General features: G+C 42.2%; 1 protein-coding gene across 1 annotated transcript; it reads left to right on the forward strand.

The window, feature by feature from the left end:
* Positions 1-8,792: 8,792 nt before the first annotated feature.
* On the forward strand, positions 8,793-9,485 carry LOC126712817 (uncharacterized). The gene has a single exon (XM_050412304.1). It carries the CDS (start codon positions 8,793-8,795, stop codon positions 9,483-9,485), a length of 693 nt encoding a protein of 230 aa, XP_050268261.1.
* The last annotated feature ends 41,848 nt before the right edge of the window (positions 9,486-51,333 follow it).

Below are 51,333 nucleotides of genomic sequence, written 5' to 3' on the forward strand. Positions count from 1 at the left end.
CTATCATTTTAACTTTAAGGAGCCTACCGACACTTAGAGAGATCCTAGATCCCATCAAAATGAAGGTACCCTTTATGTCTCTTGTTTGTTCAACCATATATCTTGTATTCACCTAATTCTAAAGGACAAATAAAGATGAAAATGTGTAAAAATTAAAGGATGGCCCAAAAGTTATGGCATACCCTGAGATGTTTAGGATAAAAGAAAATAAGTTCTCACATATAAGAGAGGCTTATCCCAAAGTCCAAAGGTATATCTTAACTTGAAAGGTTCATAAGACCATAGACTAATTGCTATCATAAGCCCAAATCAAAAGGCCTTTTGAAAAAGAGAACCTTGGGTTTAAAGTAATAAGTATACTATGAACTTAGCATCCAATATCCTACAAGTCAACATGAAATTCCCTAAATCTTGGGCCTCTTTGTTGCATGCCTAGGCTTAAAATGATGAGAAATTCATAGATTTTGAGAGGAAGGTTACAATGTATCCTAGCTAGAAGGCTGCTTAAAAAAGAAAATGATGGTAATAAAATGAAAGAGAAGGGCCCAAAGGTGATGAATACATTGTAGGCCCATATTTAAGACGAAGGACTAAAACCTAATGAAATAAGGGGCAAGGTTCATGAAAGGAAAAGGGGGTGATTTTGTAATTGGGCCTTCATTAAAATGGACTTAAAGACTTTATATGAACATCTAAACTTAAAAAGGACATTTTAATTGGGATATGGACTAAATAGAGATGAAACTTCTTTTCAGGCATCGTTGTACCACCAAGATCAAGTAAACATGTCCCCACTCATATTTGGATCCAAGAGAAGCACAAAAGACGCTTGGTCAAGATTGAGGACACACATCAAGAGGAAGTATTTCACAAAGAGGAATCATCTCACAAAGAGGAATCATCTCAAGTTACAATGGGCGCTCCAATAGACGATGAGACCACACGAAGGATATTTAAGGCAATGGAAGAGCGAAGAGATGTTCTCATAAAGATGGGAGTCATCTCACCAAACTAGAAGAAGCCAAGCTGAAGAAGGCCGCACATGTAGGGATTCTCGATGATGAAGAATGGGAAGGTTAGGATGAAAAAGATAAGGCTGATTACGAAAGGAACAAACAATTTGAGAAGCTCACTGTAGAGACCATGGCTATGAAAGATAAGATGGAGAAGATGCAACTAGCTTTTTGTAAGGCCCAAGGGGTGGATGATTGCCTTTATAGCATGGGAGGCATAAGTTCAAAGGCCCTTATCACATTACCTCCAAAATTCATGATTTCTGATGCAGAAAAGTTTGATGGAACTAGAGATCCAAAGCAACATGTTAGGAGATATCTAAGAAATGCTAAAATGAAAGGGTTAGATGAGAAGCAAACTTTGCATGCATTTCCTCTCTCACTTACGGGAGATGCGTCAAAATGGTACTGTAGCTCAGATCCGAGCAAGACTAAAGTGGAATGAACTAGTAGAGTTGTTTGTGGATCAATTCATCTTCAATACTATGATTGATGTGACTTTAAGAGACTTAGAGACCGCTAAACAAAGGGTGAGGGAGACATTTTCCGAATATTTGACTAGGTGGAAGGGAAAGGCGTCAAGGATGGTCAATAGGCCGAATAAGAAAGACCAAATCAACATGATTATCAAGAATTTTGTTTCGGCATATAATAGTAGGCTCTTGTCATAGCCTATTAGTTCTTTTGGAGAATTGTGTGATTGTGGAACTAGAATTGAAGATGCCATCAATAATGGACAATTGGAGAAAGGTGAGAGCAAACCTCCAATCAAGAAGACATATGAGGGAGGAGTAACTACTTCTAAAATGCCCAATCCCATAAATGTAAGTGCCATTATACCCCAACAAACCTTAGCCTACCCAAGCTTTACAAAGAAAGCCCGCCAAGAATTTTCCGACCTAGGAATGACCCTCGTCCAAGCATATGAAAATTTGTGCTCCAAAGGATTCATCAAACCTCTAGATCCCAAACCTACGCCCAATCCCGTACCTCCCACTTGGAACCTTAATGAATATTGCCACTTCCACCAAAAATCCAGCCATAAAACCGACAATTGTTTCCACCTCAAATACAAAATACAAGACCTCATAAACAAGGAAACCCTCTTAAATCCCAGCATTATCACCAAGCCTAGCATTAGGAAGGACCCCTTGCCCGATTACCACCGAGCTCCTCCTTCATATCAGAATTACGTGCAATTAGATGAGATCGAATGGGATTGTTCAAAGTTGATAAAGACCGTAGAATTTAATGCAATAGAAGTTCAAAGGATATAGGATGATGAGGATGAGATTTTGAAAAATGCGATGGCTGTGTAGGGGATACTCCCTAAAGGGATAACCAAGTTAAAGAAAAGGGTTGTGGAAGACAATATGGCAAACATTACTCAAAGTGGAAAGCACTACAAGCCATCCTTTTTAGAAAATGATCATCCTAGTAAGGACATAGGAGAAGCATCTAAGCCCACGAAGCTTAGAGGAAAAGAGGAGAAAGAGGAAAAAGATAGATTTTTGAGTCAATTAAAGAAGACTCAAGCCCATGTGTCTGTATAGGGTTTGCTAATGGCTTCTCACAAACATCGTAGTGCTTTCTTGGATGCCTTATGGGAGTTGAAGCCCCATCTCATCTTCTCCTTGCCTTTTTCGACGAAGAACTTCCTCCCAAAGGAGCCACTCACACTAGGCCGCTGCAAATCACCATTGACTGCATAGGTGCCAAGGTTCCAATGGTACTTATTGATAATGGGTCCGCATTGAATGTATGCTCTTTTAGGACCGCTCTCACAATTGGCCTAGATGTAGAGACGATCATCCCCTCTCCTTTGACCATTAGGACATATGAAAATACTTCAAGGAAGGTTATGGGAACTTTCAAGGCTCCTTGCAATATTGGTGCATTGGAGACAATTATGGAATTCCACGTGATGGACATCACCCCTAACTACAACCTTCTCTTGAGAAGGGCGTGGCTTTATCCCATTGGAGCTATTCCTTCTTCTCTACACCAAAAGATGAAAATTCCATGGAAGGGGGGTATTGCTATGGTAATTGATGATGGTAAGATCTTAGCTCCCGTCTGTGGACTCAAAGAATGAGGAAGTGAGCTTCAAATGAGTGGCTTTAAGTTTGTAAACATGACTGACAATGGATTTAAGGATGAAAGGTATACTACGAACTTGCTCCCATATTGTAGCCATAAGGTAATTGCAATGATGAAGAATATGGGGTATATGCCTGGTATGGGTCTTGGAAAAGAAGGAAAATAGGTGGCTAAATTCCCCAATTTTAAGACTCAACTGACCAGGGAAGGTTTGGGATTCTTTAAAGGCTATGACAGAATCAAAAAGAACCTTGGTACCCTTAATGGAAACTTTGTGAAGGAAGGAGGAGACTTTCCTTTTTGTGACTTTCCTGAACTTTAGGTAGGTAAGGACAGAAAAGTGTATCCGGGTTGGGAGATGTTCTTTAACGAGAAGCTTACTTTCAAGGAAAAACCTACTATGGTGATCTAGGAAGTTCAAGGGGAAGTCGACTAGGTGGACTACATGGATGCTGAAGCAATGGAGATTATGCTGAAGATGGAAGGGGATGTATTTGCCATCACCAATGAAGAGCTAAGTGATCCTTCCACCATCATTGTGCCTGCTGAGGGGCACCTCAATAATTAGACTTGGGTTGGGTTTTTTAAGCATGAGGGAAAGAAATTTTGTAATGCAAGTTCCAATGTACTTTTCAACATTTTCAATAAGATGAATTCTGATTTGACTTATTTTGATGTGTCCTATAATATTAAAATTTTGCACTTAAATAATTCTAATGAATTTGAAAATGAAATTAATAAATAATTGGAAAAGAAAATTGAACTTATGGAACCAACTTTTGAAACTCTTAATTTGGGCAATGATGAGAATCCACGCTTAATTAAAATTGGCTCAACCCTAAATAAGAAAGAAAGAAAAGATCTTAAAAAGCTTCTCACAGAATTTCAATAAGTATTTGCATAGCCCTATGAAGATATGCCCGGCATCAATCCTGAAATAGCTTAAAACCACATTAATACTCATGCTCACATGGTACCCGTTAAGCAAAATTTGAGGCGTATAAGAACCGAATAGCTTCTAAAGATCAAAGAAGAGGTCACTAAACAGTTGAAAGTAGGGTTCATCAAACTCATACACCAAGCTGAATGGATAACCAATGTTGTGCCCATACCAAAGAAGGATGGAAAAGTAAGGATGTGCATGGATTTCAGGGATTTGAACAAAGCTTGCCTTAAGGATGATTTCCCTCTTCCCCACATAGACTTCCTAGTGGATATTATGGCCAGTAGTGCCTTGATGTCTTTCATGAATGGTTTCTTAGGATATAACCAAATTAAGATGGCTTCTAAGGATATGACTAAGACCACTTTAACCACAGAATGAGAAATCTATTGCTATATGGTAATGCCATTTGGGCTCAAGAATGCGAGAGCGACTTACTAAAGGATGGCCATAACTTTGTTACATGACATGATGCACAATGACGTTAAGGTGTACATGGATGACATGGTTGTGAAATCCAAGGATAGAGTGGGTCACATCATTAACTTGAGAAAGTTCTTCGAGAGGATTAAGGAGTATAGATTGAGGTTGAATCCCCAAAAGTGTGCCTTTGGAGTAATAGCTGAGAAATTGCTAGGCATTTTGGTAAGTGATAGAGGGATAAAAGTTGACCCATCCAAGATCAAAGCCATATTGGAGGTGCCTCCACCCAAGAGTGAGAAAGAAATAAGGGGATTCCTAGGTCAACTACAGTATATCAGCCGATTCATCGCCAAAATCACTTCCACTTGTAAGCCCATTTTCAAGCTTTTAAGAAAGAACGAACCCCATGCATGGAACGATAAATGTCAAAAAGCCTTTGAACTTATCAAAGAATACCTCCTCCATCCACCCATCCTAGTACCTCTAAGGCAAGGAAAGCCATTACTCCTATACCTCTCTATCATAGGAGATGTGGTCGAAAGCATGCTTGCACAAGAAGACAATGATAAAAATGAGAGAGCAATGTACTATTTGAGCAAAAGATTCCATGATTATGAGACTAGATACACGCCCATAGAAAAGTCATGTTTTGCACTTGTGTGGGCTGTGTAGAAGTTAAGACACATCATTCTACCATTCCAAATGTGGATAGTAACTAGAATAGACCCATTGAAGCACTTATTTGAAAAACCTGCCTTGAGTGGGAAATTGTAGAGATGGTTGATCCTATTAGCAAAATTTGATTTGAAGTATGTGGCAATAAAAACTATCAAAGGAAGCACAGTGTCAGATTTTTGTGTCGAGAACCCCATAGAAGGAGATGACGGAAAAGAAGATTTCCCAAATGAGGATATTTTGGATATTGAACTAGGGAATGGAAAATGTACTATTGATCACCCCCGATGGATCCCATGTGCCTTTGGCTGTTAGATTGAACTTTGAGGCAACTAATAACATGACATAATATGAAGCTTGTATCGTCGGAATAGAAGCTCTCCAAGAATTGGGGGTAAATGAAGTAGAGGTATTTGGAGATTTAACCTTAGTCATATAGCCTAAGCACATAAATTATGGAAAGTAAGGGAAGAACATTTGAAGCCCTATTAGCAATATTTAGAGGATTTAACAAAAACCTTTGATAAGGTCTATATGTTTTTAGACCCCTTAAACACAAACAGATTAATCTAGTTTTTTAGCCAAGTGATTAACTTAGGTAAATTATGCAGATCTAGGTTAACACAGATAAATCATATCATTGAAACAGTGTAGAAAATAAATAACACAACAATATGATAACCCAGGAAAACCAAACCGGTAAAAAACCTGGTAAGGATTTAACTTAGCTATCTTTAAGGTAAAACAAATCCACTATGAAAGAATTGAAGTTTACACAATAGAGACTTAGACCACTAACATCCTATTACTACCTCGAGTAGGAAACTTACTACCACGATCACGTGACAGCTCCGAGTCTACAGACTACTTCTTTCTTGGATTCACAGCAACCATAAGTACTCTCACTTGTGTTTTCTTTAAGCTCTTTATGCAGCAACTGAAATGATCACCAAGCTCTTGACATCAATCTTGAAATTGGAAACCTTAAGTATGTATGAAGGCAAACACTTCTAGATCTCATAAGAGATTCATACACATAGCATAAACAACAACATTAAAATGTGGCTAGGGTTTTACCTTTATACTTAAGGGAAAACATAAAATCCTACACATTAAACAGGCTTAGGCTGAGTTGAAAAATTCTGCAGAAAAAAAATCTGCACGATTTTCGATCTATCGAGTCTAATTCTCAATCAATCAAGCCAAGCAGATTTACATAATAAATCCTGCAGTACACTCGATTCCAACTTTACACATAAACATACTTTGAGCAAGTCTAAAACAAGACTAAATGTTTTGATCATGGTTTGCCAACATTACAAAATGAAGTTCTAATACATTTAAACCTAAAGTCTTAGAACCCAACAAACTCCTCCTTTGGCAATTTGTGATAAAACACAAAATAAACAAAATGCTCAAAGTTTATCAAGACAGCCTATTACAATAACATTGCCCAACAAAAACAAATTCAACCAAACTACTATCTATCAGTTGCAAGTGTAGACAGCAGCATGACTGAATCAACCCGTGTATTCCTGTAACACTTAACAAACACATAAATGCATGTGTGGAAAATACAAGTAAAACAAACTAAATTCTTGATTTCACATAATCATAAACTACAAGACATATATCTTGAATAACCTCATAAATATAAATCAATAATCAATGTAGCACAGTGTGAAACAAGAAACAGAAATAAACACAAGATGTCTCCCCCTATCATATACAACTCATCAAAAATAAAGACATCAAAATAAATACATCATGAGCCAAAACAAATAAGTACAAAGTGAAGCACCTAGATACAATCTAAAGCTCTAAAGCTCAAAAAATCTCAAAAATCTCCATCCATATGTACTTCCCCTTTTTGTGACGAATTGCCAAAAGGCAATCAAGACTCATCATCAAAAGAAGGTGGAGGAGGTGACCGTCTAATGCTCGCCAAATCTGCTCTTAAGGCCTGAAGCTAGGTAAGCACGTCCACCAAAAGCTGACGATGAGCCGCCTGAACGGTCATGACAGTGTCTAACATACGATGAATGCTAGAAACATCTGAAGTAGAAGGTGGAGGATTAGCAGCAGCAGTCGGATCAATGAACACATCAGCAATCGGATCACCTGAAGAAGAAGGAGAAGGAGGAGGTGCACCAGAGGAAGACTCTACTCTAGGGCGTTTAGAGCTAGTTCGCATCTGAGCAGCCCTCTGCCTAAGGAATGTGGCACCTATAGGAGCTATGATATGAACAGGCTCAGACGCTAGAAACTCCTCTAGTCCTAGATGTAACAAAATCCTATGAATAAAAACAAGAAAGAAAAGATCATAAGTAGAAGAATTACTCCTACGAACCTCAACCAAAGAACGAATGAAAAGATGAGGAAAACTCATAGAAGCGTCTATGGCAAGAGCATACAAAAATGCACATCTCTCGATAGGAATAGTATGCAAATGAAAGATGGGCTAGATAGAATGGCAAGAAATTCGAAAAAAGAGATAATCAATCTCGGTCAACTCGTAAGAGGTGATCCGAGGATCAGAACCCCACTGGATAGAAGTCCTAGTAAGATATGACATAATGTCATCAAGGGGAGGAGACTGATCGTAATGATAAACAGGATGCTAGACCTTAGGCACCCCAAGAGCAGAGGCCACTACCATAGGAGTAATGGTGTACTCTTCACCCCGTATCCAACTCTTCATAAACTGAATGTTGGAATCATTGGAGTGGACAGAGAGGTTCGAGTAGAACTCTCTGATCAAGGTAGCCGGAGGAGGATGATCAACATCCAACAAAGGCAACCAGCCCCTACGCTCAAAGTTTCTCCTAATCTCCGGGTCAAGCTCATCTAAAACTACTTTCCTCTCAGCCCACACATTCCTAAGAATGTTCAACTTCTCATAAGTTTCCTAGTTTTTCTCACTAAGAAACCTCTCACTATCAAAAGATGGAGCAGAAGAAGAAGAGGATGTCTTCCTAACCATGATGCTAAAGAGCAGAAATGACATACAGAAAAGAGACAAAAGACAAAAACACAAGAAAAAAAAAAAACCAAGGGTAGACTACATCAAACACAGTTAGAGCAAAAACAATATAGAAAATAACAATCTATATGATGCATGAACAGAATTAACACATGATGCATGCTCTAATGCTTTGAGAATAGTTCAATTACACTTTAGAAACACAAAATTGGCTTAAACATAGAGTTTATACCAAAAACCCCAAATTTTGAAAACCCACTTTCAAAAATCCTAACAAATTGACCAATTGATCATTACACAAGTTAGATAACAAAATATAATGACCAAATCAATCAATCAAACAAGCCAATTTCATCAATTAATACTCAATTGAACAAAAGCCCCAATTCGGGTAGTTTCAAGCCTTAGAAAATCCAATTTTTCCCAATTCATCAAATTGATCAAATTAAACCATAAAGAACATATTACTATCATCCAACAACAAAAACCCATTGATCAATTTTGAAAGAAAATAGCTAGAACATCAAAAACCCCAAATTTTATGAAGTTCGAAAATTCTCCCTTAAATGCATGAAAAATGAAAAGAAACTGAAAAAGGAAGGGTATAATAGTCTTAGCTATAGAAGAAGAAAGGGTTCCTTGGCATTATGACATCATGAAATTCTTGGAATTGAGAGTGTACGTTGACGGTGCCAATAAGGGAGAACGTCGTTTGATAAGGATGATGGCTATGAAATATATCCTATGTGGAGAATGGCTTTATAAGAGGTCTTATGATGGCATACATCTCCGTTATTTGAAGAAAGAGGAAGTCGAAAGGGTTATGGAAGAAGTTCATCAAGGGAATTGTGGTCCTCACATGAATGGGAGAATGTTAGCCAAAAAGATCCTAAGGATGGGGTACTATTGGAATACGATGGAGACTGATTGTGTAGACTTTGTAAAGAGTTACCATATCTGCCAAACACATGCAAACTCTAATCATGTACCACCTAGTGAGCTGTATAGCATGACCTTTCCTTGGCCTTTCTTAGTCTGGGGTATAGATGTGATTGGAAGGATAGCCCTAAAGGCTTCAAACGGACACAAGTACATCCTAGTGACGATTGACTACTTCACCAAATGGTTAGAAGCAGCCTCCTACTCTGTATTGAAAGCCAATCATGTGGCTTGGTTTGTAGAGAATAACATCATTTGCCGATACTGGGTACCACAAGAGATCATCGCAAATAATGGCTCCCACTTTGAAAGAGAGGTTCGAAGGATCATGGAGTTGTACAACATTGAGCATCACAAGTCTTCACCATACCGACCACAAACTAATAAGGCTATAGAAGCAGCCAATTAGAACATCCTAGCCAAGATGGTAGTAATATACAAGGATTGGGCCGAGAAACTTCCATTTGCCCTATGGGGCTACAGAACTTCTATTTGTGCATTGACTGTGGCAACCACTTACTCTTTGGTTTATGGATTAAAGGCGTTCCTTCCCATTGAGGTAGAGATACAATATTTGAGAGTGCTAGTGGATACCAAGGTCTTAGAGGACGATTGGATGAAAGGAAAATATGAACAATTGACTTTGATAGATGAGAACAGAGCTATGGCACAATACCATGCACAGGGTACCAAAAGAGGATTACTAGAGCATTCAACAAAAAAAATGAAACCTAGAAACCTTAAAGAAGGGGATTTGGTCCTAAAAGTGCTTAAAGATGAAACTTTTGATCCAAGAGGAAAGATGAAGCCAAGATGATCTGGGCCTTTTATTATCAAGAAAATTATGTCAGGAGGTGCTACAAGAATTACAGATTTGGATGGAGAAGAGATGCTTGCCTAATCAACATGGATAGGCTCCGAAAATATAACATTTAAAGGAAAAAAAAAGCCTATTAGGTTGAAAACCAGAAAGGCCTGCCTAGGCAAAAATTAAGGCAAAAGAACCTCGCTAGATTGAAAACCCGAAAGGGTAGTCTAGGCAAAAGATAGGGGAAAAGACCATGGGTATGGCGAAAATTCCTATAAGGACATCATGGGCAAAAATTACATGGCATGAAAAAAAGAAAAGAAAAAAGAAAAAAATAATGACAATAAGCAAAGATAATAAATGGATGATTCTCTTATTGCTAAAATTAAAAGATAATAAATCATTTCCATAGGGGATTTGGAACCTCCCAATCCTTTATTAAATTTGAAAGAAAAGACATGAGAATCATACAGTGTAGAAAAGTTCAATTTATGGCATATCAAGGTAGTCAATCAGCCTTCTTTCTTTTGTTGGACCTCTGTTAAGCTTTTTCATCCATGTGAACCCACTTTATGTCAGCCTCAAGCCAAGCTTTGTGGCCCTAAGTGGGATGAAGAAATTGAGGGAAACAAATGTCTTTAGCCACCATCCTCTTCAACCAAGTCTCATAGATCCTACCTAAGACCCTCTCGTTGAAAATAGATATATGAAAGACACCATCATTACTAGGGATCCTTTGGTGATCTCCAAATTTCCTTGCAATACAGTCTGAGGAATAATAAGAGCAATGATGAAGCCCAATCAAAGGAACACAATTGTCTTTGAAGACGTGGTTGACCATGCCTAAAATGTGCCACCATTCCACTACCCATTGAATATTTGTGACATTAATGCACTTCATTAACTCAGTGAACTCATCAAAACTCATCTCAGCACGTTTGGGCCTACGGTCACGGTAGTGCTTGGGGAGATATTGACTAGGAGGAACAGTGGGGGATGAAGGAACCGAAGCCTTTTATATAGCCATATCTGAAAGAGGAAAATGAAAAAAAAGAGAAAACAAAAGGAAAGCATGAGTGGAAAAAGGAGAGATAAAATGAAACAATGACAAAGACGATATAAAGAGCCTCGATGAGTTGAAAACCGAAAGGCAACCCATGCAAAAATTAAAGGAATCCCTCTAGGTTGAGAATCTAGGCAAAAATTAGGGATTATACCTAAAGAAGGAAAGGGCTCCCCTCAAAGAAGTTTGCTTCCTCCCTATAAATAGCGTCCAAGCCATTAAAAGTTTTAGCCAAGATCATACCTACAGGGCTTCCTTTGCCTAGATTGTTGACCACCAAGCACATCCTTTGATCTACTCGATATGTTTCATACACCAAGAAATACCTCTCAAGGAGCCATAAACAGAAGGCATTGAGATAGTGAGAGCATCTCCTACCAATCACCGAAATAGCCAACTAAGAGAAGTATGTAAAGGCCATGCAAATGTTCAAATGGTCAAGCGTACGCCATTGCCGCGCCACAGTTAAAGAAATCCATAAAAGGTCATGATCTAAGTTAGCGAAGTCCTCACCAGTGGTGGGGAGGATAAGAGTGTTAACTTTGGGTTTGCCCATGATTGCACTAAATTCTTCAAAAGTGGGGCATATCTCCACACCGTTGAAGTGAAAGACATTCTAAGTAGGAATCCAAAAGTTGGCAGCAACACGAAGGAGAGGTTCATCCACCTTGATTTGGTGATATGGAAAGATGCAAGAGTGACCAAAAGGAATAAGAGCCTCTTTGAAATTAGGGCCAAGCTTCTTGATCCATGTCGAGACTTCTAAAGGAGAAAATTTTGCCATTGGAAAGCCTTAAAGAGTGTTTTCTAAGCTTAAAATACATTTGGTGAGGGTTTGGAGGCCTCCAACGGCTATTTTATACTTGAATAGGGTGGCTAGGATTTTTTTGACCCGTGGCACACGTACGTAGAGTCAAAGTTGCATATGCATGGTCAAGACCTGCACATGTAGGCGCGCTTACGCATACTCATGAAGGAAGGCAGAGCCGAGTTCCTTTTTCTACTTGGAGTGCGGTTCCTCCACCAAGACCCCCATGATTCCTATAGCCTAAAGGACTACTCAAGGCACACTCAAGCTCATAATTTCAAGCATCAAAGATCAAGAAAAGCAAAGTTGCATAGAATTGTGCAATTATCCCCATAAGTTGTAAATTAAGTACATTTTATAAGTAAAGCATAAATGTAAAAAGTGTTCTTAAATACAACCCAATGTCTCAAATAAAAGATAAAGTGCAGAAATACATGCTAATAAAAAAAAGAAAAAAAGAAGAGAAGTAAAAAAGAAATATGCTATGTGTCTATGTTTGTCTGCAGGATCACTGAAAGTGCCTCTTCCTTAGCGGGTAACTTGTAGTCACCTCTCAATCATCACCACCATCATCATCATCATCACCCGGGTAGGCAAATCCTCTAGGATCATAGATCTGCTTGGAATACTCGATCATCTCTAGCTTGAGGTTCCTCGCGTGCCAAACTAACTCTTCATGCTCTTGTATAGTGGGCTAAATTTTGAAAGAAAAAGGTGTTAGAACAAGTATTAGGATTCAAGAATGGAAAGGAAGGAGACAAGAATAAAAGAGAGCTCACCGCTCGTGTACCCTTGAGAAAAGAGTAACCCATGACATTTGTGTTGCAGCCTATTGCACACTCACGAGCAAAACCGTTAAGACCATAGACATAGACCGACCACAGTAAGCGAGGAGGGTCAATGGGAGCAGCCTGACATAAGTATCCCATGTGAACATCATTAAGCAAAGCAATGCAAAGGAAAAAGGGAAATGAATAAGAAGGGAGAACACATACTGTAGGAGTGTGGGAAGGTATGAGGTGAGTGTCATTGAACTCCTCATAATCCAGCTCATCTGAAACTTGTTGGGTGTAGGGAATGCCACTCCTCCACAACTGATACTTAGCATTCGTCATGGAAAGCGGGGCAAGCATAAACACCGGAGGGTCCATCAGAACCTATAGGGCATCCCCATACACCAACTAGCAGCGTACCCTCTTCGCCAGGTAGAGCACCCTCAAGCTAGCACCCTCGAAGGGCTGAGTAATCCCAGAAATGACAATGGTAGCTTCCTCTAAGTTTGGGTCCGCAATAGCAGGGGCACCTACCTAAGGACTCCAAATGACCTGTAACGACACATAAGGTTAGAGAATAAAGACCCTAAGAGACTTGTAGGAGAAATAACGAAAGGCATTAAATTCCTAACTCACCTCATTAGAAGATAGTCTCGAAATGAGCCCTAACCAAAGAGAAAATCTTCAGATCTACATCTGCAACACGAGCAATAAGACCGTACTGAACGGCTCAACACTAAAAAAAATAATAAGGTGACAGTTTGCAAGGTGAATGAGTACAATTTGCAAGATGAATGGATACAATTTGCAAGATGATAGTTTGCAAGATGAAGACATAGGAGCTACAAAACAAGGGAAAAGAAAACTAACCTCAAGGAGCTTCCAAGGCCCCACAAGTTGGCAGAGAGCCCCCTAGTTGAGCATGTCCAAGGAAGAGTACAAGTAGGCAAGATACGCTTGCCCCCAGTTGGCTTCCCAAGCCTCCCCAAAGTCGTGGAAGAGGGCTAGGCACCTTAAAGAGATTGTCTACCCTCCGTTGGTGAGAAGATATGTCCTTATAAGGTACAACTAGAAGTCCCTAGCCATTTTGGCACCGTTTTTAAAAGTCTCCTATGAAAGGACCCGGTAGTCCAACTTAATGTCAAAGTAGTAGATGGTATTCGATGAGTACCACCTCCCGAACAACTCTATGCCCAGTTGCACATCCGACTCTCCCTTAAAATTGATGAGTGCCCCATCACACCTATGGCTGGTCATGCGGTAGAAATCATGGGGAGTCACGGTCATCTATCTCCTTATCAACAATGTGGAAGGTATGGGTAGTGTCCCACTACCTCTCAACCAAGGACCGCACCAGAATGGCACTGGCAGATCTCTTTGGTAGTAAATGGATGATTGGCCTGAGGCCTGCTGCACAAATGTGGGCCCTTGTTTTTGTAGTAAGGACACTATTCCATAATGCCATATGGTTATTGCTTCCCCTACCTAAAAATAGGGGCAAAGTCTAAAAAAGGATGAAGAAAGGGTGTCAAATTTGCATTTGGATAAGAAACAGATGAAACAAGAGTTAAACTAGGGTTCTTGACTGGTGACATGCGCATGCAGGCCCATGTTTGCGTACGTAGGCACTAAGCACATGTACGTAGGTTGGAAATAGCGTACGTATGAACTCAAGAACAGATATGTGTACGCATGAATAGGTCTGGGTACACATAAAGCCTAGCTGCGCATGTATGAATGCAAGCTGCGTACGCAGACTTGAGTTCGTGTACACATGAACACAGACAGTGAGTCGTTTTTCGACATTTTCAAACATACTTCTATCAAAACTCATCCTAAACATGTTCCTACCCCTCCTAAGGTATCAGGTTTTCATCTAAACCCATCCCATAGCAAACCCAAGCATTTACTTGTCCAAAAACAAATTAAAACAGAAGATTAAAGAAAAACTTGAAAATGAGAAAATTTGAAAAACTTACCAATTCAATCCTCAAGCCATCTGAAAGATGATCTTGTGGCTGTATGTTAATGGAGAGGATTTATTCAGCCTCATTGCTCCATTCCAACACGTGAGATTGAAGGCATCGTTAGAGAACACGTAGGAGGTTTTCTTAGACTTAGGTGCCATGGAGAAAATGAGAGAGCTTAAAGAAGAAGAGAGTTTCAGATGAGAATATTTAAGAAGGATTAGATTATGAGATGAAGTGAGAGAGAAGTAAGGAGTTTTGTAGAGAGAAAAGATGGAAGTTAGAGAGTTGGAGAGAATGTGAAGAGATGAGGGAGATGAAGAGAATGAAAAGGAAAAAAAATGGTTGGAAACTGTTGGGAAAAAATTGAAAAGGCGGGAGTGTACTGATGGCTAAACTACATGTAGTTTAGACCCACACTAAGCCAGATGTAGTTTAGTAAAAAAAAATAAAAAAAATCTCAAATATCCATAGTGGATTCCTGGAAGGTAGAAAATGAAAAAGAAAATTTAAGAATGCACCAAGATGACAGAAATAACCTCAATTGGGTAAAAGACACAAAGACCCTCAGAGCGTCCCTAGTGGATTGAAAGCATCAAAAACATCCCTCTATATATCAGAAGTCACCAAGGAAACTCCCCTGTAAGTTTAGATCATCAACCCAACCCCTAGTGAAGTATAGTATCATGGAAGGACTCCCCTATGGGTCTAAGGCATAAAGGCTACCCCCGGTGAGTTGTGAAGAAATTTCCCCATGGAGCTGATAAGACCCCCTCGTGGGTAGAATCGACACAAGTTCCCTAATGAGCCATGAAGAAAAAGAAGAATTTTCCCTAGTGGACCCCCACATAACTAAAGACTTCCTCGTAGGTCACAATCACCAACACACTTTTTAGCAAGTTGCCATCCTCGGTAAACTACATACCAAAAAGGCTCCCTTGAGAGTCACCAAAATTTCTCAGAAGATCATACTCCCCAATTCTTCTTTCATCATTCCTAGTGGATCTTTCACCTAAGACCCCTTCGAGGGTCGGAACACTAAGGCCACTTGTGCACATATCCTATAGGAATTGAATATGCAGGCACCGGCCACATACCAATCAAGCAAGTCAGAATACAAAATTTGTGCACATATTGTTGATGCCTCGTGATGGTTTGACCACCCATCGCGGCAACACTCGCACGTGCCTAGACCATACAGGCTCGGGAGCTCAGGTGTTATAAAAAAGGGTAAACCTCTTGTGTATGACTAGAAAATGAGTCAATTTTAATTGAGGTACCAAAGGTAAGTGAGGTCACCATCATTGGGTTTTTTCTAAGGTGTGATTGTTCACCTAACTCTATTTGATTTTATTACCAATCCTAGGCTAAGAAAAAGGTCGTTTTTCCTAGTCTAATATGGATAGATAAAAAATCTTGCTTCTTGAGTTCAGAAGTCTGGTTACGTGTAGGGAAGGTGTTAGGCACCCTATAATGCCTGTCCGTAAACAGTTCTTTTGTTTTGATAAAATTTTAATTTGAGGACATTGGCAATTGAAAACAAGCTATTAGTATTAGCTTTCGAGGCTTTAAACAAATTGGGCTTTAGGGTTTGGTTTCGAAAAGGGTGTGGTCTCGATTGATGCTTCCTTAGTGTGTTTGGAATTGGTGCCAAATTTCCATGATGAAAATTTGGCAGCATTTTGCCTTATTTTTGTGGCAGAAATCCTGCAACGCTTCGCCTTAGGTGCATCATAGCACATTAAACACTATCCTTACCAAGTCTTCGCTGTAAGAATAGGACAATGGGGATGCCCTATTTTCACGGCAAATCTGGTAGAGTTTTGCATTTGGTCCGCTATGGCGCACTGGCAGGGTTTCATGCTTGTGTATACATGCTCATGCTAGGATGAGTCGGAGCCCTTCAAAACATCAAGCATATTGATTCATGTCGCATACATAAGGAAATCAATGTCACTTAGTGGCATGGATCGGGCTATTCACACCGCGATGATTATGCACACAATATGACATGAATATGCACCTGCAGCAAATGCCTTAAGCATATACCCATGCCATAAGGTTAATAGCTCTCATGACTAGAGAGGGTCGCTCACATAGCCATGAAAGTCCATCATACAAAGTGCATGATCACCCATACACATGTAGGCATACATCATGCATAATGCTATCACACAAAGTAGGAAAGTAAAGCAAACATTACAAACATTTTGAGAGTATGACCCTGCAAGATACAAAAAATGTAAAACAAACGTTGCCATACCTAGGGAACGTGGCCTAAGCAAGGAGCAAGAAAAGTAAAGGGTACATGGAGGAGAAACCCTAATACAATATTCTATTGAAAAGGCTAGAAGAGAGGGAAAGAGAAAACCGCTCAAGGAGGCTAAGCTTCCCAATATACTGAACATTGCCCTTTTTCTCGCTTGCACCCTTTCCCTTGCTGCTTGCCCTTAGGAGGTCGCACGCTTGCTCCAAGTGTCCATATTCCAAGCATGTACATGCAATGACAAAGGAAGCAAATGAGTAGACAAGCAAAGAAACATCTAGAAGGAAAGCATGCTAAAAGACAAACTATCAAAAAGAGCCAAACAGGGGCAAACAAACATATTATCAAACAAAAGAGGGTGTTTTAGGAGGACAAATGTAGGTTTGGATTAGGTGTCCATAGTTCCATGAGATTGAAGTATAGATGACACATAGACTCATGCATGAACATGTAGGCAAGTGTGCAGAAATGTGTGAGAGTGCTCTTTTTGTGACACTCAGGCCCAAGGATCCCGGGCCTAAATAAAAGGTTTGGTGAACCGGGCCTTGACTCACCGCAGCTAACGAGCTGTTTAAGAATCAAGTGGTATACAGAGGATGCTCCTGACAATATAGAAAAATGACAAGCAAGGATATTGAAGAGTGCCAAAAATTAACAAGGTAAATTCAGAAGGAAAGAAACAGGATTAGCAAAGCGATAAAAAATTAATGCTGATGGGATCTTGGGAATTATGAAGCAATGTTTCATTAGTACATTGTTTGTTTGATTACAGAAAGCTCACTAGGACATGATACAAGATTCAATCAAGCTTAAAAATTACAGTCTTGAATGGCTATTTCAGCCTTCAAAACTTGCAAAGTTTGATTCTCGTTGAATCCGAGTATGTGCAATAGTGGCTTTTACAGGATACCGGGAAGTAATGTTTGTTTTTCCCTTAGTATTTTTTCTTCACCACAGATTTTTCTGATAGTTTTTCTAGAAAATCTCTTCTTTCTTGTGTTTCTCTCTTTTTTCGCTGCTTTTTCTTCACAACTCATCCCTTCCTTTTATAATGGAGTTTTTTGGTCTTCTCGGGGAACCGTTGGTTCCCCTGTTTTACCCTTTTGCAAAAAGAGCAAGTCCTATTCCCATTATCTTGGTAAGTTCCATTTCCGTGTTTTCTCATTCTTTCCTTCTTTCAACTCTGATTCTTTTGAAAGTTCTTGGTTGGCCATCTTCTTTGGGATGTGCTGAGGTATGCCCTTCTCGGCATCCCCGTTTCTGGCGTTTTCCACTTTTCCCTTTTCTTTCCTATCTGGGCGGAATCCTGTTCTGCCAACTTGAAAGCCGCTTGTTATCATTCTTTTTTTTTTGTGCTTCCCTGTTCTGGTTCCCCGAGGCTTTTTCTATCTGTGCCATGAGAGGTCGCTGGGTTCGCGTTCTTTTTGCTTTTGTTTCTTATTTTCTTCTTTTGTCTTTTTTCTTTCGAGCTGTCCTAGTCTTCCTTTGTCTTTGTGCCTGAAGGGATCCGCGCCTCTTGATGGTTCCTGAGGATCCTTGCTTCTTATCCCTTGCCGTGGTTCTCTTTTTTTTGGATGCTTCTTTATCTGGGCTTCAGGATCCTCTGGGCCTTTCTTTTATTCCCTCATGGGTCTCCTGTATCTACTACTTTGGGCTTAGCTTGATTTTTCCTTTTGGGCTTGACTCATTCTTTTTGGGCTTCCTTCACTATGATCCTTTTTAGACCTCAACATTTAGCCCCCCGAGCTCGTGGGTTGCCTGAAGCCCACGCGTGAGTGATTTAGGTTTTCTAAGATTTTCATAGGATCCCCTTTTTCAACTTCTACTGGGTTCCCTTCCTTTTTACTTGGGATCCCGGCCCTTTTCTGCTGCTTTTGGTCACCTCCTTTTTGCGTGTTGCGTTCCCTTATTATTTTTATTTTTGCAGCTTCCTTTTTGCTCGGGATGTGGCAGTTGAGTATTTGAGGTAAAACTCCTCTACCCACTTTTCTCGTTTCCCGTTACTTCTCATTAATAACTGCTGATTAATCCCTTCTTCAAATTAAATTTTTTTGGCAACTGGTGCGTCTTTCCATACACTGTCTTCCTCAACTGCTATTTGCGCCTTTATTGTAGCCGTTTCATCTTATCACTTTGCTTCTCTGAGTCTTTCATTCTTTGGGTTTCTCTTTCTTTTTCTCTTCTTCTCTGTTACTCCGGTCTTCCCCCTTTTCGCACTTTCAATCTCTTTTCTTCTCATTGTACGTGTTGTTCCAATGGCTTTTTCTTCTTCCCGAAAGAGGAGAGAGCGTACCCCTAGTCCTTCTGAGGGTGAAGGTTCTTCTGGATCTGTTCCGAGTGATTCTCGCGTGGTTATCGAACGTCCGGCCTTCCCTTTACGGGATCCTTGGTATTCTCTCAGTTCATTTTTCCCTCATGTATCTCATGGTGAGGCTCCTCCATCTCCTCATGCTTGGATGTTTTCTGGCCAAGCGGGTTTCGCTGGTTCCGCCCAGGTTCCTGACCCTAGAGAGATTTTTGATCTTCAGATTAGACAAGGAATTCGATAGGCGGTTCCTATCTTCTTTGATTTTGTCCCGGGAAAAATTCAGGGCTGGCCTATCTGGGTAGACAAGGAACTGTCTGATGTTGAGTTTGTGGGTCGCTTGGAGCGCACTGGTATCCTAAAGGCAGTGGCTATTTCCAGAAACCTTGAGGGCTTCAAAGACGCCAAAGGGCTCAGGCATCTGGTACGTCGTTGGTGCCCTTCCCTTCATACTTTTTTCTTTTCTGTTGGTGAATTGACAATTACCTTGGAAGATGTGGTTAATAACTTCCTCCTCTCGGTATTTGGTGACGAGAGCCCCTTTGATATTAACCTTTCTAGTGAGGATCTCGTGGTAGAAGATAAATTGTTTGGTCATTTTGGTGGTCGTGCTGCCTCTTCTGGTGGTAAGCCGGCTAGGATGGGGAGATGGGTGATGACCCTCTCTCGTGAGAAAGATAAGGAAGTGAGGTGGGCCGGTTTTCTGGCTTTTTGGCTTAGCAAATTCTTGTTTAGTGAGTGTTGAAGGCCAAAATTTCACAAAAAGCCAATTCCATGAAAAATAAAGAAGGCCCAATTCAAGCAGCAAGAAGAATCAACATTAAGGCCCAATTTATGTTCAGATTTACAGCAAAAAGGTCATCAAAAAGTCCAGCAAAATCCAGTGAAAGAACTGGGCCGGGATACCCAGAGGCTGCCAGAGGCCCGGGATCCTCAGGTAATGCAGCACAGTTACTGTGGGATTGAAACAGCTCAAGAGAGGTACCACGAAATACAAGAAATGAAGAATAGAGATGTCCTTCTCAAGTACCTAGTGATGCAGCAAAGAATCAGAAAGTATAAAGCAAACATTCATGAACAAAGGAGTTGTACCACAAGGAACTAAGAATGAGAAAATCATACGTAGAAGCAATTGGAAGAGAACTTTCAACCCAGCAGTAAAAGATTCCAACTATTTGGGAATAATGACAACAAGGAAATACAACCGCAACTGAGTCTGAAAAGTGAGAAATCTTAAAGGAAGAGAGATTGAAGGCTAGGACGCCCCGGAATGGAAAGTCAGCAAGTGACTTTTAGAGAAACAGTATTAAAAGATGAAAACCATGAGAAAAAAGGAAGAGACCAGCTCCTAAGAAAATGACACAGCACGAGCTCTGAGGGGCAAAAGAGAGAAATCACTAGTACAATGGAGCCCTAGAAAACACACTATAAAAGGAAGAGAAAACCCATGTTGAAGGGGGAGGATTTTCAGTAGGAAGAATATCAAAAACAGAGTCATTAGAACTCTGTAAAATTTAAGAAAAACAGAGGAATGTCTCCCGGTATCCCAGAAACAGCCACTATAGCACATACTTGGATTCAAAATGATTCAAACTTTGCAAGTCTTAGAGGCTTGAATAGCCATCAAAGTCTGTAATTTTTGAGCTTATTTGAACCATGTATCACGTCTTAGTGAGCACACTTGTAATCCACAATCAAGAAAAATAATGAAATATCTCATATTGATTTGAGAGTTTCTAACAATTACTTTGCATATTTCTTTACTGCTTCTTGCTGCTCAATACATATATATTCTTGCTTGTAAAGCTGAGTCCCTGCCCAAGCAAAGCCACTCAGACTTGAGTTCCAAATCCCACAAGTCTTGTGCAAAAGCATAAGTCTGTGAGAATTGGGGCCAGGATCCTCGTGGCTGAATCATCCTTATGAAATTCTTTTACATATATGTATATGTATTAATATATATATAGTGCAGAGAACCAGAGATTCTGGGTTCTTACAGGCCTAGTACGTCCCGGGATCCCACGACAGTACGCCCGGGGTACCAAGTGAAGGAATTCTTTAAAATGAGAAATCGCATTTTTGCCTTGAGGAGATTTATGTGACTTGCGCACAACTTGGTTCGTAATCAGCCCCCATTTAGCTGCGGTGAACCAAGCTCAGTCCACCAAAACACAACTATTTGGCCCAGGATCCTTGGGCCTGTGTGCTAAAGAAAAAAACACTCTCACAGTGAGTTTCCTGGGTACGGAGTTAAGTCTTCCTTTTTTCCGTTGGCAATCAAGTTGGCTCGAGGTACCCAATATCCTTTGGCCCCTCTGTTTTTGGGTCATGTTTACTCTCAATTGGACCAGCTTCATGGAGATGAGACTGAGGGTGATTCTTGTTATGTGATTACTTCATCTCTTTACAATGCTATCCTTCAGATTTTCATGTGGGACCGTTCTGCAGCTACTTTGGCCAAGTGCAGGAATTTGAAATTTGTGAAGGACAAATTCCAAGGATCCCCCGACATAGTGAAGGGTCTTTGTGGCAATTCTACTGATGCCTTTCCCATTATCTTTCGTTGGATTAGCTTGAAAGGTGGTGGCCTCAATCTTGTGGAATTATTTGACCAAGCAGGGAACTTACATTGGAGATCCCCTCGTGAGTTTGGCCCTGGCTTTGCGTGTGATTCTGTATTGTCTTCTTTTTTATCTTCTACAGGTAATACCTTTGACTTGCGCCGTGGTGATGAGGGCAGTCTGGCTTATCTTGCCTGCATTAGCCCCTCTTGGCTTCCTGTGCCTTCTTCATGTGGCCTAAAATATACTCATTATTCAGCACACCGGGTGCTCCGACAGTTTGGTTTTGATCAGGACATTCCTCCAGTTTTTAAGGACGTGGTGCCGTCCCTTCCTTCTTTGGATCCTTTCCTGAGGCTGCAGGCCTTTTCTTATTGGTCACGGAGGAGCCCCTAATTTGCAGTGCCTAGCTCCCAGAGAGGAGTCTTTGCTTCTAGTGGCTATACCAGTTATTGGAGAAGAGTACAGAAGTCTTTCGTTGATTATGTTGGCTCCGGTACAGTTCGGGAAACCCCAAATTTTAGTATTGTTTCTGCTCCGACATCCAATAGGCGTTTATCCCTTCCTACTGCTGGGATTGTTTCTGCTGCTATGAGCAGCAAGACTGGGTTTGCAGAGTGGCATGCCTCCAGGGGAGGTTGGGTGACTTATGCACAGGATTTTCCTGAGACTTGGCTGGGTTATAGTCTCGTCATTGGTACTTCCTCTGGAGTGCCCATCAAGAAAGGTGCAGTGGAGACAATAGGTGCTGCCACTGCTCCGAGTAAAGGTAAGGATGTCAAGCCGAAGAAAATGAAAGCTGTTGATGTTGATGAAAGTACAAGGGGTGTGGAGATAGGTTCTGAGACGAAAAGAAGAAAAACTGGGAAATCTCAAACACACTTGGCATCTCAGGAAGGCAAGGATGTCAGGGAACCTTTGGCTTCAAGGACCCGGAAGAAGACCAAGGTAGAGTCTTCTTTTTCCCAGGTTCCTGTGACTGCTTCAGTCCATGGTTCTTTAGGATCTTCTGGTTTTGTATCCCAGCCTCCTTTAGGACCCTCTGGGCGTACTCGTAGTAAGCAAAAGACTTCCAGAGAATCTGTAGAGAGAGAGAGAAGGGCAAGACTTCTTTCCTTCTTCTCTCTTTTTCACTTGTTCACCTTGTTGCATTTATTTTCTGTTTTGCTGATAAGTGGTGGTTTCCTTTGCAGTCCAAACGCAAGTCTGATTACAAGAAGGGCAAAAGCCAATCCTCTGGTGACGACGTGGTACGTGTGCCCCCCCCCCCCCTTTTTTTTTCTCTTCCTTTTGTTCTAGCACTATGTTATTAGCAGTACCCCGTTGTTTTTCACTTGGCACTGCTTTTTCCTTTTCTTCTTTCTTTAGGTGGAAGTATCTCCTCCTATGACCGGCAAGACTCTGGGAGAGGAAACTGTCACTGCTCTTTCTGTTGCCTTTCCTATTGTGGGGGAGGAGCCCCCTACTGGTGGTCTGGCTGAGGAAACCGAGCAACCAATGCAGGGTTCCCAGAATTCTCAGGATCCCAAAGCCTCTGAGATCCCTACATCTCAAAGTCCCCATCTTGAGCGCACTCCTAGTCCCATCAGGACTGTGTTTCCTCAAACATTGTCAGATAAAGGCGCTTTGGGAGACACTCCTTTATCCAAACAAACAGGTGAGCCACGTTTCCTTGAAATAGTGTTACATCTCTATTTTCTTTTCCAATTTTTTGAGTTCCTTCTTTTCTTTCTCCTTTTAGGTCAAACCAGTGAGAAGTCTGCTCCCAGTGTTGCCTCTTCCTTAGAATCAGAAAGTTCAGAAGGTGAGTGCGAGTTGCTCCCACTGTGTTTCCTTTTTCCTTTCTTTCCTTCCCTTCGCCCTTCTCTTTTAAAAAAAAAAAAATGGCAAAGCCCCCTGCATCTCTTCCTTCCTTTAGCCATTTTGCCATTGGTTCTTCATCCTTTCTCCAACTTGCCTTATGTTCTTTCCCAGAATCTTCAGGGAAATCAAGGGATCAGGAAGAAGAGGCTCTGCCCCAGGAAGCCGGTACTGGTTTGTCCTTCTCTCTCCCCCTTTTTTTTTAAGACTAAATCTGTTCTTCCCTTTCTTTTTCTTTTTTTGAATATTGACATAGGCTTTACAGATTCTGAGCCTGTTATCCCTGAAGGAATTGTGAGACCCGTTCGAATTGCTGATCTTCAGCTAGAGGGAAAGGCTGCAAGTCCTCCAGTCTCTGCAAGTGGTGACGCAGCGATGGGGGACGCCTCGAGAGTGGCTGCCTCAGATCTTGATTCAAGGCTTTCCTCCTTCCTGGCTCGCTTTGATCTCTTAGAATTTAACAGTCTTCCCGCCAGCCATTTCCATGCTTTTGGGTCTTCTTATGACAGCTTCCTGCACTTCTCTGTTCCTGTTGAAGGCCTGCCACTGTTAGAGAGTCTGCTCAAGAGTCACGGGGATTTCACCAGTGGCTTCAGGGGAGGCGTTTTTCTGGATAATATTTTGATGGAGTTGTTATGTGCTGTGCTGGTTTCCCTGAGGAATTCTTCTGTAGATTCTTTGTCTGAAGAAAAACTTCTGGAGTGGAGAGGGGTGGTCCAAGACCTTCTGGAGGCCAAGTTCAATTTGTCTTTTTTGTTGGATCACTTGCATCTGTTGGCTCATATGCTGTTTCAAAGGCAATCATCCAAGAGTATAGACACCGAGATAGCTACTGCTGAGGAAGTTTTGGCTCATGCTCACAAGGTTTTACAAGACTTGAAGGTCAAGCGGCAGAGGATCCTTTCTACTTCAACTGTGCCTGTTATTTCTCCGGATGCCTCCCTGTTGGCCGGCCTCATTCCTTAGCTTACTTTAGATTTACTTAAACAATTTGGGGTTGTATAAGTTTGTTGAGGTCTAAAAAAATCATAGTAAAATAAGCCCAAGAAAGAATAAGCTAAGCCCAAAAAGAATGAGTTAAGCCCAGAAGGAAAAACCAAGCCAAGTCCAAAGGGAGTATATGAAAGGTCCAGAGGATCCCGAAGCCCAGAAAAGAAAAGCATTCAAAAAAAAAGATCACGGCAAAATATAAGAAGCAAGGATCCTCAGGCACCATCAATAGACGCGAATCCTTTCAGGCACAAAGAAGAAGGAAGATCGGGACAGCTCGATAGAAAGAAGACAGAGAAAGAAAAAAGAAAGAGAAAAACAAAGAAAAAAGCAAAAAACGCAAGCGACTTCTCACGGCACAGACAGAAGAATCCTCGGGGAACCAAGACAGGGAAGAAGGATGACAACAAACGATCTTTAAAAAAGGCAGGATGGGATTCCGCCCAAATAGGAAAGAAAAGGAAAAGCTGAAGGCATCAGAAGTGGGGATGCCGAGAAGGGCATACCTCAGCACTCCCAAAGAAGATAGCTAACAAGAAGCTTTCAAAAGAATCAGAACCAAGAAAAGGAAAGAATAAGAAGAAGCGGAAAAGGGACTTACCAAGACAACAGGGACAAGACGTGTTCTGTTCGCAGGAAAGCAAAACAGGGGAACCAATGGTTCCTCGGGACGCCCAGAAAACTCCATTATAAAAGGAGGGGATGGGTTGTGAGGAAAGCAGCGAGAAAAAAAGGGAGAAACATAAGAAAGAAGAGATTCTTTAGGAAAAAACTATCAGAAAATCTGTGCGGAAAGAAAATTACTAAGGGAAAAACGAATACTGCTTCCCGATATCCCGTAAAAGCAACTATGGTACATACTCGGATTCAACGAGAATCAAACTTCGCAAGTTTTGAAGGCTGAAATAGCCATTCAAGGCTGCAATTTTTGAGCTCGATTGGACCTTGTATCACGTCCTAGTGAGCTTTCTGTAATTAAACAGATAATGCCTTAATGAAATTCTGTTTCATAATTCCCAGGATCCCCACAATACTTTTTTTATCGTCTTGCTAATCCTGCTTTTCTTTCTTTCTGAGCTTACGTTGTTAATTTCTGGCACTCCTCGATATCTTTGTTTGTCATTTTTTTTGTATGTTGTCAGGAGTATTCTTTGCATTCACTTGATTCTTAAACAGTCATTTAGCTGCGGTGAGTCAAGGCCCAGTCCACCAAATCCTTTCTTTTTCATTCAGGCTCGGGATCCCTGGGCCTGAGTACCCCGAAAAAAAAAAAAAAAAAAGACACTCTCACATTTTGGCGACTCCGCTGGGGACTGGGCAAAGAAGAAGGAAGAAACAATCCCTTCACAGAGAATGCCTCCAAGACAAAGAAACAGCAAAGGAACTAATGTGCCACCTACGGCCTCTGAGCCTGTAGGAGAAAACGGGGAAGTCTCCAGGCAAGGAGGTGGGATACCCTTGGTGGAACAGGAGGTTGTGTCGGAACAAAGACACGCAAGATAGGAACCAGACCTAATGGCCAGGATGACAGCAATGTTAAAGGATCTGGAGCAAGAAGTTCGTCTTCTCAAAGAAGGCAGGACACAGGAAGTCAGAGACAACATTCCCCCTACTAGCCACCAAGATGGGACCCAGCCAGAAGGAGGGTCAGCAGTGGGAGGAAGAACCAACCCTCAGTATTTGACACTGACAGACGTCAATGCTCTCCTGGAGCAAGAAAGGGAAAAACTCTCAGGGATCCCCAAGCAATTCTCTCGGGATCCCCCGTTCCCTCCAGAACTTATTGGCAAACCATATCCTAAGGGATACGAACCCCCAAAGTTCCATCCTTTCGATGGGAGGAATGGAAGTGCCGTGGAACATGTGAGCAGGTTTGTCCACACTATGGGCCCCTATGCAGGAGACAAAGAATTATGTCTAAGGGAATTTGCCAAATCTTTGGTGGATAGGGCATACACCTGGTACACCACGCTGAGACCCGGGTCCATCAAGACCTGGGATGAGATGATGGAAAAATTCTGCGCCAAATATTACCCTGGTGAAGACAAAATCACTTTCCAGAACCTGCAGATGGTGAGGCAGACACCTGGAGAAGATCCTGTTCAGTTTATTAAAAGATTCGAAGATGTGTCTCTAGACTGCTATGGAGACCATGAAGAAAAGGAACTCGTAGAGACCTGTATAGCCAACATGCTTTTTGATTACAGGCTCAACCTTGAAAATTTATGTATCACACAGTTTGCTGACCTGCTACAGAGAACCAGAAGGACAGCGCAAACCATGAGAACAAAAAGGCTGCCCGCGTCCCAAGCTATGACAGCATCAACAGGAGAGAAAAGGAAGAGACCAGATGGGAAGGTGTTTGAGGAACCACCAGTGATCCCATGCACAGCTGAGGAGTTAAGCCATGTCCTAGACAAATGGATTGGAGATGGGGTTGTCAGGCCATTCACTGTGTCCAGGCCACCAACCGAGGAAGAAAGGAAGAATCCTTTATTTTGCAGAATTCATAATTATGTGAAGTACTCCACTAAGGACTGTTGGACCCTTCGCAGGCTCTTCCACAAAAAGTTGAGGGAAGGAACCTTGGAACTCACTCAGAAAGAGCCAGAAGTGCAGAGGAACCCCTTGCCTAACCACAAAGGGAAAGGGGTGGTAGCAGTAGTAATACACGGGAACCCAGCAGAAGCAGCAGAATCCGAAGGATCCTTCCACCCGAGCACAGTCAGAACCATCCAGAAGAATCCTAAGTTCAGGTCATTATTCAATCAATTAGGATTCGGACCAGAAGCAAGAAGGGTGGCCACAGAGTCTCTCATGAGCATAGCAGCAGATTCAGGGATGGAATGCTTTACAGCTGAGTCACATGCTAGTCGAGCTTTCCTGGAAACAACCAATGCAATAACCTTCACTGATGAAGACATGGAAATTGAGCACCCAGACCACCGTAGACCCCTTTATCTCATGGCCACCATAAACGGTGTTCAAGTCAGAAGAGCACTGGTGGATACGGGGGCATCACTCAACCTCATTGCCTTAAGTACCCTGGAAGCTGTTGGTTTAGTTGACAGAAGGATCCTGGGGACCCCCATGGAGATAACAGGATTTGGAGGATCGGTGGAATCAACAGAAGGATACGTGCAGCTAGCCTTAAGGGTAGGGCCAACAGTAGCTTTGACAAGGTTTCATGTGATTAATGCAGAAGTTTCTTATCACGTGCTGCTGGGACGCCTGTGGCTTCATAAACATCGCCTTATTCCATCCACGTTCCATCAATGCATTAAAGGGAGACTGAATGGGAGGCCCATAAGGATCCCTGCTAATCATAATCCTTTCAGCCAGGGAGAAGTGAACTTTGCAGAAACGATGTTTTATGATGAGTTGGAGCCAGATGATGAGAACCCCACCCCGGGGACCCCGGGGGCACCTATCCTAGAAGAAGAAGGAGGAGGAAGGGGCACCCGTGACCTGAGAAACCTCTTAGAAAGAAAAAGACAAAAGAGGGAGTCCAGCTCTTCAGGATCCCGAGAATGTGTGGTGGTGCGGGAACCTGGGGGAAGGTTAATTTATCGTTTGTGAAGGTGCGCGGGACCCGAATGCATTGTGCAGGAAGGTCCCGGACCACCAAGCTGCATGATGGCCCAAGAAGAAATCCCAGAAGAACCAGTTAAGGAGGCCTAGATTCAGCCTGAGGAAGAACTAAAGGAAGTAGACCTGGGAACAGAACCAGGATCCCGAAGACCTGTTTTCATTAGCAGCCGATTGGTGGCTCAAGAAAGAGAACAACTGGTAACCTTACTTCAAAAATACAGAGATGTGTTTGCATGGACCTATGATGAGATGCCTGGTCTAGACCCGGAGTTGGTAGTCCATTCTCTTAATGTGGAACCAGGGGTGAGGCCAGTAGTCCAACCAGCCAGGGTCTTTCACACTGAGGTAGAAGCTCAAATAGTCCAAGAGGTCAAGAAATTACTAACGGCTGGTTTTATCAAACCCATCAAACACCCAAAATGGCTTTCCAACATTGTACCTGTGAAGAAGAAAAATGGTCAAATCCGCTGCTGTGTAGACTTTCGCAACTTGAACAAGGCATGTCCTAAAGATGAGTTCCCCTTGCCCAATATCGATCTCCTTGTAGATTCAGCTGCAGGAAACTCAATGTTCTCGTTTATGGATGGGTACAGTGGATACAATCAAATTCGCATGGCAGCCAAAGATGCAGAGAAGACGGCATTCAGAACTCCGATTGGGAACTTTTACTACACCGTAATGCCCTTTGGCCTCAAAAATGCGGGGGCTACGTATCAACGGACCATGACAGCCATTTTCCATGACATGATGCATGAGGAGATGGAAGATTATGTAGACGATATTGTGGTCAAGTCAAAAACCAGAACAGGACATTTCCAAGTACTTGAGCAAGTCTTTGAAAGATGCAGGAAATACAAGTTACGTATGAACCCCATGAAGTGCGCCTTTGGAGTGTCTGCTGGAAAGTTCCTTGGGTTCCTGGTACATCACAAAGGCATAAGCGTGGACCCAGTCAAGGCCACAGCTATTGCCACGATGAGAAGACCAACTACTGTTATGGAACTCAAAAGCTTCCTGGGAAGGGTCTCCTATATCAGGAGGTTTGTGCCTGGTTTAGCCTCAGCTACAGCAGGCCTATCCAAACTATTGAAAAAGGGAAATGAATTTACCTGGGGAACAGAGCAGCAGGAAGCTTTTCAAAGAATTCAGGGCATTATGAACCATCTGCCCACCCTCCAGGCACCAGTACGTGGGCGACCTCTGTTGCTATACTTAGCATCAAACTCTCAGGCAATAGGAGCTTTGCTGGCACAAGAAGATGACCAAGGAAATGAGCAACCCATATATTATGTAAGCAGAACACTCAAGGATACCGAGACCAGGTACCCCAGAATAGAGAAAGCCTGCCTAGTAATCGTTTATGCATCCCAAAGGTTGAAGAGGTACTTCTCAGCTCACCAAATCCTCTTGGTAACCAAGTCCCACCCCATAAAAGGACTCCTGCACCAGCCCCTTCTCACGGGAAGAATGGCACAATGGCTAGTGTTGCTCTCACAATATGATATAGGTATAAGAACCCCCAAGGCTGTCAAGAGCCAGGCCATAGCAGATTTGCTAGCTCAATTCCCAGGAAAGGAAGAAGGCCCACTGAGCGAAGAAATCCCTGGTGAGGTAGCAGTAATGGAGATCCCAGGGAAGAAATGGACCATGAGGTTTGACGGGTCAGCTACAGCAACTTCAAATGGGGTAGGAATTGTACTAAGCTGCGAAAATGGGGATATCATGCCCCTGTCTTTCAAGCTTGGTTTCTCATGCTCTAATAATGCAGCTGAGTATGAGGCATACTTAACTGGGTTGGCTATAGCACTCAGCATAGGAGTGAAACATATGAGAGTGCTGGGAGATTCTAATCTGGTAGTCTCCCAAGTGAAAGGTGACTTTGCACTACAGGAGCAAAGTTTAGCAGCCTACAGGACTTGGGCACAGAGGCTGGAGATGGAATTTCAAACCTTCAGCATAGAATACACTCAAAGAAGTGAAAACAGGTTTGCAGATGCTCTCGCCACCCTGGGATCCCAAATACCATTTAATGGGAGGGATACGCTGATAAAAGTAGGAAGGCAGGAACATTCTATTGTAAGGATCCTCCAAGGAATGTACCCCGGGGAATCCAAACAGTGGGACTGGAGGGACGAAGTCAAAGAAAGGATGAAAGAGGCGAGCCCTAGAGGGAACATCAAAGAACTAATGGATTACACTCAGATAGAAGGAGAATTGTATAGAAGACTGCCAGGAGGAATACTGTCCAGATGTATCACCGAGAAGGAAGGAAAGTTGAAACTAGAAGAATTACACGCCCAAGCATGTGGAGTTGCAGAAAAAGTCAGCCTATACAGAAGGATGCAACGCATGGGGTATTACTGGCCAGATATGGACAAGGAAGCAGCAATCATACAGGGGAAATGCAAGGAATGTCGTTTGGCAATCGACAAAGAAGAAAGCTACGCGGTGTTTATTGCAGAAGATTGGCGGGTTCCTTTCATAGGATACCTGGCTCAGGGGATCCTGCCAACTGACAAGGAACTGGCCCACAAGCTCAAAAAACTAGCGTGCAGGTATTTCTTGCAGAACGACATTTTGTTCAAAAAGGGATACCATGGGGATCCCCTTAGGTGCCTGGGACCAAAGGAAGCTAGAGAAGTAGTTAGAGAGGTGCACTCTGGAGATTGTGGAAGTCACCCAGGGAAGAGAAGGCTGTATAAGCAGTTACTGTTATTGGGGTATTACTGGCCAACGATGAAAAGAGACTCTGAGGAGCTGGTCAAAACATGTCATGCTTGCCAAGTCCTAGGAGATGCAATTCACACTCACCCAAATGTCCTACAGGATATGACGACGCCATGGCCTTTTCATACTTGGGGGCTCGATCTCATAGGGCCCATAAATCCTCCATCCAATGGTTATATATGGATCCTGGCAGCTACGGAGTACTTTACAAAATGGGTAGAGGCCATCCCTTTGAAAAAAGCTACTGGAGTAGCTGTAGCAAATTTCATTCGAAACCACATCATTACAAGATTCGGGATCCCCAAAAGATTGATCAGCGACAATGGAACCCCATTCATAAACAAAGATGTGAAGGGATTAACTGAAGCATACCACATCAAGCATGGAAGATCTACCCCATACTACCCACAAGAAAACGGCCAAGCTGAAGCTACTAATAGGGTAATATTAAAAATCCTTAGGAAAATGAAGCATGAGTATGGAGGAAAATGGAGTGGCCATCTGGCAGATGTGCTTTGGGCATGTAGGAGCTCTGTAAAGACAGCCACAGGATTCTCCCCATTCTCCCTGGTTTATGGAACAGAGGCCATCAGCCCTGTGGAGTTAATCATTCCTACACCAAGGGTAGTTCTTGAGGAAAATCAGGGAGAAAGTGAAGACGCAAGCAATGAAAAGAGATTAGTAGATCTGGAAGGAGTAGAAGAAGAAAGGGAACTGGCCAAGAAAAGGAGCCAAAGATACCAGCAAAGAATGACCAGAGCATATGCACAAGCAGTACGCCCAAGAGTGTTCACCAAAGGGCAATTAGTGCTAAGGATGGCGGAGCACGTGAGGAGGAACCTGCCAGGGCCTTCCAAGTTCACCCCAAAATGGGAAGGACCCTACATCATCAATGCAGCTCATGAAAGTGGATATTATTACCTTGCCAAAGAAGATGGAACAGTCTTGACAGAACCCATAAACGGGAAATGGCTGAAGCAATATTATGCATAAGGACAAGGGGATCCCCAGTACCTCAGGGTCCTTTCACCAGCTTCACTATCTGCTAAGTTTCTTTTATTTTTGTCTTTTTATTTTTTCAGCCTTTATCAAGAATTCTGGTCTAAGATAATTTTGTTCAGGAACATGTGATAGATTGACACTTTGTGGTCAATGCTGCACCAAAAGACTTTTTCTTTGTTCCTAAAAAAAAAATGATCATGTTTTAATGGAATTCCTGTTTCTTCAACATTTAAGTTTTTCTTTACTGCAAAGACCAAATGTGGATAAATTTAAGGAAGGATACCTGAGTAAAAAAAAAAAAGGGGAGAATATGTAATACCCTTTTACATATGGCCCAGGATCCACCTCACAAATAATTTCAGATATCCCACAAACAGTCCCAAGTGCATAGGTCTAGGATCACAGAATAAAAGAAAATATCTAGGATACCTAGCCTAGCACTTGCCAAAGGGGGAACCTGTCAAAGTTCATGAACTGGGACCGTATCTCAAAAAAAAAACATACATAGAGAAGGATACTAGTGTACCCAGTTCAGTACTTGCACAATAAATCACCAGGTACCTGGACCAGAACTTACAGTGAAGCCTGTGGGAACCATGGTCCAGGACTCAGAAAAGAAAAGAGTCACGAGAAAGTAAAGACAATATATATATATCCAAGGAAAAAGGCAGATTCACATACTAAGAAATAAGAAGCAGTTTTGAGAAAGCAAAGAGCAGAGCAATGTTCAAAAAAAAAAACTTATACAACCCCAAATTGTTCATGTAAATGAAAAAAAAAAAAAAAAAAAAAGCTAAGGAATGAGGCCGGCCAACAAAGAAGCATCTGGAGAAATAGCAGGAACAGCCAAAGTAGAAAGGATCCTCTGCCGCTTGACTTTCAAATCTTGTAAAACTTTGTGAGCATGAGCCAAAGCTTCCTCAGCAACAGCTATCTCAGTGTCTATACTCTTGAATGATTGCCTTTGAAACAGCATATGAGCCAGCAGACGCAAGTGATCCAGCAGAAAAGACAAATTAAACTTGGCCTCCAGAAGGTCCTGCACCACCCCTCTCCACTCCAGAAGCTTTTCTTCAGACAACGAATCTACAGAGGAATTCCTTAGGGAAATCAACACAGCACACAGCAACTCCATTAAAATATTGCCTAGAAAAACGCCTCCCCTGAAGCCGCTGGTAAAATCCCCGTGACTCTTGAGCAGGCTCTCTAGCAGCGGCAAGCCTTCCACAGGAACAGAGAAGCGCAGGAAGCTGCCATAAGAAGACCCAAAAACATGAAAGTGGCTGGCAGGAAGACTGTTGAATTCCAAAAGATCAAAGCGAGCCAGGAAAGAGGAAATCTTTGAATCAAGATCTGAGGCAGCCATCTTCGAGGCATCCCCCATCGCCGTGTCACCACTTGCAGAGACCGGAGGACTTGCAGCCTTTTGCTCTGGATGAAGGTTAGCAACTTCAACAGGTCTCACAATTCCTTCAGGGATAACAGGCTCAGAACCTGCAAAGCCTGTATCAGTATTCAAAAAAAAAGGAAGAAAGAAGAAAAAGAAAAGGAAGAACAGATTTAGAAGAACAAACCGGTTCCAGTTTCTTGAGGCAGAACCTCTTCTTCCTGATCTCCTGACTTCCCCGAAGATTCTGGGAAGGAACATAAAGCAAGTTGAAGAAAAGGTGAAGGACCAATGGCAAAGTGGCTAAAGGAAGGGATAGATGCAGGGGGCTTCACCATAAAAAAAGGGGGGGGGGAAAGAAAAAAGAAACACGATGGGAGCAGCTTGCACTCACCTTCTGAGCTCTCTGATTCTAAAGAAAAGGCAACACTGGGAGCAGATTTCTCACTGGTTTGACCTAAAGAAAAAAAAAAGGGGAATTCAAGAAAAACTGGAAAAGAAAGTAAAAAATATAAGGCTATTTCAAGGAAACAAGGTTTACTTGTTTGTTTGGATAGAGGAGTGTCTCCCAAAGCACCTTTATCTGACAAGGATTGAGGAAACACAGTCCTGATAGGACTAGGAGTGCGTTCAAGATGGGGACTTTGAGATGATGGGATCCTAGAAGTTTTGGGATCCTGAGAATCCTGGGAACCTTGCATCGGTTGCCCGGCTTCCTCAGCGGGATCATCAGTAGGGGGCTCCTCCCCCATAACAGGAAAAACGACAGAAAGAGCTGTGACAGTTTCCTCCCCCAGAGCCTTGCCAGTCACAGGAGGGGATACCTCCACCTAAAGGAAGAAGAAGCAGAGAAGGCAATACTAAGTAAAAAAAAAAAACACAACAGCAGGGAATGCTAACAACATAATGTCAGAGCAAAAGGAAAAGAAAAGGAGAAGGGGGAACACACGTACCACGTCGTCTCCAGAAGATTGGCTCTTACCCTTCTTGTAATCAGACTTGCGCTTGGACTGCAAAGGAAATCACCACTCATCAGCAAAATAGAAAGTGAGTGCAACAACAAAAAAAAAAGAGAGAAGAAGGAAAGAAGTCTTGCCCTTCTCTCTCTCTCTACAGATTCTCTGGAAGTCTTTTGCTTACTACGAGTACGCCCAGAGGGTCCTAAAGGAGGCTGGGATACCAAACCAGAGGATCCTAAAGAACCATGGACTGAAGCAGTCACAGGAACCTGGGGAAAAGAAGACTCTACCTTGGTCTTCTTCCGGGTCCTTGAAACTAAAGGTTCCCTGACATCCTTGCCTTCCTGTGATGCCAAGTGTGCTTGAGATTTCCCCGTTTTCCTTCTTTTCGCCTCAGAGCCTATCTCCACACCCCCTGTACTTTCACCAACATCAGCAGCTTTCATTTTCTTCGACTTGACATCCTTACCTTTAGCAGTAGCAGCACTAATTGTCTTTGTTGCACCCTTTTTTATGGGCACCCCAAAGGAAGCACCAATGATGAGACTATCACCCAGCCAGGCCTCAGGAAAATCCTGTCCATAAGCCACCCAGCCTCCCCTGGAGGCATGCCACTCTGCAAACCCAGTCTTACTGCTTGCAGCAGCAGAAACAATCCCAACAGTAGGAAGGGATAAACGTCTATTAGCTGTCGGAGCAGAAACAATGCTAGAATTCGGGACTTCCCGAACTGTGCCAATGCCAACATAGTCAACAAAAAATTTTTGTACTCTTCTCCAATAGCTGGTATAGCCACTGGAAGCAAAGACTCCTCTCTGGGAGTTAGGCACTACAAACTGGGGGCTCCTCCGTGACCAATAAGAAAAGGCCTGCAACCTCAAGAAAGGATCCAAGGAAGGAAGGGATGGCACCACATCCTTAAAGACTGGCGGAATGTCCTGATCAAAACCAAACTGTCGGAGCACCCGGTGTACTGAATAATGAGTATATTTTGGGCCACTTGAAGAAGGCACAGGAAGCCAGGAGGGGCTAATGCAGGCAAGATAAGCCAGACTGCCCTCATCACCACGGCGCAAGTCAAAGGTATTACCTGTTGAAGATAAAAAAGAAGACAACACAGAATCACACGCAAAGCCAGGACCAAACTCACGAGGGGATCTCCAATATAAGCTCCCTGCTTGGTCAAACAACTCCACAAGATTGAGGCCACCACCCTTCAAGCTAATCCAACGAAAAATAATGGGAAAGGCATCAGTAGAATTGCCACAAAGACCCTTCACTATGTCGGGGGATCCTTGGAACTTGTCCTTCACAAACTTCAAATTTCTACACTTAGCCAAGTAGCTGCAGAATGGTCCCACATGAAAATCTGAAGAATGGCACAGTGAAGAGATGAAGTGATCACATAGCAAGAGTCACCCTCAGCCTCATCTCCATGAAGCTGGTCCAGTTGAGAATAAACATGACCCAAGAACAGAGGGGCCAAAGGATATTGGGTACCCCGAGCCAACTTGATTGCCAACGGAAAAAATGAAGACTTAACTCCGTACCCAGGGAACTCACTAAACAAAAATTTACTAAGCCAAAAGGCCAGGAAACCGGCCCACCTCACTTCCTTATCCTTTTCACGAGAAAGGGTCATCACCCATCTCCCCATCCAAGTCGGCTTACCACCAGGAGAGGCGGAGCGACCACCAAAATGACCAAATAATTTCTCTTCTACCACGAGATCCTCACCAGAAAGATCAATATCAAAGGGATTTTCTTCACCAAACACCGGGAGGAGGAAGTTATTAACCACATCCTCCAAGGTGATTGTCAATTCACCAGTAGAAAAGAAAAAAGTATGAAGGGAAGGACACCAACGACGTACCAGATGCCTGAGCTCTTTGGCGTCTCTGAAACCCTCAAGGTTTCTGGAAATAGCCACTGCCTTTAGGATGCCAGCGCGCTCCAAACGACCCACAAACTCAGCATCAGACAGTTCCTTGTCTACCCATATAGGCCAACCCTGAATCTTTCCCGGAACAAAATCAAAGAAAATAGGAACCGCCTCTCGGATTCCTTGTCTGATCTGGAGATCGAAAATCTCTCTAGGGTCAGGAACCTGGGCGGAACCAGCGAAACCCGCTTGGCCAGAAAATAGCCAAACGTGAGGGGATGGAGGAGCCTCACCATGAGATATATGAGGAAAAAATAAACTGAGAGAATACCAAAGATCCCGTAAAGGGAAGGCCGGACGTTCAGCAACCTCGCGAGAATCGCTCGGAGTAGAACCAGAAGAACCTTCCCCCTCAGAAGGACTGGGAGTACACTCTCTCCTCTTTCGAGAAGAAGAAGAAGCCATGGAAACAGCACACACTATGAGAAGAAAAGAGATTGAAAGTGCGAAAAAGGGAAGACCAGAGTAACAGAGAAGAAGAAAAACTCAGGGAATGAAAAAAGTTCAGAGAAGCAAAATGATAAGATGAAACGGCTACAATAAAGGCGCAAGTAGCAGTTGGGAAAAACAGTTTATGAAAAGATGCGCCAGTTGCAAAAAATTTAATTTTGAAGAGGAGATTAATCAGCAGTTATTAATGAGAAGCAATGGGAAACGAGATAAGTGGGTAGGAGAGTTTTACCTCAAATACTCAACTGCCACGTCCCGTGTAAAGAGGAAGCTGCGAAAAGTAATAATTATAAGAGAACACAACACGCAAAAAAGGAGGCGACCAAAAGCAGCAGAAGCAAGCTGGGATCCCACGAAAATCTTAGGAAACCTAAATCACTCACGCGTGGGCTTCAGGCAACCCACGAGCTCGGGGGGCTAAACGTTGAGGTCTAAAAAAATCATAGTAAAATAAGCCCAAGAAAGAATAAGCTAAGCCCAAAAAGAATGAGTTAAGCCCAGAAGGAAAAACCAAGCCAAGTCCAAAGGGAGTATACGAAAGGTCCAGAGGATCCCGAAGCCCATAAAAGAAAAGCATTCAAAAAAAAAAGATCACGGCAAAATATAAGAAGCAAGGATCCTCAGGCACCATCAATAGACGCGAATCCTTTCAGGCACAAAGAAGAAGGAAGATCGGGACAGCTCGATAGAAAGAAGACAGAGAAAGAAAAAAGAAAGAGAAAAACAAAGAAAAAAGCAAAAAACGCAAGCGACTTCTCACGGCACAGACAGAAGAATCCTCGGGGAACCAAGATAGGGAAGAAGGATGACAACAAACGATCTTTAAAAAAGGCAGGATGGGATTCCGCCCAAATAGGAAAGAAAAGGAAAAGCTGAAGGCATCAGAAGTGGGGATGCCGAGAAGGGCATACCTCAGCACTCCCAAAGAAGATAGCCAACAAGAAGCTTTCAAAAGAATCAGAACCAAGAAAAGGAAAGAATAAGAAGAAGCGGAAAAGGGACTTACCAAGACAACAGGGACAAGACGTGCTCTGTTCGCAGGAAAGCAAAACAGGGGAACCAATGGTTCCCCGGGACGCCCAGAAAACTCCATTATAAAAGGAGGGGATGGGTTGTGAAGAAAGCAGCAAGAAAAAAAGGGAGAAACATAAGAAAGAAGAGATTCTTTAGGAAAAAACTATCAGAAAATCTGTGCGGAAAGAAAATTACTAAGGGAAAAACGAATACTGCTTCCCGATATCCCGTAAAAGCAACTATGGTACATACTCGGATTCAACGAGAATCAAACTTCGCAAGTTTTGAAGGCTGAAATAGCCATTCAAGGCTGCAATTTTTGAGCTCGATTGGACCTTGTATCACGTCCTAGTGAGCTTTCTGTAATTAAACAGATAATGCCTTAATGAAATTCTGTTTCATAATTCCCAGGATCCCCACAATACTTTTTTTATCGTCTTGCTAATCCTGCTTTTCTTTCTTTCTGAGCTTACGTTGTTAATTTCTGGCACTCCTCGATATCTTTGTTTGTCATTTTTTTTGTATGTTGTCAGGAGTATTCTTTGCATTCACTTGATTCTTAAACAGTCATTTAGCTGCGGTGAGTCAAGGCCCAGTCCACCAAATCCTTTCTTTTTCATTCAGGCTTGGGATCCCTAGGCCTGAGTACCCCGAAAAAAAAAAAAAAAAAGACACTCTCACAAAGTTTTTTTTTTAACATTGCTTTCCTCTTTGTTTCTTTTTTTTTTGTGTTTCAAAACTGCTTCTCATTTCTTAGTATGTGAATCTGCCTTTCTCTTGGATATATTGCCTTTTCTTTTTTATGACTTTTCTCTTTTCTTTCCTGAGTCCTGGACCATGAGGTCCACAGGCTTCGCTGTAAGTTCTGGTCCAGGTACCCGGTAATCTATTATGCAAGTACTGAACTGGGTACACTGGTATCCTTTCCTATATATTTTTTTTTGAGATACGGTCCCAATTCATGAACTTTGACAGGTTCCCCCCTTTTGCCAAATGCTAGGCTAGGTATCTTGGATACTTTACTTTTATCTGTGATCCTAGACCTATGCACTTGGAACTGTCTGTGGGATATCTGAAATTATCTGTGAGGTGGATCCTGGGCCATATGTAAAAGGGTATTACATACCTTTTTTTCTTTTTTTTTTTTGACTCAGGTATCCTTCCTTAAATCTATCCAAACTTGGTCTTTGCAGTATTTAAAGAAAGATTTAAATGTTGAAGAAACATGAACTTCATTAAAACATGGTCATTTTTAAGGAACAAAGAAAAATCATTTAGTGCAGTATTAACCACAAAGTGTCAATCTATCATATGTTCCTGAACAAAATCATTTTAGACCAGAATTCATGATAAAGGCTGAAATAAAAAGATAAAAAAAAAAAAAAAAAACTTAGCAGATAGTGAAGCTAGTAAAAGGACCCTGAGGTACCGGGATCCCCTCGTCCTTATGCATAGTATTGCTTCAGCCATTTCCTGTTTATGGGTTCTGTCAGGACTGTCCCATCTTCTTTGGTAAGGTAATAATACCCACTCTCATGAGCTGCATTAATGATGTAGGGTCCTTCCCATTTTGGAGTGAACTTGGAAGGCCCTGGCAGGTTCCTCCTCACGTGCTCCGCCATCCTTAGTACTAATTGCCTTTCAGTGAACACTCTTGGGCGTACTGCTTGTGCATATGCTCTGGTCCTTCTCGGCGATACATCTGGACAATATTCCTCCTGGCAGCCTTCTATACAATTCTCCTTCTATCTGAGTGTAATCCATTAGTTCTTTGATGTTCCCTCTAGGCCCTACCTCTTTCATCTTTTCTTTGACTTCGTCCCTCCAGTCCCACTGTTTGAACTCTCCGGGGTACATCCCTTGGAGGATCCTTACAATAGAATGTTCCTGCCTTCCTATTTTTATCAGCGTATCTCTCCTATTAAATGGTATTTGAGATCCCAGGGTGGCGAGCGCATCAGCAAACCTGTTTTCACTTCTTTGAGTGTACTCTATGCTAAAGGTTTGAAATTTCATCTCCAGCCTTTGTGCCCAAGTCCTATAGGCTGCTAAGCTTTGTTCCCGTAATGCGAAGTCACCTTTCACTTGGAAGACTACAAGATTGGAATCTCCCAACACTCTCATATGTTTCACTCTTATGCTAAGTGCTATAGTCAACCCGGTTAAGTATGCCTTATACTCAGCTGCATTATTAGAGCACGAGAAACCAAGCTTGAAAGACAAGGGCATGATATCCCCGTTTTCACAACTTAGTACAATTCCTACCCCATTTGAAGTTGCTGTAGCCGACCCGTCAAACCTCATGGTCCATTTCTTCCCTGGGATCTCCATTACTGCTACCTCACCAGGGATTTCTTCGCTCAGCAGGCTTTCCTCCTTTCTTGGGAATTAAGCTAGCAAATCTGCTATGGCTTGGCTCTTGACAGCCTTGGGAGTTCTTATACCTATATCATATTGAGAGAGCAACACTAGCCATTGTGCTATCCTTCCCGTAAGAAGGGGCTGGTGCAGGAATGCTTTTATGGGGTGGGACTTGGTTGCCAAAAGGATTTGGTGAGCTGAGAAGTACCTCTTTAGCCTTTGGGACGCATAAATGATCACTAGGTAGGCTTTCTCTATTTTGGAGTACCTGGTCTCGGTATCCTTGAGTGTTCTGCTTACATAATATACAGGCTGCTCATTTCCTTGGTCGTCTTCTTGTGCCAACAAAGCTCCTATTGCCTGGGAGTTTGATGCTAAGTATAGTAGCAGAGGTCGCCCACGTACTGGTGCCTGGAGGGTGGGCAAATGATTCATGATGCCCTGAATTCTTTGAAAAGCTTCTTGCTGCTTCGTCCCCCAGGTAAATTCATTCCCCTTTTTCAACAGTTTGAATAGACCTGCTGTAGCTAAGGCTAAATCAGGCACAAATCTCCTAATATAGGAGACCCTTCCTAGGAAGTTTTTGAGTTCCCTAACAGTAGTTGGTCTTCTCATTGTGGCGATAGCTGTGGCCTTGGCTGGATCCACACTTATGCCTTTGTGATGTACCAGGAACCCAAGGAACTTTCCAGCAGACACTCCAAAGGCGCACTTCATGGGGTTCATACGTAACTTGTACTTCCTGCATCTTTCAAAGACTTGCTCAAGTACTTGGAAATGTCCTGTTCTGGTATTTGACTTGACCACAATGTCATCTACATAATCTTTCATCTCCTCGTGCATCATGTCATGGAAAATGGCTATCACGGTCCGCTGATACGTAGCCCCTGCATTTTTTAGGCCAAAGGGCATTACAGTGTAGTAAAAGTTCCCAATTGGAGTTCTGAATGCCGTCTTCTCTGCATCTTTGGCAGCCATGCGGATTTGGTTGTACCCACTATACCCGTCCATAAATGAGAACATTGAGCTTCCTGCAGCTGAATCTACAAGGAGGTCGATATTGGGCAAGGGGAATTCATCTTTAGGATATGCCTTATTCAAGTTGCGAAAGTCTACACAGCAACGGATCTGACCGTTTTTCTTCTTCACAGGTACAATGTTGGAAAGCCATTTTGGGTGTTGGATGGGTTTGATAAAACCAGCTGCTAGCAATTTTTTGACTTCTTGAACTATTTGAGCTTCTACCTCAATGTGGAAGACCCTAGCCGGTTGAACTACTGGCCTCATCCCTGGGTACACATTAAGAGAATGGACTACCAACCCTGAGTCTAAACCAGGCATCTCATCATAGGTCCATGTGAACACATCTCTGTATTTTTGAAGGAAGGTTACTAGTTGTTCCCTTTCTTGCGCCACCAATTGACTGCTAATGAAGACAGGCTTTCGAGATCCCGGTTCTGTTCCCAAATCTATTTCATTTAATTCTTCCTCAGGCTGAATCTGGGCCTCCTTAACTGGTTCTTCTGGAATTTCTTCTTGGGCCATCATACACCTTGGTGGTCCGAAACCTTCCTGCATAATGCATTCGGGTCACGCGCACCTTCACAAACGATAGATTAGCCTTCCCCCGAGTTCTCGCACCACCACACATTCTCGGGACCCTGAAGAGTTGGGCTCCCTTTTTTGTCTTTTTCTTTCTAGAAGGTTCCTCAGGTCACGGGTGCCCCTCCCTCCTTCTTTTTCTTCTAGGATAGGTGCCCCTGGGGTCCCCGGGGCGGGGTTCTCATCATCTGGCTCCAACTCATCATAAAACATCGTTTCTGCAAAGTTCACTTCTCCTTGGCTGAAAGGATTATAGTTGGCAAGGATCCTTATGGGCCTCCCATTCAGTCTCCCTTTAATGCATTGATGGAACGTGGATGGAATAAGGCGATGTTTATGAAGCCACAGGCGTCCCAGCAACACATGATAAGAAACTTCTGCATTAATCACATGAAACCTTGTCAGGGCTACTATTGGCCCTACCCTTAAGGCTAGCTGCACGTATCCTTTTGTTGATTCCACCGATCCTCCAAATCCTGTTATTTTCATGGGAGCCCTCAGGATCCTTCTGTCAACTAAGCCCACAGCTTCTAGGGTACTCAAGGCTATGAGATTGAGTGATGCCCCCGTGTCCACCAGTGCTTTTCTGACTTTAACGCCATTTATGGTGGCCATTAGATAAAGGGGTCTACGGTGGTCTGGGTGCACAATCTCCATGTCTTCATCAGTGAAGGTTATTGCATTGGTTGTCTCTAGAAAAGCTCGACTAGCATGTGACTTTGCTGTAAAGCATTCCATCCCTGAATCTGCTGCTATGCTCATGAGAGACTCTGTGGCCACTCTTCTTGCTTCTAGTTCGAATCCTAATTGATTGAATAGTGACCTGAACTTAGGATTCTTCTGGAGGGTCTTGACTGTGCTCGGGTGGAAGGACCCTTCAGATTCTCCTGCTTCTGCCGGGTTCCCATGTATTACTACTGCTACCACCCCTTTTCCTTTGTGGTTAGGCAAGGGGTTCCTCTGCACTTCTGGCTCCTTCTGAGTGAGTTCCAGGGTTCCTTCCCTCAACTTTTTATGGAAGAGTCTGCGAAGGGTCCAGCAATCCTTGGTGGAGTGCTTGACATAATTATGGATTCTGCAAAATAAAGAGTTCTTCCTTTCTTCTTCAGTTGGTGGCCTGGACACAGTGAATGGCCTAACAACCCCATCTCCGATCCATTTGTCTAGGACATGGCTTAACTCCTCAGCTGTACATGGGATCACCGGTGGTTCCTCGAACACCTTCCCATCTGGTCTCTTCCTTTTCTCTCCTACTGATGCTGTCATAGCTTGGGACGCGGGCAACCTTTTTGTCCTCATGGTTTGCGCCGTCCTTCTGGTTCTCTGTAGCAGGTCAGCAAACTGCGTGATACATAGATTTTCAAGGTTGAGCCTGTAATCAAAAAGCATGTTGGCTACACAGGTTTCCACGAGCTCCTTTTCTTCATGGTCCCCATAGCAGTCTAGGGACACATCTTCAAATCTTTTAATGAATTGGACGGGATCCTCTCCAGGTCTCTGCCTCACCATTTACAAATTTTGGAAAGTGATCTTGTCTTCACCAGGGTAATATTTGGCGCAAAATTTTTCCATCATCTCATCCCAGGTTTTGATGGACCCGGGTCTCAGCGTGGTGTACCAAGTGTATGCCCTATCCACTAAGGACTTGGCGAACTCCCTTAGACATAATTCTCTGTCTCCTGCATAGGGGCCCATAGTGTGGACAAACCTACTCACATGTTCCACAGCACTTCCATTTCTTCCATCGAAAGGATGGAACTTTGGGGGTTCGTACCCCTTAGGGTATGGTTTGCCAAGAAGTTCTGGAGGGAACGGGGGATCCCGAGAGAATTGCTTGGGGATCCCTGAGAGTTTTTCCCTTTCTTGCTCTAGGAGGGCATTGACATCTGCCAGTGTTAAGTATTGAGGGTTGGCTCTTCCTCCCACTACTGACCCTCCTTCCGACTGCGTCCCATCTTGGTGGCCAGTAGGGGGAACATTGTCTCTGATTTCCTGTGTCCTGCCCTCTTTGAGAAGGCGAACTTCTTGCTCCAAATCCTTCAACATTGCTGTCATCCTAGCCATGAGGTCTGGTTCCTGCCTTGCGTGTCTTTGTTTTGACACAACCTCCTGTTCTACCAGGGGTATCCCGCCTCCTTGCCTGGAAGCTACCTTGTTTTCTCCTACGGGCTCAGAGGCCATAGGTGGCACATTAGTTCCTTTGCTGTTTCTTTGTCTTGGAGGCTTACTCTGTGAAGGGATTGCTTCTTCCTTCTTCTTTGCCCAGTCCCCAGTGAAGTCGCCAAAATGTGAGAGTGCCCTTTTTGTGACACTCAGGCCCAAGGATCCCGGGCCTAAATAAAAAGTTTGGTGAACCGGGCCTTAACTCACCGCAGCTAACGAGCTGTTTAAGAATCAAGTGGTATACAGAGGATGCTCCTGACAATATAAAAAAATGACAAGTAAGGATATCGAAAAGTGCCAAAAATTAACAAGGTAAATTCAGAAGGAAAGAAACAGGATTAGCAAAGCGATAAAAAATTAATGCTGAGGGGATCCTGGGAATTATGAAGCAATGTTTCATTAATACATTGTCTGTTTGATTACAGAAAGCTCACTAGGACGTGATACAAGGTTCAATCAAGCTCAAAAATTACAGTCTTGAATGGCTATTTCAGCCTTCAAAACTTGCAAAGTTTGATTCTCGTTGAATCCGAGTATGTGCAATAGTGGCTTTTATAGGATACCGAGAAGCAATGTTTGTTTTTCCCTTAGTATTTTTTCTTCAGCACGATTTTTTTGATAGTTTTTCTAGAAAATCTCTTCTTTCTTGTGTTTCTCTCTTTTTTCACTGCTTTTTTTTCACAACCCATCCCTTCCTTTTATAATGGAGTTTTTTGGTCTTCTCGGGGAACCGTTGGTTCCCCTGTTTTACCCTTTTGCAAACAGAGCACGTCTTGTTCCCATCATCTTGGTAAGTCCCATTTCCATTTTTTCTTATTCTTTCCTTCTTTCAGCTCTGATTCTTTTGAAAGTTCCTGGTTGGCCATCTTCTTTGGGATGTGCTGAGGTATGCCCTTCTCGGCATCCCCGTTTCTGGCGTTTTCCACTTTTCCCTTTTCTTTCCCATCTGGGCGGAATCCTGTTTTGCCAACTTGAAAGCCGCTTGTTATCATTCTTTTTTTTGTGCTTCCCTGTTCTGGTTCCTCGAGACTTTTTCTGTCTATGCCATGAGAGGTCGCTGGGTTCGCGTTCTTTTTGCTTTTGTTTCTTGTTTTCTTCTTCTGTCTTTTTTCTTTCGAGCTGTCCTAGTCTTCCTTTGTCTTTGTGCCTGAAGGGATCCGCGCCTCTTGATGGTTCTTGAGGATCCTTACTTCTTATCCCTTGCCGTGGTTCTCTTTTTTTTGGATGCTTCTTTGTCTGGGCTTCAGGATCCTCTGGGCCTTTCTTTTATTCCCTCATGGGTCTCCTGTATCTGCTACTTTGGGCTTAGCTTGATTTTTCCTTTTGGGCTTGACTCATTCTTTTTGGGCTTCCTTCACTATGATCCTTTTTAGATCTCAACAAAATGCAAAGAAGCAAGGAAAGTCAAACGGGTGGCATAAAGCAAGCAAGGCTAGCATAACATCATCGGACAGAGTGGAGAAAGGTGTGTACCAAGCACATGAATATCATAGAGATGTGTTTCACAAGTGGTCACATCCAAACAAGCCACAAGAGGGACAGATGCAACCACACAAGCAAGTGGCCCCAAAGACTGACATGCACAAGCTCGAAGAGGGCACAAAGCATGGCAAAGCCTAGATCTAGACAAGCAAACATGGAGATAAATCATAGAAGCAAGCAATCACATGCATGCATAAAAGAAATGATCTAAACCCTTTCATATAGGCCTAAGCGTATGGATGTAGGCCTAGACCACAATATCTAGATCTACACCCTACCTAAAGGGTCAAAACACAAGAAAAAAGGGGTAACAAGAGACAAAAAGACTATAGAAGCACATGGCATAGCAACCAACATATAGATTTAGACGCATAAACATGGCATGGAGCACGCAAAGATATAGATCTAAGCATAAACATGGCAAGGAGCACATAAAGACATAGATCTAGGCATAAACATAGCAAAAATCATGGAAACAAATAGATCTAAGCAAAAACATGGTAAAAAGCACCTAGACATCTAGACTTAAGCATAAACAAGGTCTTTAGACATATCATAGCCTAAGAAAACTAGGCCAACATAATCAAAGTAATAAAACATGCTAGAAAGCAAGGGGACATGCTAGGAAGCAAGATAAAGCAAAGGGTGTAAATAGTAGCTAAAAAGCTACATCTACACCTCAAAACCTCAAATCCAAGGTCCTAAGACCAGGGAGGAGAAAAAGAGTGCAAGAACATTACCTCTTGATTGTTGAGAGAAGACAGAAATCAAAAGTTTTTTGATGTATTTAGGAGAGGATTTAAAGAGGAAAAGAGAGAGAATCTGCCCAGAAAAGTGCTTCAAAATGCCCAAAATCCATCTCTTTTGAAATTTGGGGGATTGGGGGTTAAATAGATGCTTGGCATGCTTCCAGAGGCTTGGCGCACCTTAAGGTGCATTGGGTCAGGCTGGTAGCCCTTTAGTGGCTCCGGGTCAAAACTACTGAAGTTAGCAGTTTTGTCCTTTTCTTCCAGCTTTTCGATTATGATTTTGACTGCATATTTGAAAGCATTCCTAAACTCTGATTGAGCTGATCTTGGTTTCTCTAGAAATATCTAGATGTCTAGTTTTCATCCCATTAAAAAAATTGAAAATCCAATGGTTGGATCAACAGTTTTGGCCTTGGGAAGTAAGCTAACGCTCCCAACAAAATTTTCAAGATATCTTAACTGTTTTAACTTTGATTTCGACCCATGAATGGTCATTGGAAAGGGAATTCAATAATCTTTGCAATGACGCTGGTGTCAACCCAGTTCGACGGTTGGATCAAAATTAGGGGTTTTGGTGCCTTTAAGAGTTAACCTTGTGTCAAACTTGGTCGAAGTTGACAAAAATCTCCAAGTAGCTCAAGTTTAATGTAGAAACATGAAAAATGCTATTTTGGAATGATTTTGACTTTCAGTCAACCTAGGGTTAACTAGGGCATTTTGGTTATTTTGACCAAAAATGGCACTTTAGGTGCTCCGATGTCAAAACGGGTTGTACTATATCAATCTAGATGTTTCCGTGGCACCATAGTGAAAAGTTAATATCTTTTTGAAGTTTTTGGGTACTCACATGCAAATCAAAGGCAGACAAAACACGATATCTACACATATCCTCTGGAAATTAAACATGCAGGCATATCATGCAAAACTTGTACATATATCCCGAGGGAATTGAATATGTAGGCACAATAGAAGAGGTAGAGATAGAGACAGAGACCAAGGTCACCCAAAAGTAAGAGCCTCACTAGAAGAGGTAGAGATAGAGATAGAGAAGACAAGTTTTATCTAGATGTGCAAGCCATCTAGAGAAGTTTGATGCAAAAGCCCGAGACGGACACCATAAATATATATCCTTTTAAGCTCGTAAGAGCACCTTGTTTGTTTGGTTGATGGTTGCGGCCGTTGACCTTGTTTGTTTTTGTTGTTAAGTGACTCTAGGATAGTGAGTCACTTGTCTTTTGCTTGCAATTAGCAAAACAGGTTAATATAAAAAACTCATTTTTCTCTCTTCTCCCATCTCTTTCTTTCCTCTCTTCTCTGTCTCTATCTTTCCAGCAACCACCACATGAGAAAGAGGAGCTCAGCCACCCACCACCCCACCACCATACACACCCTAGCAATCACCAAAAAAAAAAAAATCAATAACCCCTCCAACACCATACACACACCACCACCACCTCCAACACATAAAAACCCACAAATCCACCACCACTAAACCCATAAATCCACCATGAACCACCACCAACAACCAAAGCAACCCCAAAACCCATTAAACCCACACCACCATCAACAAAACCAAACCAACACCATCAACCCACTACCATCAATCACCAAAACCATCTCAAAAATAGGGAAAAAAACCCATCGATGAACAAATCCACCATCACCATCGATCTACATGGACTCAGACCCAATCCATGGACCAAATCCACGGACCCAAGACACGAACCCAAACCATAGCACCTCCACAGACCTACCATGCTAAACCATCGCTGATCTACATAGAGCAAGGTTTGAGAGAGCTGATCTGAGAGAGGGAGAAAGGTTGAAAGTTGTGAGAGTGCCTTTTTTGTGACACTCAGACCCAAGGATCCCGGGCCTAAATAAAAAGGTTTGGTGAACCGGGCCTTGACTCACCGCAGCTAACGAGCTGTTTAAGAATCAAGTGGGATACAGGGGATGCTCCTGACAATATAAAAAAAAATGACAAGCAAGGATATTTGTATCGAAGAATGCCAAAAAATCAACAAGGTAAATTCAGAAGGAAAGAAACAGGATTAGCAAAGCGATAAAAAATTAATGCTAAGGGGATCCTGGGAAATCTGAAGCATGTTTCATTAATACATTGTCTGTTTGATTACAGAAAGCTCACTAGGACGTGATACAAGGTTCAATCAAGCTCAAAAATTACAGTCTTGAATGGCTATTTCAGACTTCAAAACTTGCAAAGTTTGATTCTCGTTGAATCCGAGTATGTGCAATAGTGGCTTTTATAGGATACCGGGAAGCAATGTTTGTTTTTTTTCTTTTCCCTTAGTATTTTCTCTTCACCACAGATTTTACTAATAGTTTTTCTAGAAAATCTCTTTTTTTTTGTGTTTCTCTCTTTTTTTTTTTGCTGCCCTTTCTTCACAACCCATCCCTTCCTTTTATAATGGAGTTTTTGGTCTTCCGGGGAACCGTTGGTTCCCCTGTTTTACCCTTTTGCAAACAGAGCACGTCCTGTACCCATCATCTCGGTAAGTCCCATTTCCCTTTTTTCTCATTCTTTCCTTCTTTCAGCTCTGATTCTTTGAAAGTTCCTGGTTGGCCATCTTCTTTGGGATGTGCTGAGATATGCCCTTCTCGGCATCCCCGTTTCTGGCATTTTCCACTTTTCCCTTTTCTTTCCCATCCGGGCGGAATCCTGTTCTGCCAACTTGAAAGCCGCTTGTTATCATTCTTTTTTGTGCTTCCCTGTTCTGGTTCCCCGAGGCTTTTTCTGTCTGTGCCATGAGAGGTCGCTGGGTTCTACTGGCGCTTGCGTTCTTTTTGCTTTTGTTTCTTGTTTTCTTCTTCTGTCTTTTTCTTTCGAGCTGTCCTAGTCTTCTTTTGTCTTTGTGCCTGAAGGGATCCGCGCCTCTTGATGGTTCCTGAGGATCCTTGCTTCTTATCCCTTACCGTGGTTCTCTTTTTTTTGGATACTTCTTTGTCTGGGCTTAAAGATCCCCTAGGCCTTTTTATTCCTTCATGGGTCTCCTGTATCTACTACTTTGGGCTTAGCTTGATTTTTCCTTTTGGGCTTGACTTATTCTTTTGGGTTTGACTTATTCTTTTGGGCTTCCTTCACTATGATTCTTTTTAGACCTCAACAAAAGTTAAGACTGGTGGCTAAAGAGAAAGAGAGAGATGATAGAGACTGAGGAAATAGAATAAGGTTTATTTATTTATTTGGAGAGAGGGAGCGAGAATAAAATATTAATTTTTGTTTTGCATCCTCAACTACAGTGGGTTCTATATTTAAGAACCCACTGTTCACAGTTGGTAAATTTTTTTAGAAATGCACACTGGGATGGAGCTGGCATTTGGCTTGTTGGTGGGTAAAATAGCAATTTGGGGGGTTTTTACACCCTCCAATGCTAATGCTCTTACAAAGTTTTGAGCCACACATAATATGATGATACATCATATCATCCTTTTTTTGTCCACTTTTGCTGGGTACAAATTGATGCTTTTAATACTTTTTTTTTATATAAAAAATGGTTATTATTATTGAGTAAATATTTGGGCTTGAGATTGATATATAAGACATAGCTAAAATATGGATTTATAATTTTAATTGGACTATTTTAATTAATTTTTCTATTTTGTAATAATTTAATATATTTGTTTATATTTTAAATAATTATGATGTTATTATGGTTTGACCTTAGTCAAACTTTAAAAACATTTAACGTCTCTCTTTTACGGTTTATTGAATAGTCTGGGTTTGAAAACCATGATCTTATATTCACTAATTTGTTCACAAGTACATTATTATATTTGAGCTCAACTTGTATAATATTGAAGGTTAAATAAGATTTAAGTTTGATTGCAAAGTATATTGTTATATAGATAAATTGTAAAATACACTCTTAAAATTTGAGGTTATTTGGATTTTATAATATGAAATTTGAGAAATTAAATTTTATACCCTAAAATTTGGTTTCATTAACAAAATCCTACACTTCATTAAATTTGGTCGTAAAGTGACATGTTGGCGTGCTAAGAGGCTGTTTGGACAAGAAAATTTCATCACTCAATTTCCGTCACTCAATTTCCATCACTCATCACTCATAACTCATCACTCATTACTCAATTTTTCACACCCGTTTGGCATCATCACCCAATTTCTATCACTCAATATTTTTCACACTGTTTGCGGGCCCCATACTGTCACAATGCAGCTTTTTGTTTTTTTTTTTTTTCAGTACCCAGATCACCGAACCAATGAAAGAAGAAAGAAAAAAAAAAAAAAAAAGAAGTTCAGATCACCTGAACCTAGTGAAAGAAGAAAGGAAAAAAAAAAAGAAAAAAGAAACCCAGATCACCAAACCCAGTGAAAGAAGAAGAAGAAGAGAAAAAAAAAAAGGAAGAACAGGGGAGACCGAACCTAGGAGAAGAAAGGAAAAAAAAAAAGAAAAAAAAAAAGGAAGAACACTGGGGAGACCGAACCCAGGAGACAAAAGGGAAAAAAAAAAAAAGGAACAGGTGAGAACGAACGCAGGAGAAGAAAAAAAGAAGAAGGGAAGAACAGGGGAGACTGAACTTAGGAGAAGAAAGGGAAGAAAAAAAAAGAAAAAGAAAAGGAAAAGGTGCGGCAGAGTTATGATTAGTGGGTCCCTCATGTATGTTTAATTATAAAAATGCCATTGAGTTATGAGTTATGGAAACTTAAAACAGCCAAAATGTGTTTTCAGTTTCCATAACTCATAACTCAAAAATCAGAGAATTGAATAATGGAAATAGAATTATGGAAACAAAATTATCGTTTGTCAAACAACCTTTTTACTATGGATCTCATCATTTTTGAATTATGAGTTATGGAAATAGGCTATCCAAACAGCCTCTAATATCGCGACCTGACCAGCTAGACCCAGCCCAACAAAAAGCTGGCCAAAATGGCCAACTGGCCCTAAAATCGTAAGTATATAGTTAGTTGGCTTTGTTTAGAAACATCATAGGTTACTAGCATCTCGAGTCTGAAAGACTCGATTTTGGCGTTCAAAATCGAGTCTTTCAGACTCGGTTTGTAGCTTGGATCAGCTCTGATGTGGCAGAGCTGCCACTTGACATCCACATGGAAATCGAGTCTCTAAGACTCGATTTCTAACGCCTATAAATAACACCAACTCAGACCAAACACCAGAGCATCAGAGGAAAAACCCAGAGAAAAAAAAGAAAAAGAAAAAAAGAAGAGCATCAGAGGAAAAACCCAGAGAAAAGAAAAAAAGAAAAGAAAACCAGAAACAGAAAAGGGAGAGAAGATCGAGATCGGAGACCCAGGCGTGCGCGGCATGACCAGAAACAGAAACCGCCTGGGGCTCGCGCGAGCCTGGGTCGCGCGAGCCCCTGGCCGCGCGCGACGTTGGCCGGCGCGAGCCCCTGGCCGCGCTGGTGAGGTTCTCTCTT

The sequence above is a fragment of the Quercus robur genome, chromosome 1 (assembly GCF_932294415.1).
Source record: "Quercus robur chromosome 1, dhQueRobu3.1, whole genome shotgun sequence".
In the NCBI taxonomy this organism is placed as follows: Eukaryota; Viridiplantae; Streptophyta; class Magnoliopsida; order Fagales; family Fagaceae; genus Quercus; species Quercus robur.

Bases quoted from the DNA above. Each gene is read 5' to 3' on its own strand.
- LOC126712817 (XM_050412304.1), top strand. From the start codon at position 8,793: ATGAAATTCTTGGAATTGAGAGTGTACGTTGACGGTGCCAATAAGGGA.